Below are 72,089 nucleotides of genomic sequence, written 5' to 3' on the forward strand. Positions count from 1 at the left end.
TAGGTCTTGTTTCAGTTTGTAGGTTCACACATATGGAAGGCAGGTGTGATTTTCCATGAAATTGTCTTCAAAATGTATTCAGATTCATACAATTTCATATTGTCAAGGATAATTTGGATTTGTCTCTTTTAGCCTTCTCTAAGAGTGTAATGTCTGTCTTTTGGGTATTCTTCAAGGAAGAATTTAAATCCTGAAACCCAACATTAATGATGTTGAATATGTATATTGGATGTGTAAGCATGATTTTATGACAGAGCAGAAAATTGTATTAATGTAAGGCATTGATACATGAAAATTTAATATTGAAAGGAACTTGCATCTAAGATTTCTCTTCCAGTTTTGTGCACAACTCTGTGGCCTGGATAAGGCACTAGTCTTTTGTAACATTGAAGGGTTGTCAAAGCATCTTTTAAAAATCCAACATCAGAATATCTTTCTTTGTTTTATGTTCTATGGGATTGTTTCATCCATCTCATGCTTCAACTTAGTTGATATGTCAATGTGGATCTACCCCATCTATAATAACCTCCTAGTTGTTAATCCTTATGAGATCTATCTATTTCTATTGATGTTGTCATAGGTGTGTAATAGGTTTAATTCTAATCATCAAAGGTATACCTTCCTAGGTTTTGCAGAGTCTGAAGAGTAGAAGGATTCATATCCTTGTCATGTTATCCAAGCCCTAAGGCTCTTCATAGATTGAATTGGCTACTTCATAGATCAATTGTAGGTGTACTTGGGTTAATCGGTTTTGGTGAACAACAAAAATGGCGACTCTTCTCGGGGATGGAGAGATGTAAAATTGTTGTGAAGTCAAATCCATGAGTTTGCCAAAGTCATTTGGGGAAGAGTCTTAGAAGTGTACAAATCTGATAGTCATTTTCAGATTTGAAAATGTGTCCTAGATATTTTGTTGCTTTGAAAATATGAAATTATTATTTGACTCTACTATGTGGTATGACCCAGAAATCTGAAAGTGTTTCAGAGTGTAGATCAATGGTTTAAATTTAATCCTCTTGAGGTAGGTGGCGACTATGTAAGAATGAACCTAAGATTTGGAGTTCTTCAAATTTTCAGTCAGAGGTGAGGTGAACAACAACAACAAATTTACCAGGTATTCCCCAAGGTGTTGAGACAATTCATGTTCCTTATAAGGAGATCAATCACCATTGAAAGGAAAAGAAATTTGTACTATGCATACTTCATGTTTTGAAATAAATTTCAGTCATAAGTGATGGGAAAGTGTTTATAATTCTGAAAAATTAGTGACTGCATATGTTTTGAAAAGAATTTATGAAACAATAAGATGCATGGTCATGAAAATGGTTGAGTAGATGTTTTAAAATTGATGGATCTAGATGTAGTTCCTAGATCTAAAAATTCTCTGACAGGATCCAAGAGAAGTTTGTCTAGTTTTTAAGAAGGAGAGTAAGGAAAAGAAAAGAAGAGTCATCATATGTTTTCTATGAAAGATTTATAGCTACATTGAATGAGATTTCAACTGATGCTAGACCCCATGAGTCTATTTTGATTGAGTTATTCTTAGAGCTTGATGAGTCTGACTCAGTTAATTTGTCTACAACTTTGAGAGAAGAGAGTGTTGCATATATCAAAGAATGGATAGCTGAGATTGAAGTAATTGTTGGTTAGGTGCTTTTTCTCAAATTCCTAAAGGAGTTGTTTATGCTGAGGACCCCAAAATTTACATTCACTGCAACATTAAGCAACTAGGAGATGAAGAGATTAAAACCATGTTTAAATCTGTCATATGTGATGAATCTGACAATGTAAAAGATGAACATAAGAACATTGAAACCCTAGGATTGACAGAGATCCTTAGCATTCCTGAATTCCCCAAGGATGTGATTAGGATAGTCTTAAGTAGGGTACATGGTGAATTTTTCTAGTTAGATGCAATTCACAAAATCACCAAGGAAGGTATGAAAGTTGTCACAGGGTTACTGACCACCGGTAAAAGGCCAGACGAAACCAAGAAGGTCTCCAATGACCTAGTTATGAACCTCACTGGTGCCATATCTAATAAAAGGTCCTTAAGAGTCAATGATGTAAAAGATACTAATGTAAGATTTATCAGCATGATATTAGGATATAACACAACTCATGCAAATAGACTCAATTCAGTGTTAAGTCTGTGCATTAAGAGTGCTTATGACATGGTCACAAATAATGCAAAGATTGATGTATGTGAGTGGTTGAAGGATGAATTAATTGACAACTTAGGCAAGATTAAGAAGGACAAGAAAGGAACTTTTAAGTTTGGAAATCTTCTAGTATGTTTGATGCTACATATAACCAAATGGGTTCCCAGTATAGGCTACAAAGAACTTGGATATGATATACTGGTAGGTAAACCGCTAACAAAAATATTCAACAATATGGGAGAAGATAAGGATCAGAATATCCAAGACTATTTTTAAGCACTTAAGGCCAAAATGAAGAAAAGAATCAGATTATCACAAAAGATTGTTGACAAATATAAGGATAACATATGCTTTGTAATTAAGAAGGATGAGATCTGGATGGAAGCAGTCATCCCTAGGACAGTTTGGGTAATAGAAATGGGTTATGAAATAGATGACCTTATCATTGAAACATATGCTAAAGCACTTCTAGAAGCCCCTAAAGAGCCTAAGGAAGAAGTATTTGGTAGTGAAAAAACTATTGAAATTCAAATACAATCTAAGAAGAGCATGAAAAAGGTTGAGGTAGTTGTAAGAAGAGGTTCTAGGCAAGCAAAGGAAATCAAGGATAAAGTAATGGAACAAACCGGTATAACAGAGGATGAGTTAGCAGCTCCACAACCTGAAACTCACTTATCACCGGTAGGCACATCTTCAGAGAATGACATGCTTGCAACTTTCAAGAGAGTTGTAAGGAAAAGAGATCCCTCACCGGTAACCACACCCTCACCTAAGAGGATGAGACAAAAACAACAAGCAGTGAGATCTCTGATAAGAAAGGCTACACCAAAGAAGAAACTGACACCCAAGAAGAAGAAGAGAACAAAACAAAACCTGGCTCCTCTTGATATACTATTGAATGTAATTATAGAGGAAGGGAAACTGAAGAATATAGAGAAATTATATGACACTCTGACAGCTGATGAAAAAGAACAAGTAGAAAACAATAATATATTGCATATGGACATGTATAAGAAATTTTTGATGGAAGTTGTAGATGAAGTTCCAGATGAATTGTTTAAGAGACTGGAAGCAAGGAGATAAGCAGTAATAGAGCTTGACAAGAAAATAAAGATAGAAAAGCTACTTGTTGTATACCTAGTGAATTCACCCAAAGAAATTGATGACTTAATTGCTGAAACCAACCAGTCAATATTTTCTACTGCACACCGGCACATTGCTTTAATGGTTGGAAGAGTTAATGAGGTGACTGAGGAGACAGAAAATGCATGGGACATTTTCCTAGTGGAAAAAGAAAAACAAGAAGAATACATGAGCCACAAACCTATAAAGGTATATCAGAAAGAAAGAGACAAGGGTAAAGGTAAAGTTGGTGGACCACCTAGTATCAAGGTTAAAGACAACTTATCCCCACCTCCTTTGATTACTCCATCGGTAACAACAACAACTACAAAAGATCAATGGATAGTTGAAAGTATGGATGTAGAGGATGTCAATCCTAATCTTGGAGTCTTATATACAGTAGATGTTGATACACAAAAGATCAACATTGTGTTAGACAAAGATACAACCGATAAGACTGACATGGCTAGTGAGCCTCCGGTAGATGAGCAAACTGAAAACACACAAGAGAAACCGATAGATGTCAAAGAAAAATAGGTAGAAACTCAGACTCAGACTGAGACAATGCAACAAATAGACCAAAAGGCTCCGAAAGAGGATCAGTAATAGGTTCATGAGGAAACAGTACAACCGACAACTAGAGAAGTAGAAATACCATTGCTTAAGGAAATGCAAACACAAACAGACCTACCAGAGATCAATACAAGCTTGGTTACTTCCACCGGCAGTACTTAGAATGTAGGTTCCTCATCATTAGGCTACAAATCAACTAATGTGACTGAAGTACTCTTAGATTCAATTAAAAGGATAACAGATTGCAGCTCACAAGCTTATAAGGCAATAGATGACACCATACCAATTTTGAAGGTAATTGCTCCTAACTGTAATATAGACAATAAAGATTCTTTAGGAAAACTTGATACCTTGTGCAAATATATCACAGAAAACATTGAGAAAATAAAGGAAGAGGCATTGAAGGATAAATTGGAAATTGGAAATTGAAAAACAAAGATTCTTTGATGAGCAGATAAAGAAGTGTACCAGGGATTTTGACACACTTCTACCGGAACTGTGTAACTTATTGAAAGAGTACAAAACTCTGTACAAAGACACCTGTAAGACAAAATTTTTGACTATAGACATAAATAATGATAACTCAATGATGAATGCATAGTATTAACCCAGTACTGAGAGGGGAGGGTGAATCAGTATAGACAAAAATAAAGTCCTAAACCGGTTTGACAGCAGACACTTCAAATGACTGGCAAACAATGACACTAGTATGAAACAAAGTACAACCAGTAAAGTTAAGAATGACTGAGACAAGCATTAACCAGTTACTCACTTAGCTTTTCACTCAACTCAAGACTACACTACCATTTCACCCTTATACATAAACAGGTAATCTATCATCAGATTATAATAACAACTAGTTCAACATGTTTTATTGACAGGCATAAAACACATAACCATCATATGCTTGATAGACAATAGGAAAGCATCACACATGACACACATATTTTTCACGTGGAAACCCAACTGGGAAAAACCACGGTGGGGATGAATACCCACAAGCTATTTTTGAACCCTTTAGAAGTCCGCTTTGTTAGGAGCCTTGTCTGGTTAGAGACATTACAATAGGTTCTGCTACGAACCGATCCTGTTAAAGATCACCCAGTTAAGGGATGGCTACAATACCCGGTTAAGGGTTAAACTCTGTTAAAGGTTACCTTGTTAGAGGATTTCAAGAACTCAATAGCTAAAGGATTTTGAACTTAATAGCTTTGAATTACCCTGTTAAAGGATTTACAGGAAGCTGGTTAAGGCTACCTTGTTAAGGGATTTTCCAACTATTGAGGTGGTTAGAGATCAATAGGTATTATAATGATCTAGTAACAACACTCAATGCCAATGCAGATCTGCTTAAGCTCCTCTTCACCTTCTACACTTACACTCTGCAGGTATCACTTCTCTCCTTTTGGTCTAGCAAGAATTATGTATCCCTTCTCTCAGATACACACACACAACTTTTGCCAACAACCTCAAAAAGAGACACAACATCGACCTTATAGGAAAATAGATAGGTCGGTAGCATAAACCCTAAACCTTAAACCTGTTAGGTTAAGGAATTCAAACGGTTTAATCCTGACCATTAAGAACACTGCATTAATTGCAACAGTCTTGATCCAATCTCAAGACATTCTCCATCGTCCATTTTCACCAATTTCATGGTGGCTGATAACCCATCACATGTTATCACCGTTTTACAGACTTCGCACATTCCTGAGGTAGATAGGAACAATATCCTTCATGCAAGATCCTTCACGCACACACGGCTGATGTGGCAACATGATCTATTCTTCATTACAATGCTAACTCATCACATAATGTCACCAGTTGAGCCACACAAGCTTGAAGAACTTCAACCGGAAACCCTGAAGTTGAGACTACCAATAGGTGGTCATACAACGCTTCCATGTGTCGGTTCCCATAACCATATGCTGGTTCACCTTGAACAAGCACACCGCTTCACTTTGGCATGAATGTCGATTCACAGTGTTCTACTGATTCTCTCATATGCCGGTTCTCACTTCTTCAGCTTATTGACATCAATGACAACATACAATATCATTAAGTCCACATACCGGTTCACATAATGCCAACAATCTCCCCATTTGGCATTGACGACAATATCCAAAGATATCTCTCTGCTTCACTTCTTCTCCCCATTTTCTGCAGATATCTTCTCCACTTCACATCTTCTCTCCCTTTGACAACAATGCCAAAGACGAGGCATAGGCTTCCCTGCTCCATTATGCTGCTCTTCCTGAGGAGTAGCATCCTTCAACACATCAATCAAAAATAAATTTGACTATGCAATACCTGACTGATGTGGAGCATATGCTTTTAGTTTACCTCCTGAAGGGGAAAAACCCCTAATTCACCTCTTAAGTACATAAACGTAGTCTTTGGGAGAGGCTTGGTGAATATGTCTACTAACTGCTCCTTATTGGAAACATGTTCCAGTGCAATCTCTTTGTTCTAAACCTTTTCAATTAAGAAATGATACTTATGCTCAAATTTCTTGGTTCTAGAATGTAAAACCGGATTCTTGGAGATATTAATTGCACTATTATTGTCACAAAATATACTTACCGATTCAGATATAGGAACTTTGAAGCCATTTAGTACATGCTTCATCCAAATTGTCTGGGTGCAGTTCATGAAAGCTACAACATACTCTACTTCCGCTGTAGACTGAGAGATACAACTCTGCTTCTTACTCATCCATGAGACCAGTCTACCACCAAGAAAGAATGCACCACTGGTTGTGCTTTTCCAGTCATCTATATTGCCAGCCCAATCAACATCTGTGAACACTTTCAAGTTGAAATCCTTTCTATATGGATACCACAATCGATAGTCAATAGTTCCCTTCAGGTACCTAAGATTTTTCTTGACTGCAACCAAGTGGGATTCTCTTGGGCTTTTCTGGAACCTTGCAGTAATGCCAACTGCATGTGCAATATCTAGTTTTCTATGCACTACATAATGCAATTTACCAATCATTGATCAGTATTCCTTCTCATCAACCAATGCTGAGTCATCCTCTTTAGATAGTTTACAACCAGTCACCATCGGTGTACCAACCAGTTTGCTATCTTCCATGCCAAAGGTCTTCAACATCTCTTTGACATACTTGGACTGAGTGATAAAGATTCCATCCTTCATCTATTGGATCTGTAGTCCAATGAAGAATTTAATCTCCCCTATGAGTGACATTTCAAACTCTTTCTTCATCTCATCTGCAAACTCATGACTCATCTTGTCATCACCACCAAAGATAATGTCATCAACAAATACCTCACAGATCAGGATCTAATCTCCTTCAGACTTCAAGTAGATATTGCTATCTTCACTTGTTCTCTCAAATCCAATCTTCACAAGATGGGAATGCAGGCATTCATACCATGCTCTAGGTGCTTGCTTTAGACCATATAAGGCTTTATGTAGCCTACACACCATGTCACTATCTTTAGATAGGGCAAACCCATCTGGTTTCTCTATATACACCTCCTCTTCAAGTACACCATTTAGGAATGTAGATTTTACATCCATTTGATATACTTTGAAGCCTTTAAAAGATGCATACGCAATAAGCATATGAACTCCTTCCAATCTGGCTACAGGAGCAAAGGTTTCTCCATAGTCTTCTCCTTCTTCTTGAGCATATCCTTTGCATACCAATCTAGCTTTGTTTCTAATCACTATGCCATCCTCATTCAACTTATTTATGAACACCCATTTAGTACCAATGACATTTTTGTGCTCCGATCTGGGTACCAAAGACCATGTACCATTTTTGTCTATCTGGTCAAGTTCCTCTTTGAATAATTTAGGCTCAACTTCAAAGATCATACATGACTTTTCTCTAACCTTTCTTCTTGTAAGGATTCCCGCATCCTTATCTCTTACGATATGATTAGGATCATGATTCAGCTTGACATACCGAGGAATGGTCTTGATAGATTCCTCTTGCTTTTCTTCTTCATCCTCATCTCCATTAGTATAAGCATCTACATTTGTCTATGTAGGAACATTGTTACTGGTACTTGGTTGACTGACAACCGGTTACCAGAAGGTTGCAACCAGTTCGTTTACCGCTTACTCACTGCCGGTTTCCTTAGTTTTCTTAGAGGTTTCATCAACTCTTACATTGATGCTTTCCATAATTCTTTGAGTCCTATTGTTGAAACACTTGAGAGCTTTGCTCTTGGTGGAATATCTTAGGAATATTCGCTCATCACATTTCACATCAAATTTGCTCTGTTGTTCACTCCTTTTGATGTAATATTTGCTACCAAACACTTTACAGTAGCTAACCATGGGTGTCTCACCGGTCCAATACTCATAAGGAGTGTAGTCACATAAATCTATCCACTTAATTAAATGAATACTTAGTATTTATTTGATTATTTAGCCATCAATTAATAATTAATTAAATTAATATTTAATTAATTCATCTTAACCCTATTCTCCTATTAATTAAATAAATTATTCAATTTATTTGATTTAATTCACTTAACCAAATTCAGACCATTAATTAAATAAATAAATCATATTTATTTAATTAAATCTTCTCTCACATTTAAATAAATTAATATTTATTTAAAACCCCCAAAATCCCACCTCTCACATTTAAATAAATAAATCATTTATTTAAAATCACCTTTATCCTCCACCCACTTGCATTTTCCTACAAATACAAGTTGCACAATTATTTTAAATAAATAATTTATTTAAATCACCTTTATCCTCCACCCACTTGTATTTTCCTACAAAAGCAAGTTGCACAACTATTTTAAATAAATTATTTATTTAAAATCCTATTTATCCTCACCCACTTGAAACCTTTAATGGTTTCCCTTAAAGTATTCAAACTTGATGGCTTTAAAGTCTTCAAACTTGATGGCTTCCTTCTATAATCTTCTTAAGACTTTAATGGTTTTCCTTAAAGTCTTCAAGCATTTAATGGTTTCCCTCAAAGTCTTCAAGCATTTTAATGCTTTATCTTCATTTTTCTCATTTAAATAAATTAATATTTATTTGAATATTTATCCAAATGCAAATTACACCATTTAATTGAAATAAATGATTTTATTTTAATTGAAAATACCAAAATTTCTCCCACTTGCATTTTCCTACAAAATCCACTTGTATGCCTAAACCCCTTCTAGATTCTTCTAAACCCTTCCTAATTAGCCTAATCCATCCCCTAAATATTGTCACATTCCTAAGCAAATTGGAGTCACTTCTCAAAGACTCCAAAGTCTTTGAAAAGCAATTAATGCTTTGTGTGTTCAACAAATTAACCCTCAAAGTCTTTGATAACCATTGAAGGCTTTCAACCTTCAACCACTTAATCCCCAAAGTCTCCAATAACCATTAATGGTTACCTCAAACCCTCCCACATGGTTAAAACATTTGTTTTGACTCAACCTCTACCCAACCCAAAGGTCTCATCAAGCCTTTAATGCTTTGACCATGATTATCTCTTAATCATTTGCACAAAGGTTTATCCTTGGATTAACTCTTAATCCAATGGGTAATCTTAATTTAGACTTGACCCTTACCTTCTAGATAACCATGAGGTCTTCTCAGGCCTTTAATGCCTCCAACCTCTTCTCTCAACCCAATCCTATGTTGACACTTGTCACCATTTTATTGGTGCCAATTGTGCACATGGATCCCCAACTTTCAAACTTGGCCCTTGATTAAACCATTCAATCTTAACCCTTCATTTCCCCATTTCTTCTATAAATAGAACCCTTCTCCTCAAGCAAAAGGAAGCATTTTAGAGTATTGTTGTTATACTGGCATTAGCATAGAGCTTTTTCATAGCATCACTATCTACTCTTGCATAGTATTTGCTTATCATATTCAACCATCTTGAATCTCCATATGGCATCCATGGCTAGTGCTAAAAGCTGAGAGCTACAGCATTTGGGACTTGGAGAGGAGAGAAACAAGGGAGAAGCATCAAAAGGCATCATGGAAGCATCTTAGGGAGGCTCTTCTCCTTTCTTTTATTTTGTTAAACTTCTTTCATGCTTTTTGAAATCTCTCTTGATATGTTTGGAATGGTTTTTAGTTCTTTGTTTTGTTTTTATGGTTGAAACTAACTTATTAACATTGAACTTTGTTGTTGCCTTGTCCCCATTTCCATGACATCAAGGAGTTTTATCCTTACCTTTCTTGATGAGTACCTGGTTCATTATGTAGACTACAGTGCTCACCGCTTCTCTCCAAAAGGTGTGAGCTACCTTTCCTTGAATCAACATGGTTCTAGCTGCTTCAACCACAGTCCAGTTATTCCTCTCTGCTAGGCCATTCTGTTGTGGAGTCTAGGGGGTAGACAATTGCCTCTTGATGCCATGTTCTTCACAGTACTTGTTGAATTCACCGGAAGTGAATTCCCCTCCTTGATCAGTTCTCAGGCACTTGATCCTTTTACCGCTTTCCTTCTCCACTAAAGCTATGAAAGATTTGAACTTTACAAAGGCTTCAGACTTGTCTTTCAAGAATGTGACCCACATCATTCTTGAGCAGTCATCAGTGAGAATCATGAAGTACCTATCACCCTGTACACTTCTAGTTTCCATAGGACTACACAAATTAGTATGCACAAGATCAAGCAAGTTGTCAGCAATGAAATATTTACCTTTAAAGGTTGAGGAAGACATTTTCCCCAATTGACACTCTTTACACAAGGTATTATTCGGCTTGCTTAGCACCGGCAACCCTCTAACTGCCTTGATCTTACTATCTTTCACAATGTTATCAAAGTTTACATGGCAGAGTCTCCTATTCCATATCCATCTATCATAAAATTTAGCCATAAGACATGTACTTATATTTGCATTCAGATGAAATAGGCTACCTTTGGTCTGCATGCTGGTGGCCACCAATTCACCATCCTTTTCTTTGATTCTGCAAACTCCATTATTGAATTCTAGAGTGAGGCCACTGTCATTCAGTTGGGCAACACTTAGAAGGTTGTGTCTGAGACCATCAACCCAATACACATTGTTAGCACCACTCTTTCCATTCAAAGAGATGGACCCTCTGCCTTTGACCATGCATGGTGCATCATTGCCAAAGTGAACCACACCACCATCATACTCCTCCAATGATAGAAACTTGCTCCGATCACCAGTCATATGGTGAGAACAACCACTGTCAATGATCCACTCATTGTAATTATCAAACTAGGAGACAAGAGCCTTCTTGTCTAACACATTTTCCTTGATAGCAACAAACACAATATCTTCATTTTCTTCATCCTCTAATTCTTTATCTGTGACACCTTCATCAATTGCCACAAAATAGTTTCTTTGGTTTCTTCCTTTGAATTTCTTGAACCTTTCCGGTTTGTCCTTGTTGTTGACATTAGGACAGTTCATAGCAATATGTCCTATATGGTTACAAGAGAAGCATTTCAAAGGCAGCTTACCTCTATATTTTCTGGTTCCTTTTGGAAGCTTCCTAGAAAGGAGAGCTTCAAATGCCATTAGAATCTCCTCACCATCCATTTCTCTGCCCTATCTTGGTTCACCACTAGTGCTAGCTTCTTTTCCTTTTCTGGATGGTACTGCAGAAGCTTTAAAAGCTGATTTAGTCTTTTGAACACTGCCATCGAAACTATTTAGCTCATAGGCTGTCAACTTTGCAATGATGGAGTCTAGGGATACCTTAGTCTTGTCTATTGATCTTAGCTCTTGAATAGAAGCAACCCTTATTGCATAGACTGGCAATAGGGATCTCAGGACTTTTCTTACCACAGTAGCATCTTCTATTTTGCCACCTACACTCTTCATATCTCCAACAATAGTTTTGATTCTTATTCCATACTGTTGAATGGTCTCACCTTTGACCATCCTCATATCTTCAAACTTCCCTCTAAGGCTTTCCTCCTTAGCCTATTTTACATGCTCATCACCGCCATAGATATTTTCAAGAGTATCCCATACCTCTTTGGGATTTACCTTATCCTAAACATCAATGAACTCAATGTCAAATAAACTACTAATTAGGGCTTCCATGACTTGCCCATTCTTCTGCATCTCTCTCTTTTGGTCATCGGCAAGGGTACCGATAGGAGTAACATAGACAGTCTCAACATAGCTCCAGTGTTGAGCATCGATGCTTCTAATGAATATCTTCATTCTGTCTTTTCATATACTAAAATTTTCTCTATTAAACTCTGGACCTTCCCTCTTCATCATTAGACTGGGATCTTTACCTCAAGCAGTTAAGCTTATAACACAAAGGACCTGGAGGATGCTCTGATACCAATTGATAACTCAATGATGAACGAATATTACTAACCCAGTAATGAGAGGGGGGTGAATCAGTACAAACAAAAATACAGTCCTAAACCGGTTTGACAGTAGACACTTCAAATGACTGGCAAACAGTGACACCGGTTTGAAATAGAATGCAACCAGTAAAGTTAAGAATAACTGAGACAAGCATTAACCAGTTACTCACTTAGCTTTTCACTCAACTCAAGACTACACTACCATTTCACCCTTATGCATAAACAGGTAATCTATCATTAGATTATAATAATAGCTAGTTCAACATGTTTTATTGACAGGCATAAAACACATAACCATCATATACTTGACAGACAATAGGAAAGCATCACAAGATAAAAGCATCACACATGACACACATATTTTTCATGTGGAAACCCAACTGGGAAAAACCACGGTGGGGATGAATACCCACAAGCTTTTTTTGAACTCTTTAGAAGTCTGCTCTGTTAGGAGCCTTGTCCGGTTAGAGACATTACAATAGGTTCTGCTAGGAACCGATCCTGTTAAAGATCACCTGGTTAAGCAATGACTACAATACCCGGTTAAGGGTTAAACCCTGTTAAAGGTTACCTTGTTAGAGGATTTCAAGAACTCAATAGCTTTGAATTACCCTGTTAAAGGATTTACAGCAAGCCGGTTAAGGGTACCATGTTAAGGGATTTTCCAACTATTGAGGTGGTTAGAGATCAACAGGTATTACAATGATCTGGTAACAACACTCAATGCCAATGCAGATCCACTTAAGCTCCTCTTCACCTTCTACACTTACACTCTGCAGGTATCACTTCTCTCCTTTTGGTCTGGCAAGAATTACATATCCCTTCTCTCGGATACACACACACAAATTTTGCCAGCAACCTCAAAAAGAGACACAACATCAATTATAGGAAAACAGATAGGCTGGTAGCATAAACCCTAAACCCTGAACCTATTAGGTTAAGGAATTCAAATGTTTCAATCCTGACCATTGAGAACACTGCATTAATTGCAACAGTCTTGATCCAATCTCAAGACATTCTCTATCATCCATCTTCATGTATTTCATGGCGGCTGATAACCCAACACATATTATCACCATTTTACAGACTTCGCACATTCCCGAGTTAGAGAGGAACAATCTCCTTCATGCAAGATCCTTCATGCGCACAAGGCTAACATGGCAACATGATCTATTCTTCATTACAATGCTAACTCATCACATAATGTCACCAGTTGAGCCACACAGGCTTGAAGCACTTCAACCAGAAACCCTAAAGTTGAGACTACCAACCGGTAGTCATACAACGCTTCCATGTGCCAGTTCCCATAACCATATGCTAGTTCACCTTGAACAAGAACACCGCTTCATTTTGGCACGAATGCCGGTTCACAGTGTTCTACCAATTCTCTCATATGTCGGTTCTCACTTCTTCAGCATATTGACATCAATGACAACATACAATATCATTAAGTCCACATACCAGTTCACATAATGCCAATAGATAAGAAAATAAGCAAGGTACAGGATGAAATCAATAAACTTGCTGATAATTTTGTTAACTCACTTGATACATTATCAGGTTTTGAGAAAAAGATAACAAATTTTGAGGAAGAATTACTTAAATTAGAAAGAGAAAAGGAGAGAATAGTGAATAAGGCAAAGCATCTGAGATTAAAACTAAGTCCAAGATTGGACTATCTAACATCATTACGGAAGGAAATATTTGAGGCACTGATATAGGGACAGAAAACACCGGTAGAGAATTTGCAGTATCTCACCGGTACAGCTAAGAGAACAGAGACAACAATAAGAGACAGTAAAAAGTTTATGGAGAGTATGAACTTGATTTTGGTGAATCTATTTCAAATTGTAACTACCAAGTTACAAGGTTGAAACTACAAACTCTACTGACATCTTGACAACCTTTGTCATTGATGCAAAGGGGGAGTAGTGGTATGAGAAAATTCAAATATCACAGGAATCATATGCTCAAGGGGAGCACACATTTTTGTTAACATTTTTGGACTTCACATTTTTGGATACACTTTTGAAATTTCTCATGAGTGTTGCCATCAATGCCAAAGGGGGAGATTGTTGGCATATGCACACTCCAATGAGACATTGTATGTGATTGAAGGTTTTTTCATTGATGGCAACCTTACAATCCTATGGCACCAGCAAGACATTACACTGGCAAGGCATTACACAGGCATCAGTAAAACACACTCTACACCGGCACTTAGAACACCGGCACCAACACAGAGAAAGGAAGCATATCGACACAGAGGCCGACAAGATTTTTGTTATATTACATTTTGTTTATTATTTGAAAAACTTTGTAAGCCAATTTGATATCATTGTAAAATGACTCTTATATATAAAAGAGATCATTGTAGACATTTAGTAAGTAAGTTAAGGAAGTGATGTAAGCGAAAAAGTAAGGAGAAAGATTAGGCAAACTTATTATGTGAAATATAGGTTAAGGGGTATATGTAATGCCCCGCCAGGAAACCCCTAAGGGTTTAAGTTAAAAACACTCGAATAGAGTGTATATATTACTTTTTTAAATAATAATTAAGAGCGTTAATGAAAAGTTACAACATTAAGACAATTTGGAGTTAACTAAGATCTTATATAACACAGCAGAAGGCTAAACGATCCTAAGGAGTTTCCCAACACGATTACATAACCTAACAACTAACTCAACTTGCGTCGATTGATCTAATAAGCTGGATAACTTAATTACAAGATAATGCATAAGACTTGAATGTATATATGTTCAATGATATGACATCTTAGAATTTTAGGAAGCGTTCATTTAGTTCGGGTGGATAGGAGACCGTCGTGAGGTTATTTACTCAATGCACATTAACACCCAAATTATTTAAGAGGCCATCCTTAAGGTTCAATGCGATTAATCTACGAAGTTCATTCATTTGGTTTTAAGATAACCACCCACATTTGATATCTTTCTTAAATATTAAAAGTATGGTTAATAAGAAGAATTCGTTCATTAAGGATTAAACTTCCATTAATAGAGTGAGGACCCTTCATTTAAATTCAACATAACCATCTAATGAGTCGTAATTCTATTATGGAAGATAAAATGTGAGTAGCCATAGAATTCATTGAAGTTTTAATAATGCTAATAGATGGCTAAATTCATTAAGGTGAAAATGTATTAGGACCACATGAGTTCATCCTTTAAATTAAAATATAGTTAGCAAGATGATATTCATCATTACAGGATTAAAATATAAGTTCATAGTGACGTTCTTCCATTAGGATTATAATGTAACTATCTTATTGCATATCACTCTTTTTAGTTAAATGAAGTTAATATGGAAGGATACATTTACCAAGATTAAGATATAAACAACTATACAAACACTTCCCTTTTTAGTTCAATTTTAGCAATCATAAGAGGTTCTTTTATTGAGGTTACAATTATGGATAAATAGTTGAGTTAACTCAATTTCCAAGTTAATTTTGGTAAGGATTATTGTTAAGATTAAAACATGAAATAACTAAACAAATTCATCCAATGTAGTGGAACATAATTAACATGGCATTACTCATTTAAGAAGATAAAAGTGAATAACTACATGATGTTCATCCATTAGATTTCAATCTAGGAATTATAACATTTATTCTAACTTTGTTTTCCATTCACATTCGTTCAATTTACATTCTTAATAACAAGTTAATCCAATGATGTAACCCAGCAAGATCCTTTCCACTATTACTACTTTTAATTAACGTTATCAGAATACTTTGCCATAAACTTAATTACAATCTTTTTATGGACCTGGTTACTACATTAGTCAAGATGAATAATTTTATGCACTTAGATTTAAATTCGTTAATTTCCCCATCGTACACTTTACAAGATAACAACCATACATGATAACTTAAAGCACGCAACAAAGGAAGCTAAAACATCGCATAACACAGATATGATCTCGGAGTTCACCCCTAAAGGGCTACATCTCCGGGTCTGCTCCACTGCAAGACCCCTTTGGTATTATATCGTTAGGAATACATGATCTATAAGTCTTTTACATCCTTGCCACTTAGGCGAATAAAATCAATATACAACAGACACCTCGATCAGAATTTACATAATGATCCCTTTTGAAGCAGATCTAACTGAACACTTCAAGCAATTACAAGTACTAATGACTGACGATACTCTGACTAGGGACGTAACCGACTATGACCAACACAAGTAAACAGATGACAGAGTCCAAAACAAACCTAGCAAGAACTTGCCAATACTTAACACAAGCGAAAAACATAAAATGAACTTGCCATCTTTACCATTATCTATTTCACATCATCGGGGGAGGAATGAATAAACTATTTGTTTTACTAAAAGAAGGTATCATCTACTTTCGAACCTCAAATCGACACATTATTAAGTTTTTGATGATCTCGTTAGCATATCAATTGAGTTCTTCAAAATTCTCATGATGAACTTAAAATACTTTAACATTTAGATTCCTATTTCTAAGTTCACAGAATGATCAGATCGAATCACAAGTTGTTCCTGAATATCGTAATATTTTAAAAGAAAGAAATCACCAAATGTTAAAATGCTATTCAATATATACATATAAATTTCCTTCAAAAATATATATATATATATATTAATCATATTATTTAATAACATTTGAATTTCAAATTTATTATTTATTAATACATATAATAATCTCCACATTAAATATATATTAATAAAAATTAATTATTATTTAAAAACTTTATTTAAAAAAAAAAACTATTAATAAAAACCAAATTAATTATTTTATTATATCGTGAAATTTATTTATTTATTTTTAAAAATAAAAAATAAAAAATATAAAAAATATAAAAAAAATAAAATAGCAATGGGGTGGGGGTTCCACGTGGACCCCACGTGGCCCCCAACGTAGCTCACGCTACCATTGGTAGCACTGCTACCAAATGGTAGCAAGCAGCTGCCATGGTAGCGCTGCTACCATTTGGTAGCAGTCCGCTACCATGGTAGCAGACGCTACACCCCGTGGTGGGGGGTTTATCCCCGCCATGAGGGTTGGCACTCAGTAAGGAAACATATAAGAAACATCACCTAGATAGGTATTGTTTCCCATACTCATAAGCAAACATATCCCCCATGGTTGATTACTTCACCATCCCATGGGCACACATAGCAAGTACGGGTTCCTTACAACACACACAGAAAAGCACCATTACTGGTTTAGTCACTTTTACGGGGAGCACTTTACATTATGCTAACATATACTTAAGGGAAGTTTTAATTATGCTTTACACATGAATCACTAAATAAAGTTTACTCTAGATACACATACTGGAATTCTCAACAATTCAAATTTACACAAAGAAATAACATCATTCTGATATCTTTCTCAATTTCCTCTAAGCCTTTTCATTCACATTACTAACTATGCAATTTCCCTTTCCAAGATGAAAAACTTTTCCCTTTCAATTAGAAGCCCAAAGCAACATACAATTTCATATGCATTATAAGAATTTCTTTAAATCACTACATTCTAAATAGTATTTCAAAAACAACAATTCCTATATTTTAGACAAGAGGAGGAAGAGAGTTGGAAAATCAACTATTTCCTACGAATACACAAGAATTTCAAGATCACACCATATGCTCGGATATAAGTTTATCATTCGAGTTGCATGGTTTTCATTTTGCTATCTTTTAGGAAGGTGCCAAAACATCCTAACATGACATTTCTAATCATTATTGTTGCACTATAATGTTCTAGTCATCCGAACAAGAATTCAAGAAAACCAAATTTTCTTTTGTAATACAAGTCTTCTAGAGAACAATCACTATTCGTAATACAATAAAATACAATAACACATCAAATCTAACATTGAAAATTCATAATACGACAAGGAGGTGAATGAAGATCTATCTACTAGATATTACACATTTAATGCATACAAATTAACAAGTCTTTCATTTACTCCTTTTTAAACATAATAAGACAATTATCTAAATCCAAAGCAAGTTAAATGGTGCATCACTTAATAGGTCCTAAATCACACTAGTTGAATAAGCACATAAAACAATCTTTCGAGGAGCACATTAATACACTCCTGAAGCTACTACAACATGTCCTCTTTTGGTATTCCTTTCACATCAAGCAATTATCCCAAAATCACTATGTGCATTTTAATGCACCTTACTTAAGATGGAATTTAATTATATTACTCCTACCAAGCACATGGAGAGTCCTTAATGCAAACATACAATTTTCTATCATTAACCAAAAATTAACTCCCAAACCATTCCCTTTCACAATCTAAAACACAAAAATGTTATGAGGCTCACACAAGGGCTCAAGAAACATCATCCTTTCTCTTGCATTAAGAAAACTTAAATAAGAGATAACTACACATATCAATTCCTTTTAATTTACTAGAGAGAGAGAAGAAGACGAGTCATAATCACTCAATGTACTACATAATAAGCATTAACATTTGCCATACTAGTCTTTTATGTGGACAATCATTAAAATCGGTCAATACCATAAACAAGCACATACCGTACTTTTAGATTCAAGACATTAACAACCAACCCAGATGGATTAGTCAAAAGAGTAAAGCAAATCAAGAATGAAGGTACATACGACTCCCTTTCAAAGTAAGAGAAATCATAGACCAAGACCTCAATAAGCAAACAAAACACCTACAATTATTCCCAAAACACCCACATTAATAAGGTGAAAACAAGGTGTGAACACACACGTTGCACACAAGTAGGGTTTGTTAAATCACACCCTCACATCAAGGTGGACAAGCATACAACATAAGGTAGACACACACACACACCAACTAAGGGCACAAGTGAAACCAGAGATCCCAGTGTTGCAACCTGGCTCTGATACCAAGTGTAATGCCCCGCTAGGAAACCCCTAAGGGTTTAAGTTAAAAACACTTGAATAGAGTGTAAATATTATTTTTTTAAATAATAATTAAGAGCGTTAATGAAAAGTTACAACATTAAGACAATTTGGAGTTAACTAAGATCTTATATAACACAGCGGAAGGCTAAACGATCCTAAGGAGTTTCCCAACGCGATTACATAACCTAACACCTAACTCAACTTGCGTCGATTGATCCAATAAGCTGGATAACTTAATTACAAGATAATGCATAAGACTTGAATGTATATATGTTCAATGATATGACATCTTAAAATTTTAGGAAGCGTTCATTTAGTTCGGGTGGATAGGAGACCATCGTGAGGTTATTTACTCAATGCACATTAACACCTAAATTATTTAAGAGGCCATCCTTCAGGTTCAATGCGATTAATCTACGAAGTTCATTCATTTGGTTTTAAGATAACCACCCAAATTTGATATCTTTCTTAAATATTAAAAGTATGGTTAATAAGAAGAATTCATTCATTAAGGATTAAACTTCCATTAATAGAGTGAGGACCCTTCATTTAAATTCAACATAACCATCTAATGAGTCGTAATTCTCTTATGGAAGATAAAATGTGAGTAGCCATAGAATTCATTGAAGTTTTAATAATGCTAATAGATGGCTAAATTCATTAAGGTGAAAATGTATTAGGACCACATGAGTTCATCCTTGAAATTAAAATATAGTTAGCAAGATGATATTCATCATTACAAGATTAAAATATAAGTTCATAGTGACGTTCTTCCATTAGGATTAGAATGTAACTATCTTATTGCATATCACTCTTTTTAGTTAAATGAAGTTAATATGGAAGGATACATTTACCAAGATTAAGATATAAACAACTATACAAACACTTCCCTTTTTAGTTCAATTTTAGCAATCATAAGAGATTCTTTTATTGAGGTTACAATTATGGATAAATAGTTGAGTTAACTCAATTTCCAAGTTAATTTTGGTAAGGATTATTGTTAAGATTAAAACGTGAAATAACTAAACAAATTCATCCAATGTAGTGGAACATAATTAACATGGTGTTACTCATTTAAGAAGATAAAAGTGAATAACTACATGATGTTCATCCATTAGATTTCAATCTATGAATTATAACATTAATTCTAACTTTGTTTTCCATTCACATTCATTCAATTTACATTCTTAATAACAAGTTAATCCAATGATGTAACCCAGCAAGATCCTTTCCACTATTACTACTTTTAATTAACGTTATCAGAATACTTTGCCATAAGCTTAATTACAATCTTTTTATGGACCTCGTTACTACATTAGTCAAGATGAATAATTTTATGCACTTAGATTTAAATTCGTTAATTTCCCCATCGTACACTTTACAAGATAACAACCATACATGATAACTTAAAGCACGCAACAAAGGAAGCTAAAACATCGCATAACACAGATATGATCTCGAAGTTCACCCCTAAAGGGCTACATCTCTGGGTCTGCTCAACTACAAGACCCCTTTGGTATTATAGCGTTAGGAATACATGATCTATAAGTCTTTTACATCCTTGCCACTTAGGCGAATAAAATCAATATACAATAGACACCTCGGTCGGAATTTACATAATGATCCCTTTTGAAGCGGATCCAACTGAACACTTCAAGCAATTACAAGTACTAATGACTAACGATACTCTGACTAGGGATGTAACCGACTATGACCAACACAAGTAAACAGATGACAGAGTCCAAAAACAAACCTAGCAAGAACTTGCCAATACTTAACACAAGCGAAAAACATAAAATGAACTTGCCATCTTTACCATTATCTATTTCACATCATCGGGGGAGGAATGACTAAACTATTTGTTTTACTAAAAGAAGGTATCATCTACTTCCGAACCTCAAATCGACACATTATTAAGTTTCTGATGATCTCGTTAGCATATCAGTTGAGTTCTTCAAAATTCTCATGATGAACTTAAAATACTTTAACATTTAGATTCCTATTTCTAAGTTCACAGAATGATCAGATCGAATCACAAGTTGTTCCTGAATATCGTAATATTTTAAAAGAAAGAAATCACCAAATGTTAAAATGCTATTCAATATATACATATAAATTTCCTTCAAATATATATATATATATATATATATATATATATATATATATATATATATATATATATATATATATATATATATATATATATATATATATATATATATTAATCATATTATTTAATAACATTCAAATTTCAAATTTATTATTTATTAATACATATAATAATCTCCACATTAAATATATATTAATAAAAATTAATTATTATTTAAAAAAAAAAACTATTAATAAAAACCAAATTAATTATTTTATTATATCGTGAAATTTATTTATTTATTTTTTAAAAAAAAAATTAAAAAAATAAAAAATATAAAAAAAATAAAATAGCAATGGGGTGGGGGTTCCACGTGGACCCCACGTGGCCCCCAAGGTAGCTCACACTACCATTGGTAGCGCTGCTACCAAATGGTAGCAAGTGGCTGCCATGGTAGCGCTGCTACCATTTGGTAGTAGTCCGCTACCATGGTAGCAGACACTACACCCCGTGGTGGGGGGTTTATCCCCGCCATGAGGGTTTCTTCATATTTTTTTTTTTGTTTTAGATTTTTTTTTGGAATTTTTTTTTTTTTTTAAAACAAATTTTTTCTACTGTCAAAAATAAAAGGGTCACACAGCAGAAATAAAATTCAGTCTTCCAGAGACTTTAAAATTTCATTTTCCAGCAGCTTCTCTTTCTTTTTTATATATATTTTTTTTGAAAGAGAATCACATTCTAGCAATCTCCCATTTTGAAAGGAAAACACAGTCCATTAATTTTCCAGCTTGCTCATAATAAACAACCAACTGGGAGACCATTTTTTTTGAAATAGACATGAACAAAACAACCCAAAACAAAACATAAAAACCCCCATTCACCATTTATTGCAGTCACAACCATTTTTTTTTCTTTTTCTTTATTTGGAATGCTATGGATTTCAAAAAAAATGAATAGAAGAGTTGAAGAATAACCTCCAAATCCAAAACAATGTTTGCATTCCATTTTCCATACAAAGATCCAAAAATAAACAAGAGGGTGGGTTGGAATCCTACCTTCAAACACATTCCAGGAAGAGTTTTGATGAAGAGCTCCACCTGCAACTCAAAGCAAATCCACCATTTTCCAAAATCTCCCCATCTCCATTTTTTTTTCCCAAAAACAAGCTCCCAAGAAAAGAACCCCCAAAAACATTTCCAAACTAGGTTAAAATGAGAAACCCTATTTTTGACCTAATTCTCAATTTTGAATTTAGGCATTTATTTATTTTTAAATAAAAGAAAATCCAAAATGGAAATCATTCTTCCCACTATTCAATACATCTTATTTGCTTTTCTAATTAAAATTAAAATGTTTCTATTTCTTGTTTAATTTTAATTCTAATTTCTCGATTCTAATTTAGGCCTACATTATATTTCGAAACTATTGACCAGGGTAAAGCGTTTTTTTTTTTATTAATTTAAATTTCCAAAAAAAATCAATCTTTTATACTAAATCAACTTTACAAGTAAAAAGAATAATTTTCTTTAAATAATAAAATTTACCCTTTTCTCTTCCAAAATGCGAATGTGAATTAATTTATTTCTATTTCATGAATGACTTTAAATTTTTCCTTTCTAAAACGCATAACTTCATTAAATTCATTATTATCAAATTTAACTATTAAATTGACTCGCTATAATATAATAAAGCGACCTTTTTAATAAATGACTAATCTTATGAAAGAAATCTATTTATTTTAATTCCTCAACTTTTAATGCATAAATGAACACATTATTTCAATTTAAATGCTTTAAGCTTGCTACAATTATAATTAAAGCGATCTCTTTTTAAATTAACGATTAATCATATAGAAGAAGCTACCTATTTAAATTTCTAAATTACTAATGCGTACATCTACTCATCAAATTGAATTAAATACTTAGGATAACAAACTCCACTTACCCCGCACAAGGCATGCAAATCGAGGAAGTCCACCAAATCACACGACACACAATCCAATGAAAAGAAAGCCCCATGAATCCACACACGATGCTCACCTGACCATGGCTAAGGCAAGACGAGAGTTTAATGACCACCAAATCTGAATTCTAAGGATGGAGGAAGCATACTCAACCTTGCAAATCCCAAAGGAGATGAACCTCGCCCTAAGCGGTGTTGTACCTACAATCTCCTACACCCATGAATTCATACAGGCATAGATATACGTACACATATTTAATGAAGGCGTTAGCTCGAGATTTATCACAAGAGTTAGGAAACAATTACATATACACAAGAATCGATGCAAAAGCACAATAATAGGTGTGCACGATTATTTACATTATCTAAACTACACATTGCATCATGGCTAACCTACCATTCAAGAATGCCACATAGGAAGGCAACCAAGGTCAAACGGGTTTTACAAGTCCAATTAGGGTAGGGGCATTACAGTATATGTAAAGAACAGAGCAGAAATCGGTACTGAATCTGGCATTGAAGATGCTATTGTAAAGCAGTACAAGTTATTGGATTTGTATAATCCACATTGTAAGTCAGTAAGACTTCCCATTTGAGCAGTGAGCTCTAGGCACTTGGCCTTCCTCCATGTGCAAGCCCCTATTGTAAGTAATATTCTCTTATTGGCCAGTAAGTGAATATTGTGGGTCACAAATCCCATTGAGGTTTTTCCCACACCGGGTTTCCTTGTTAAATCATTGTGTTATGGTGTGATTTTCATATGGTTTCTTTCATTTCTGTTTATTGCATTATTTCTTGCATACCGATACACTATTACAATATGTTCTGCATGTTTTAAGTTGAGAAATTCTAATTACCAGTTAGATACTGATTCACCCCCCCTCTCAGTATCTATGAGTTTCCTAACAGTAATTAAATCTGAAAATGTACACAAGATTGAGGATAGTGAGGGAGATGAATCCGTCAGTGGATATGCCTCATATGATGCTGAAGGTGATTTTTATTCTCAGCATGATAGTTTAGATGTGTATTCAGAGCAAGAAGAAACTTGTGAGAACATAAGTAATTGTTCAAATAATCATGAGCCCGTTGACGTTTCAGATTTCAATGATATGGATCACCTTGTTGTTAAGTTCAATCCACAAAATGTTTGCAACCCCAGTTATGAAACTATGTTGCAACATATAGCAACACTTTATGAGCAGCATGATAAAGGCTATGATGTGGATGTGAGTTGTTGTAATGATGAAATAAATGTGCACAGAGACATGAGAACTATTGATCTAATACCTTTATCAGATTGGAAAAATGTTTACTTCTCATAGCATGAGACCAATGAAAATGAAAATGAAGAAGGAGGTTCACTAAGTAGTGAACAAATTTCAGAACTCTTAGCTGCTGATTTTCAGAGATATGCATCCAAAAATGTGCCCAATCTCTCACACCCAACCAATACTTGTTTAGATATTGATGATGTTTTTGAGGGTGTAAAGTATGATACTTATGATATTGATTCTTTCTCTATATTTGATTTGAGTGATGGACAAGATGAAGATGCATATACGCTTGATAGGTGTGATAATGTAGATGAATATGTTGATATGAACTCAGATTTTGATATACATCATGTGGACCTTGCTTTTAAAAGGCATGACAAATCTGAAATAATTTTCCCTCATTTGCAAGTGGGAAATAAACCATTGATAAGTGATAATCATGTGTTTTTACTTGTGCAAGAGGCTGATAGAAATTGTGATCAGCATAAGGATGAATTGCAATCATGTTATGAGGAAGTTTTCCTCTCTAGTTTGCAAGCTGTCATTGTGGAAAAGTGTTCGTCATTTGAGAAAACTAGCAATAGAGATGTGCCTGATGTTTTCAACTTTTAGAATAAGTTAGGCCACTTTTTCATTTCAGCTGGGAAAGAATGGTAAAGAGTATGGCACTTTGATGTCACCTAGTGATCAGCCCTTTCAGCATTTGTTTGGTTTTCAAAGATTTTATGATTATGAACATGTTATTGATTATGTTTTTTGTGATCAGCTAATTAGAAATGGAAATGTGATTGGACAGGTAGATGTGAATGATGATTTCAATTTACCTCCAGTTTGTGGAAATGAAAATCATGTGTTTGACAGAGGTAAGAATTGATTTCAGCTTTAATGGCTTGGGGCCATTTATAAGTTGTATATTTTGTACAGTTTCTTTGCTTCGGTTGTTTGGTTTTCAATAAAGTGCCCTGTTCTTTGGGTAGAATAAGGAGCCCTTTGTTTCAAGAAGAGAAGATAATGATCTATGTTTGGGTGGTTTGCTGAACCATAGATTCTAAATTCTTGTGTTGATCTTGTAATGAACCATCCCTAGTCAGAGCCACTCTTGGGACTCGTTAAATTTGAGTGAATTTGAGAGGCCCATTTCAAAAAAATTCTCTACATTTCAAAATATTCATAAAATGAGTCAGTTTGAATGGCCTAGGTAGAGAGAGGGTAAAATGGGGCCAGTTGATTTTCAAAGGGTAAGGCTTGGGAAATGTGTCCTACACCTTTCATTTGGCCTATGCAGTGATGTGTAACTTTCAGATTTCAGTTTGGATCAATTTATCAAGTACCCATTTCAAGGGGTGAGTTGAAAGTGCATTTTAGGTGCAAATGCAGATTTTATTGAGTAGTCTACTTTGAGTGCTTATACCTTTTTCCTTGTTGATCATCATGATGAAATTCAAAATAGATTCAATTCTATACATGAATGCGAGTTAGCATGCAAATTTTAAACTCTTTATGAATATATTTTCTCAGTTTTCAGAGCTCAAACCATTTGCAGTTTGTATGGTTTGATGAGTCCCTATTTCAGCTGCTAGTCGCAGCCTTTTTTTTGCATAAGTGTGAAAGTTGCCTCAGTGAGTTTCATGTCAGAATGTTTGTTCCGGGCTATTGTTGATAAAAATGACGAGCTATGTTTTAAATTTCAAGCTCCTGCCAATCCGATTGATCGGTTTTCATAAGGGTTTCTTGAGCCATCTGTTTCAGTTATTCGTACTTTCATTGTTGTATTGGTTAAAGTAGCCATTTTCATGAGCGCACCATTTGTACCTAGTCAGAATTTTATTCGAACTGAGTATTCTAAGTTTTTATGTGTACTTCAAGGTACCTATATTTCAGATTTGAGGGTCTACGGAGATCGCTTGATATTTTTAAGAAAGACATCTTATGTTGTTTGCGCATTGACTTCATCAGGTCCACAGTGCCGACAAAGCCAGTTGGTCATCTTTTATAATTAATATCTCTTTGAACTTGGGATTCTTCTTGAAAATATATTTCGTAGAGTTCATGCTTGTATATCAGAGTACATGCCTTTCAGATGGCAAAGTCCAGAAAGGTGTTTTGATCGGTTTGAAAATTACGTCTTCACGATTAAATGCGAAAAATGTGGTGCAGGCGCTTGGAAGTTGTAAAACTCAGTTTGATGATCTGAAAATGATGCCAATCATTTCCAGAGGTATGTTTAAGGTTCATGAGGCATTTCAAAGGTCATTTGCATGAAAACAATTTTTTTTTTAGCCGGACCCACTTTGGGGCCCGACCTGGATAAACGCCTTTGCATTAATTTTGTGGCAGAATGTTCTAACTTCATGGCATTTCAACCCCTAGAGATAATCAAGAAAGTGATTGATGTTATGGCTTACTCAAATTTGAATGTTCTACATTAGCATATTAGAGATTCCAATCTTTTATAAACTTATGCAATGGAAGGTAATGGTTTTGGAGTAGATGTTTGAAACATTGAAACAAGCAGCAACTAGCATTATGGCAGGTGTAAAACTAGCACTTCACCTCCTCACATGGCTATTAAAAGATCATCATGAAGGGATTCCAATAAATACATTTAGAGATATTAACGTCCTCCTATGTGGCATGGTGAAAGTCTGAAGTTTAAACTTCAGCAAATAAAAGTCCAGCCAATCACAACTTCAGCAAATAAAACTCAAGCTAGTTGCAATAGCAACAGTAAATCTTCCAAGAAAATGTGATAGCACCGCCTTTGCCAGCATCTTCCCTTCACGTACCAGTGAAGAATTTGAGGGGAATTCAATGAAGTTTCAAAACCAATGCAATCAGCAGCTATAAAATTTAATTCCACAACCAATGCCCACGTCCTCCTTGTTGTGGTTGTTGTGGTGCTGAACGGGGTTTTAAAAACAAATTCTTTCTAGCAAATGCAAATTGGCACTTGAAATGCCAAATTAAATCCTTCCCTGGCAGATGGTGTGGAAATGAAGAAGACCTCAGAAACTTGTAAGCAAATGGCATGGCCTGCATGGGCTGTGAGGTGCAGCTGTGTGTGGGGTGGAGGATGGAGTTTTGAAGTCTACATCAATTAAATTGGTAGGCCCATGGCCAAGTCCTCCCTCTGTGTTAGTGGCTGGGAAAGGATTTAAACCCTCCCCCTCCAAATTTAGCATTTGAAAAGGCCAAATAAATAAACAAATGCACATTGGTAGGTTTTTGGCCAATCTCCTTCTTGCTGTGCATGGTAGTTGAACAAAAAATCATTAAAAGTTTAAGCAAAATGCAAATTGGCTAGTGTAAGAAGTGGTGTTTGGATGCCATTAAAGTTTGAAACAAATGCCTTCAAAGAGGCAAAACTAGTGTTTTTCCCTCATGGTGTTTCAAAGAAGGCAACAAAGGGTTTCAAGAAAATGAAGACACTCAGAAATTCTTCAAAATGCATTCCAACGTAAGAAATGCTTTATCCCACATTCGCTAGGGAATGGAACTTTTTGGTATTTATAACCAAAGCTCCACACATATATAATGTAAAATCCTCAAGAGGCTTTTGATACAAGGAGCCAGTTGGGCACCAAGTTGGACCCCACGCGCGTGAGTGCACTTCCCGAGGTGACCACAGAGGAAGAGTGGTGACTAGGTGGACCCCACATGGACACAATTCCCGAGGTGAGTTTTGCAGAAGAAGAGCGAATTAACTGGTGAGCAGGTTGCAGGAGATCTACGGTGCATGTTGATTCGTGGGGGACCCTGCAGGTTCAGCAAAATCTGATGGCTGATGTGACTTCATGACCCAAAGATGCAATCTCGTTAGCCATCACGAAACGGTGAAAGATGACGTGGCGGTCCAGGTGGAGGTCCAGCTCACGTGTCCTAGTGATGTGGCAAACTAGTGGCGATGATGTGGTGATGAACAAGAAGCCCAATGGATCCCATCAGCAAATCACAAGCTGTCACGTGGCAAGACGTGAGGGAAAAAATGGATTGAAAAATCAAAATTAAATGATATAGTTTCAACTATATAAAAAATTCAAAAAATTTAAATGACGGAGGTGCACAAATCATTAATTCGCTTAGAAGCTCATTTTTACCTGAAATATCAAGTATTATATGTCATCAGAAAGCTCTCGAGATGAGGAATGCATTTTTGGAGTTTGTTTTAACAAACATGGGATATTTCAAGAGATTATTCCATGGGAAGAAGAGGATATATTCTTCCAGTTATGAAAATGAGAGAGACTTGGCAATTTCGGTTGCAGACCTAATCTTTTTCCCTCTCCTTCTTATTCCCATTTTCTTCTCATTGTAAGGGTTCCAGTTTTTGAGAGATTTTCTCCAAGGGAGAAATCCGAAATTGCAGGTTCCAGTAATGACATCTTTTTATTTTTGCAAATGACAGTGTGTTCTTCAAGGTTTTCAATGTTGTCTTTATTGTAGGTCTTGTTTTAGTTTGCAGGTTCACACATATGGAAGGCAGGTGTGATTTTGCATGAAATTGTTTCCAAAATGTATCTAGATTCATACAATTTCATATTGTCAAGTATAATTTGGATTTGTCTCTTTTAGCCTTCTCTAAGAGTGTAATGTCTGTCTTTTGGGTATTCTTCAAGGAAGAATTTAAATCCTGAAACCCAACATTAATGATGTTGAATATGTATATTGGATGTGTAAGCATGATTTTATGATAGAGCAGAAAATTGTATTAGTGTAAGGCATTGATACATGAAAATTTAATATTGAAAGGAACTTGCATCTAAGATTTCTCTTCCAGTTTTATGCATGACTCTGTGGCCTGGATAAGGCACTAGTCTTTTGTAACATTGAAGGGTTGTCAGAACATCTTTTAAAAATCTAACATCAAAATATCTTTCTTTGTTTTATGTTCTATGTGATTGTTTCATCCATCTCATGCTTCAACTTAGTTGAGATGTCAATGTGGATCGAGCCCATCTATAATAACCTCCTAGTTGTTAAGCCTTGTGAGATCTATCTGTTTCTATTGATTCTATCGTAGGTATGTAATAAGTTTAAATCTAATCATCAAAGGTATACCTGCCTAGGTTTTGCAGAGCCTGAAGAGTAGAAGGATTCATATCCTTGACATGTTATCCAAGCTGTGAGGTTCTTCATAGATTGAATTGGCTACTTCATAGATCAATTGCAGGTGTACTTGGGTTAATTAGTTTTGGTGAACAACAAAAATGATGACTCTACTGGGGGGTGGAAAGATGTAAAATTGTTGTGAAGTCAAATCCATGAGTCTGCCAAAGTCATTTGGGGAAGATTCTTAGAAGTGTACAAATCTGAAAGTTATTTTCAGATTTGAAAGTGTGTCCTAGATATTTTGTTGCTTTGAAAATATGAAAATTATTATTTGACTCTGCTGTGTGGTATGACCCAGAAATCTGAAAGTGTTTCAAAGTGTAGATCAGTGGTTTAAATTTAATCCTCTTCAGGGAGGTGGTGACTATGTAAGAACGAACCTGAGATTTGGAGGAGTTCTTCAAATATTCAGTCAGAGGTGAAGTGAACAACAACAACAAATTTACTAGGTATTCCCCAAGGTGTTGAGATAATTCATGTTCCTTATAAGGTGAACAATCACCATTGAAAGGAAAAGAAATTTGTAGTATGCATACTTCATGTTTTGAAATAAATTTCAGTCATAAGTGATGGGAGAAGTGTGTATAATTCTGAAAATTAGTGACTGCATATGTTTTGAAAAGAATTTATTAAACAATAAGATGCATGGTGATGATAATGGTTCAGTAGATGTTTTAAAATTGATGGATCTAGATGTAGTACCTAGATCTAAAAATTCTCTGTAAGATCTAAAAGAAATTGATAGGGAAATTGAAACATGTCTTAAAAGGATCCAAGACAAGTTTGTCTAGTTTCTAAGAAGGAACGTAGGGAAAAGAAAAGAAGAGTCCTCATATGTTTTCTATGAAAGATTTATAGCTGCATTGAATGAGATTTCAACTGATGCTAGACCCCATGAGTCTATTTTGATTGAGTTATTCTTAGAGCTTGATGAGTCTGACTCAGTTAATTGGTCTACAACCTTGAGAGAAGAGAGTGTTGCATGTATCAAAGAATGGATAGATGAGATTGAAGTAATAAAATCTAAAAATGTACACAAGACTAAGGACAGTGAGGGAGATGAATCCGTCAGTGGATATGCCTCCTATGATGCTGAAGGTGATTTTTATTCTCAACATGACAGTTTAGATGTCTATTCAGAGAAAGAAGAAACTTGTGAGAACATAAGTAATTGTTCAAATAATCATGAGCCCATTGAGGTTTCAGATTTCAATGATATGGATCACCTTGTTCTTAAGTTCAATCCACAAAATGTTTGTAAACCCAGTTATGAAACTATGTTGCAACATATAACAACACTTTATGGGCAGCATGATAAAGGCTATGATGCGAATACGAGTTGTTGTAATGATGAAATAAATGTGCATAGAGACATGAGCACTATTGATATAATACCTTTATCAGATTGGGACAATGTTTATAGCTTAGAGGATGAAGCCAAAGAAAATGAAAATGAAGGAGGTTCACTAAGTAGTGACCAAATATCAGAACTCTTAGCTGTTGATTTTCAGAGGTATGCATCCAAAAATGTGCCCAATCTCTCACACCCAACTAGTACTTGTTTAGATACCGATGATGTTTTTGAGGGTGTAAAGTATGATACTTATAATATTGATTCTTTCCCTATATTTGATTTGAGTGATGACAAGATGAAGATGCATATACGCTTGGTAGGTGTGATATTGTAGATTCATATGTTGACATGAACTCAGATTTTGATATGCATTGTGTGGACCTTGCTTTTAAAAGGCATGATAAATCTGAAATAATTTTCCCTGATTTGCAAGTGGGAAATGAACCATTGATAAGTGATGATCATGTGTTTTTACTTGTGCAAGAGGCTGATAGAAATTGTGATCAGCATAAGGATGAATTGCAGTCATGTTATGAGGAAGTTTTCCTCTCTAGTTTGCAAGCTGTCATTGTGGACAAGTGTTCATCATTTGAGAAAACTAGCAATAGAGATGTACCTGATGTTTTCAACTTTTAGAATAAGTTAGGCCACTTTTTCATTTCAGTTGGGAAAGAATAGTAAAGAGTATGGCACTCTTATGTCACCTAGTGATCAACCCTTTCAGCATTTGTTTGGTTTTCAAAGATTTTATGATTATGAACATGTTATTGATTATGTTTTATGTGATCAACTAATTAGAAATGGAAGTGTGATTGGTCAGACAGATGTGAATGATGATTTCAGTTTACCTCCAGTTTGTGGAAATGAAAATCATGTGTTTGATAGAGGTAAGAATTGATTCCAGTTTTAATGGCTTTGGGCCTTTTATAAGTTGTATATTTTGTATAGTTTCTTTGCTACAGTTGTGTGGTTTTTAATAAAGTACCTTGTTGTTTGGGTAGAATAAGGAGCCCTTTGTTTTGAGAAGAGAAGAGAATGATCCATGTTTGGGTGGTCTGCTTAACCATAGATTCTGAATTCCTGTGTTGATCTTGCAATCAACCATCCCCAATCAGTGCCATTGTTGGGACTCATTAAATTTGAGTTAATTTGAGAGGCCCATTTCAAAAATTCTCTACATTTCCAAATATTCATAAAATGAGTCAATTTGAATGGCCTATTTAGAGAGATGGTAAATTGGAGCCAGTTGATTTCCAAAGGGTAAGGCTTGGGAAATGTGTCCTACACCTTTCATTTGGCCTATGCAATGATGTGCAACTTTTAGATTTCAGTTTGGATCAATTTTTCAGGTACCCATTTCAAGGGGTGAGTTGAAAGTGCATTTTAGGTGCAAATGCAAATTTTATTTAGTCTACTTTGAGTGCTTATATATTTTTCCCTGTTGATCATCATGATGAAATTAAAAATGGATTCAATTCTATACATAAATTTGAGTCAACATGAATTTTTCAAGTCTTTATGAATATATTTTCTTAGTTTTCAAAGCTCAATCTGTTCGCAGTTTGTATGGTTTGACAAGTCCTTGTTTCAGCTGCTAGTTGCAACATTTTTTTGCATAAGTGTGAAAGTTGGCTCAATGAGTTTCATGTCAGAATGTTTGTTTCAGGCTATTGTTGATAAAAATGATGAGCTATGTTTTAAATTTCAAGCTCCTGCCAATCTGTTCAATCGGTTTTCAGAAGGGTTTCTTGAGACATCTGTTTCAGTTATCCGTACTTTCATTGTTGTATCAGTTAAAGTAGCCATTTTCATGAGCACACCATTTGCACCCAGTCAGACTTTTGGTTGAACTGTGAATTCTAAGTTTTGACATGTACTTCAAGGTACCTATGTCTTAGATTTGAGGGTCTACGGAGATCATTTGATATTTTTAAGAAAGAGATCATGTGTTGCCTGCGCATTGACTTCATCAGGTCCGCAGTGCCGACAAAGCTAGTTGGTCATTTCTGACAATTAATATCTCTTCACTCGGGATTCTTCTTGAAAAACCATTTGGTAGAGTTCATGCTTGTATATCAGAGTACACTCCTATCAGATGGCAAGGTCCAGAAAGGTGTTTTGACTGGTTTGAAAATTACGTCTTCGTGATTAAATGCAAAAAATGTGCTGCAGGTGCCTGAAAGTTGCAAAACTCACTTTGATGATCTGAAAATGATGTTGATCATTTCCAGAGGTATGTTTAAGGTTTGTGAATCATTTCAAAGGTCAGTTGCATGAAAAAAAAAAAAATTTAACTAGAGCCACTTTGGGGCCCAACCTGGATAAACACCTCTGCATTAATTTTGTGGCAGAATGTTTTAATTCCACGACATTTCAACCCCTAGAGATAATCAAGAAAGTGATTGATGTTATGGCTTACTCAAAGTTGAATGTTCTACATTGGCATATTTGATATTCCAATCTTTTATAAACTTATGTAATGGAAGGCGATGGTTTGGGAGTAGATGTTTGAAACATTGAAACAAGCAGCAACTGGCATTATGGCAGGTGTAAAACCAGCACTTCAACTCCTCGCATGGCTGTTAAAAGATCATCATGAAGGGATTCCAAGAAAATGCATTTAGAGCCATTAACGTCCTCCTGTGTGGCATGGTGAATGTCTAAAGTTTAAACTTCAGCAAATAAAACTCCAACCAATCACAACTTCAACAAATAAAACTCAAGCCAATTGCAATAGCAGCAGTAAATCTTCCAAGCAAATGTGATAGCATCGCCTTTACCAGCATCTTCCCTTCACGTGCCAGCGAAGAATTGAGGGGCATTCAATGAAGTTTCAAAACCAATGCAATCAACAGCTATAAACTTTAATTCCACAACCAATGCCCACGTCCTCCTTGTTGTGGTTGTTGTGGTGTTGAACGAGGTTTTAAAAACAAATTCTTTCCAGCAAATGCAAATGGGCATGTGAAATGCCAAATTAAATCCTTCCCTGGCAGATGGTGTGGAAATGAAGAAGATCTTAGAAACTTCTAAGAAAATGGCATGGTCTGCATGGGCTGTGAGGTGCAGCTACGTGTGGGGTGGAGTATGGAGTTTTGAAGTCTACATCAATTAAATTGGTAGGCCCATGGCCAAGTCCTCCCTCTACGATAGTGGCTGGGAAAGGATTTAAAACCCCCCCCCCCCTAATTTTGCATTTGAAAAGGCCAAATAAATAAACAAATGCACATTGGCAGGTTTTTTGCCAATCTCCTTCCTGCTGTGCATTGTAGTTGAACAACAGATCATTAAAAGTTTAAGCAAAATGCAAATTGGCTGGTGTAAGAAGTGGTATTTGGATGCCATTAAAGTTTGAAACAAATGCATTCATAGAGGCAAAACTAGTATTTTTCCCTTGTGGTGTTTCAAAGAAGGCAACAAAGGGTTTCAAGCAAATGAAGACACTTAGAAACTCTTCAAAATGAATTGCAAGGCAAAAAATGCTTTATCCCACATTCGCTGGGGAATGGAAATTTTTGGTATTTATAACCAAAGCTCCACACATCTTTAATGTCAAAGCCTCAAGAGACTTTTGACACAAGGAGCCAGTTGGCCACCAAGTTGGACCCCACGAGCGTAAGTGTGCTTCCCAAGGTGAACACAAAGGCTGAGTGGCAACTAGGTGGACCCCATGTAGGCATGGTTCCCAAGGTAAGTTATGCAGAGTAAGGGTGACTTAACCAATGAGAAAGTTGCAGGAGATCTACGATGTGGGTTGATTCATTGGGTGGAGATGCTCGAGAGTTAAGCTTCGAGAAATAGCAAAAAGCACATGCGAAAAACCAAGGTTAAAGACCCTGTAGGTTCAACAAGTTCTGACAGCCGGCGTGACTTCGTGACCCAAAGATGCAAGTGTTACTACTTATCAAGTTGCCATTAGTTTTTATATTCAAAGTCATACTATATATTCTAGTCGGTTAGCACTACCGAATCATGCAGTCGGTATAAACAGAGAAGTCGATATGCACAGTCTAGTCGGTTACAGAAGAAAGAAGTCACAGAACACAGTATAAACCGAAGCTATCTACTGAGTATCTATTTGAGACTATCGAGTAGTAAAGATGACACACCCAGTTGATATTCACCGAGTGAAATGTGTTACCAGATACATTGAACCTGGACATGCATATGAAAACGTGTTACAAGATCGAGGCACATCTAATTTTTATTACATTGGAAATTGCACTAGAAGATTGTGTATGATTGCAAGGTCAATCCAACCAATGAAATATTTTGTTTAGTTATTCATTCGAGGAATCTTGTTTGTAAGATTGAAGCAATGAATTGGATCACCATTTTAAGAGATCTATTTATACAACATGATTTAAGTGCAAGGGTGTGCATATATGTATGAAGGAAGACTGTTACAGAGACACAGAGGTCACCAAGAAGGTTTTCAGAGGGTTTATCGAGTTACTATATGAGTTACTGAGGTATGCTATAAGCAAGGTAATCTTATCCTGAGCACATAGAATCTTCTATAACATTTCAGATGTAAAGTTGCAGATGTTTGTAATGATTTTATTGTAATATTGTGAAGTTGAAAGAGAAACCTTTAACAGGGTAAAAGACTCTAACCAAGTCTATAAATTGTAAAGCCTCTAACCAGGTGTAGCATTCAGAATAAATATTGTGAAATCCTTTAGCAAGGTAGATCTAACAGATCTTGTTACTCCTAACAGGGTAAGCTATCAAAAATAGCTAAATGTAGCTCTAACCGAGAATCTTTATTATTGCAGTAGTGAAGTTGTGGGTGCCATCCCCACCACAGTTTTTTGCTCTAACCAAGAGTTTCTGCGTAACCAAAATATATGTGTTATGGAGTGAATCATGTATGATTGTTATCTATTTTTTTTAACTTTATTTTATGTTACTGCACTATTATGTTTATGCATAACAGTAAGGTTATTATTAAAGAGAAGTTTTGGAGTACTGTATCACCCCTCCCCTCTCAGTACATTAGCTTTCCATATTGGGCCTAACAATTGGTATCAGAGCTTCAATCTTGGAAAAGGGTTTAACTACCTAAAGAGATAGATCTTATCAATGGAAGGCTATAAACAATCTCAGAGGATTGTGTATCTACAGGAAGAGCTAGATCATGCAAATCAAGTGATTGCAGACATGCAAAGGTAAATGCAAAAATCTCTGAAAGTAAGAAGAAGATTATCTGATGACTTGCAGGATTCTCAAGAGTTAGTGGAACAAATTGAGACATCATCTGAGAATAGTATATTTGAAGAGACTGAAGAAATGATTGGAGTATTGAAAGAAAAGAACAAAGCATTGGCTGATCAACTAAAAGCAATGAAAAGAGAACATGAACATTTCAATACATAGATGACTGAAAATCTAGATGCATTGAGGACAGCAGAGGATAAAGCAAGAGATCTACAAAGAGAGAAACAACAACTTGAAGTCTTAGTATCTGATAAGAATGATGAAATCATAAGTTTGACTAGGATTCAACAAAATATAATAGATCAACTAGGTTATGTACATCATGAAGCAATTCTAAAGAATGATGAAAATCAAGCATTAAAACTTGAAGTATCAAGGTTGACTAATGAACTTGAAATAGAGAAGAAATCCAAAGAAACATTGAAGAAGAGTTATGATGCATCAAAGATGTTGGATGAGCAACTGAATACAAGAAGACCCAACAAAGATGCAAGACTCGGTTAGAAAGGAAAAGACTCTACCGAGAAAGGAATTCATACTACTAAGAGAGGAGAATCATCAAAGCAAGCTGGAAACAAGAATAACATCAAAAAGAAGAAGCCTATTTTCTACTACTGTGGAAATCAAGGTCATACTGGCAACATATGCCAGATTAGAAAAGGTAAGCAACTGAATATCACCAAGTCCAATGGATATTGTTACAATTGCAATAAATATGGTCACACATCTAATCAATGTAGGACAAAGTCTGTTAACAACTATCAAAAGGCAAAATTCAAAGGCTTTTGTAAAAAATGCAATAGATATGGACATAGTACCGAGAAGTGCTGGTCTAAGCAAAAGAACTACATGTGGTGTCCACACCAAGCAAACACTAGTGGTTACCAAACTCACACAAATCCTTACCAACAATATGCAATAGTACCATGGGATTATAATACAAGGATATGGTGCAAATTTTGTGGAAGATATGGACATATTAGTGCCAACTATTTTATAAGGTTTGGAATGAACAACCGAAGATCATGGAGAAATCCTGGTATGGCATGTTTTCATTGTCACAAAGCTGGACATTTAGCTGGAGATTGCAAAAATAAACCTAGAAGAGACACTGAAGAGATAAAAGAAAAATTTAAGATGATTTGGAAAAAGAAGGAAATCATGTCAGATGAAGAAAGCACCTTACCTACCGAGTTAGGCGCACCTATTCCAAATTAATCAGCAAAGGTATGAAGGGACTACATTCTCTAAAGGTTAAATCATACCAGTTCCTATTCTATTATGTACAAAATTCAAAATCTGCATAGTTAAGATGCATTAGTAAGTTTGAAATTCTATCAAAAGTACTTTACAGGAAACCTATCAAGTCAGTGTATACAGGAAGCCTGTCAAGTCGATAAATGAAGGAAATTTGGTTACTCGGTTAAAACGAAAAAAAAGGAGTAAATCAGTTAAAGGTAAACCAAGTGCATTTAATGTTTTGACCTAACCTGCACAAAGCCCGATAAGGTATTTTTGTGTACTTAAAGGTATTTTCGCGATCATTCTCATTCACCAAGTTTTCAAGAGAGCAGAGCAGAGCAAATCAAGGTGATCAAACTTCATTCAGAGCGAATTTCAAGGTATTTACATCAAATCTCATCACACTATTAAGCTAGTTTCTGATCTTGTCAAATTGCTATTATCTACCAAGTGTGAAGCGTCAGTCGTTTGTAAACTATCAAACCCTAAGGATAGTTTGCTAAGTTTTTACCTGAAATCTACAATGGCGCCCAAGATCCAAGATCCCGTAGTTGTCAAGAATGTGGAGAAGCCCTCGCTGAAGTACTCTTTGACTCCTAAATTCACCTCTGAACTGGATGACAAAACTGCATTTTCACTCATCCCTAATCGAGTCTTGTTAGTCGAAGATGTTAGATTCTTCACCAAATGCCGTGTTGAAGAACTCAATCATGTTGAGATTAGTGACACATATGATGAACTTTGTACTGATGGCAAAATGGATAACAAGTATGAGCATATCAAAATCAAGGGATTAACTGAAACCCTAGCCTATACCCGTGTGTTCAAACCCCAGTGGGTTAAGTTTGTTTTAAGTAGAGTTCATGATGATTTTATGTGGCTAGAGGAGCAACCAGTAAAAATCACCAAGGAAATCATTCATGTGATCACCGGTTATCCTATCTATGATCATGCATGAGCATAGAAAATGATATCACAAAAGGAGTTAATTAGTCTAACTGGAGTAGGATCTGATTACCGAGGACTGAAATTGAACAATGTTACTGATGCAGAACTTAAGTTTGCAATTAGAGTAATTGGTTATTGTTTCTTCCAATCAGCAAGGGAAAACAGTGTACCATGTGCCATAGTTGACTTAGCCTATAAAATAGTGAAAAAGGGAATGAAAGTAGATTTATGTGAAGTGCTAGATTTATGTGAAGTTCTACTGAAGAACTTGTTTGAGAACCTAAACACAATAAGGAAGCCAAAGAAGAACAACTTGGCAAACACACTGCAGTTTGGTTCACTTCTTGTATGCATGTTTTTCTACTTTGAGAAGTTCTTTCCCTCAGTTGGTAAAGTAGTTTGGGAGCTACATCGACCTATCACCCATCAGATCAATGACTTTATCAAGAAATTGTGAGATAATTTTAATGATATCATGGATGACTATTTCAGCAAATTTCAAGAGAAGATGCACAATAGGTACCGGATTCCACCACAGCTAGTAGAGAAATATAAGGATGATATATGTTTTGAGGTAGACACCGATTACTGCTATGTGAATGCTGTAGAACCTAGGACTCAATCTTTGCCACCAATGGGTTATGAGATTGACTATGATATTACACAACAACAAATTGATGCCTATCTTTCATTGCCAAGGCATGCTACTGAACTAAGATATGGAACTTATGAAGAAGTTAAAGAAAAGGTGAAAATGAGCATTGTAGTACCTAAAGCTACAAGAAAGGCTACAAAGATGATAAAGGTTTTATCTAAGGAATTTGGAGAAGAATCCTCCTCTACACCTATCAAAGGCACTCTTGCCATCACTGAAGAGGAATCAGAAGCTCAAGAGGCAGCAATAACATTAAGTACCGAGTTGCCTAAGGGTAAAGTTTTGAAAAGAAAGAAACAGGAAATTTTAAAGGCCCTACCGACTCCACCAACAAAGAGACCCAACACTAGAGCATCAGTTGCATCATTAAGTAAGAAACAAAAGAGTGTTACTATTCCCAAGGTAACCAAAACCTACAAGAAATCTACTCAGAGACTCATTTTGGAAAAAGAGTCTAGTGATACAGAATCCGATGATGCAAACAAATTTCAGATTGTAAAAAGCAAGAAGGTAAATATTCATAGTGTTGAAAACTTTTGTGCTAATCTTAAAGAATATGGTGGATTTGTAGGATTTAGATATGTCAAGTATGAGACTAGGAATAATGATGAGAAGTGACAAATTGAAGAAACTATGATCTGCACACTTCTAAAGTTTCGGCTAGCTCCATTAGAACTAGTAAAGTCACTTCCGAGTGAATTATACTTACATATTGATAACAAATGGAAATATGCAATGGACTCAGAGAAGCAAATAAGAGAAATAAGTCTAGTCCATCTATTTCCTGATATGTCTGTAGTAGAAATAAAGGAGCATTTGACAACATACAATTCTAAATTTCTTGTCAAACAGATAGCCTTAAAATTGATGAATGGGCTATACATTGATGTAGAAAATGAGACAAAAGCCAAATGGCAGGATATATTCAAAATAAAGGATGTCGGTGAACAATCTCAAGTTGAAATTGTTGATGTCATCAAGCATGATCTTGATGTCACCGAGCAAGGTCCTAATGCTACCAAGCAAGATCTGGCTGACACTATTCAAATTGATGAAGATGTCATGGATGCAGAAGCACCGGAGTAGGAAATGATAGAAGGCACTACCTATGCAAAACTTGTATCTAGTGAATCTATCTTAGAACAAGTTCAGCCTTATCCACCAGTCAAGCCACCTGTCTCTACTGAAGCTCCTAAAGATATAGAACAAGCTACCGAAGGTCACAAGTCTGAAGCAGTAGAAGATACAACTAAAGATCAGACATCTCAAGCACCGTCAAGCATTGCAAATGTTACAGTTGAGACCCCTAGTACCGAGACACCCAAGGACACCACAATAGCTACAGGAATCAACCAAAGTATTGCATCTATTGAGCAACCTACCGAGGGTCACCAAGCCTCACAAGCACTTGTCTTAGTACAACCGATCAAAGGTAAAGAGAAGAAGGTGAGAAAGCATAGTTTCAAAGTTGATTTAACTAAACCGATAGTGTTGCCCAATGTGGATATCTCAAAATTAAAAGGGCAAGCACTTATTGATTTTGGTGAACTATGCAAAGCAAAGGCCAAACAAGAAAAATAGATGGTCATTCAAAAGAAGAATAAAGTACTATAGATGGTGATGACACTACTAACAGATATGCTACCTTCAGCAATAGTGTCAAACGATGCAGCCATCCACATTCAACTGGATGAACTCCTTACTCAAATAGAAACATCTGGAGTTGATGCATCTGAGTACTTGAGCAAGCTAAAAGATAAAGAGCTTACTGCAAAGATGATAGAAGAGGTACAAAAAGCTCTCGCTATAGGAAAAGTAAAGCTTGTCAAATTCATTGTTGAGTTGTCCCCTCAACTCAAGCATATTCTTTATTTATTTCAAAAAATTTGTACATTGTCCTTATTCATTAAAGATATCAAGAATAAAACTAATGCAATTGAGAAAGAGATCGCCGATATCTCAACTAAGTTGACCACTGAGCCTAATTCAGTTTAGAATTTTTATACCAAGCTTCAACAACTCATGGCTCGACAGTTAAAACTCAAAAATGAGGAGCATAAGATCAGGAAGGATATAATGACCCTCTAGACATTATTCCTTTCTCATCTCTCATCAGTTCAAGAGCAGATTAACCGAGCTACACACCTATCAACTACACAAGAGGGAAGCACTCTTGATGGCTTAATATCACTATTGTCTGATATTCAAGCACAAAGTTCTTTAATGGAAAGTGTAAAGGATGCACTCTCAGTCACACTCACCGATGCCTGAAACAAGTATAAATCTATTTTTGCTCAGTTACCGCCCCCAGATGGAAATTAAGTTTTTGATGTTTGTCAAAAAAGGGGAGTAATACTACCTAGGATACTACATAAGGGGAGTAATATACTATATTTGGAGAGTGATACAATTTTGGTAATATAGTTTTGAGTATTGTATACAAGGGAGTATACCGAGCAGAGCATGCAGAGCTAGTAGAGCACACAAGCACAGAACAAAACCGAGCATGCAAAATCAGAGTAATATACAGAATAATGATAAGGGGAGTATATCTGCATATACTATTTCATTGACTATTGTATATATTGTCAAGTGTAGTCATTTTCCAAAGTATATAGATTTTCAATTATGACTTAAAAAGTAGTTTTTGTCAAGCATCTCAACTAATGTCAAAAGGGGAGATTGTTACTACTTATCAAGTTGCGATTAGTTTTTATATTCAAAGTCATACTATATATTCTAGTCGGTTAGCACTACCGAATCATGCAGTCGGTATAAACAGAGAAGTCGGTATGCACAGTCTAGTCGGTTATAGAAGAAAGCAGTCACAGAACACAGTATACATCGAAGCTATCTACGGAGTATCTTTTTGAGACTACAAAGCAGTAAAGATGACACATTGAGTTGATATTCACCGAGTGAAATGTGTTACCAGATACATTGAACCTGGACATGCATATGAAAATGTGTTACAAGATCGAGGCACATCTAACCATTATTACATTGGAAATTGCACTAGAAGATTGTGTATGATTGCAAGGTCAATCCAACCAATGAAATATTTTGTTTAGTTATTCATTCGAGGAATCTTGTTTGTAAGATTGAAACAATGAATTGGATCACCATTTTAAGAGATCTATTTAAACAACATGAATTAAGTGCAAGGGTGTGCATATATGTATGAAGGAAGACTATTACAGAGACACAGAGGTCACCGAGAAGGTTTTTAGAGAACAGTCAAAGAACAGAGTAAACAGAAGGGTTTACCAAGTTACTATATGAGTTACCGAGGTATGCAATAAGCAAGGTAATCTTATCCTGAGCACATAGAATCTTCTATAACATTTCAGATGTAAAGTTGCAGATGTTTGTAATGATTTTATTGTAATATTGTGAAGTTGAAAGAGAAACCTTTAACAGGGTAAAAGACTCTAACCAAGTCTATAAATTGTAAAGCCTCTAACCAGGTGCAGCATTCAGAATAAATGTTGTGAAATCCTTTAGCAAGGTAGATCTAACAGATCTTGTTACTCCTAACAGGGTAAGCTATCATGAATAGCTAAATGTAGCTCTAACTGAGCATCTCAATTATTGCAGTAGTGAAGTTGTGGGTGTCATCCCCACTGCAGTTTTTCTCTCTAACCAAGAGTTTTTGTGTAACCAAAATATATGTGTTATGGAGTGAATCATGTATGATATTTATCTATTTGTTTTAACTTTATTTTATGTTACTGCACTATTCTGTTTATGCATAACAGTAAGGTTATTATTAAAGAGAAGTTTTGAAGTATTGATTCACCCCTCCCCTCTCAGTACATTAGCTTTCCAGATTGGGCCTAACAGCAAGCTCGTTAGCCATTGCGAAATGGTGAAAGAAGACATGGCAATCCAGGTGGAGGTCCAGCTTGCGGGTCCTGGTGATGTGGCAGATTGGTGGCGATGAACAAGAAGCCCAGTGGATCCTATCAGTAAATCACAAGCTACCACATGGCAGGACGTCAGGGCAAAAATGGATTGAAAAATCAAAATTAAATGATATAGTTTCAACTATATAAAAAATTTGAAAGATTTAAATGAGAGAGGTGCACAAATAATTAATTCGCTCAGAGGCTCATTTTTGTCCGAAATATCAAGTATTATAAGTCGTCGGAAAGCTCTCGAGATGAGGAATGCAGTTATATAGTTTGTTTTAACAAATATTGGATATTTCGAGAGAAGTTTACATGGGAAGAAGAGGATATATTCTTGTAGTTATGAAAATGAGAGACACTTGGCAATTTCGGTTGCAGACCTAATCTTTTTCACTCTCGTTCTTATTCCCATTTTCTTCTAATTGTAAGGGTTCCAATTTTTGAGAGATTTTCTCCAAGGAAGAAATCCGAAATTGCAGGTTCTAGTGATGACATCTTTTTATTTTTGCAAATGACAGTGTGGTCTTTAAGGTGTTGAGTGTTGTCTTTGCTGTAGGTCTTGTTTCAGTTTGCAAGTTCACAAATATGCAAGGAATGTGTGTTTTTCCATGAAATTATCTCCAAAATATATTTAGATTCATACAATTTCATATTGTCAAGGATAATTTGGATTTGTCTCTTTTATCCTTCTCTAAGAGTGTAATGTCTGTCTTTTGGGTAGTCTTCAAGGAAGAATTTAAATCTTGAAACCCAACATTAATGATTTTGAATATGTATATTGGATGTGTAAGCATGATTTTATGAAAAAAGAAGAAAGTTGTACTATTGTAAGGCATTGATACATGAAAATTTAATGTTGAAAGGAACTTGCATCTGAGATTTCTCTTCCATTTTTATGCATGACTCTGTGGCCTCGAAAAGGCACTGGTCTTTTGTAACATTGAAGGGTTGTCAGAAAATCATTTAAAAATCCAACATCAGAATATCTTTCTTTGTTTTATGTTATGTGGGATTGTTTCATCCATCTCATGCTTCAACTTAGTTGAGATGTCAATGTGGATCTTGCCCATCTATATTAACCTCCTAGTTGTTAAGCTTGTGAGATTTATCCGTTTCTATTGGTGTTGTCATAGGTGTGTAATAGGTTTAATTCTAAGAATCAAAGGCATACCCACCTAGTTTTTGCAGAGCCTGAAGAGTAGAAGGATTCATATCCTTGTCATCTTGTCCAAGCCCTGAGGTTCTTCATAGATTGAATTAGCTACTTCATAGATCAATTGCAGGTGTACTTGGGTTAATCAGTTTTGGTTAACAACACATGCAAACCGACTTAACTTAGTTTCTAGTCTTTGCATTAAAAGTGCTTATCATATGGTCAATAATGATGCAAAAATAGATGTATGTGAGTGGTTAAAGGATGAGTTGATAGACAACCTAAAAAAGATCAAAGGTGATAAGAAAGGAACTTTTTGTTTTGACAATATTCTTGTATGTTTCATGTTGTACTTCACAAAAGAAGTTACTAGTATTGGAAAGAAATACTTTTGCTATAATATATCTGTAGACATCTAAAAAATGGTCAATGCTTGTGGAGTCATACTTTAACATTTGCACATTGCCTTATTTTAGGGTTCTTGCATCGCATTAACATTTCTTCTATGTTGCGCACTTGGTCTTTATCATTTGCGAGCATTCAGCCCTTCTTCTACATTCCTCATTTTTCTCGCTTTCGAATTAGGTCTTGTCGATAGCAATCTTCAGTCATTATTTTGGTCGATCTTATCCTGTTGCATCATGGTGCATGCTCATTTATCATCATTTTGGACATCATCAATCCTAATCAACGATAGAATTAGGGTTTTTTCCTCTTGTCAATCTTTCAATCATCTTTAGTAATCATTTGCGATTATCAATTTGTCAATCTTGTCATTTTGCGATCGATTCATCATCGATCCTTGTCCTTTTCAATCATGTCAGTTTGGATCAATTAGTCATTGTTCCTCGTCAATTGGCACCTATCAATTTGATCTCCTTGTCAATCTTGGTCAATTTGTCATTGATTTTTGTCAACCAATCTCAATCATTTATCAATTTGATCGAACCTACATTAATTTCTTGTTGTCTTGACCTAATTCCTTGTCCTCTTATTTCTAGGGTTTTATGATTTGTTCATTTAATCCTTTTCTTCTTCTTTGTGGGTTAAATAAATCTATTTATTTAGTCCCAGGTCTCTTTCATGAACTAATTAATGGATGAAAACATATTAATTAATTCACCTAATTTCTATTTCATCTTTTTCCTCAATTTTCTAATTTGCTAATTTCTTCTAATTCCTAATTTCTATTTCAATCTTGTCATAATTTGTCATAATTTGTCATACATGTTGCATAGAAATTATCATACATTTGTCATAATTTTTCCATTCTTGATTTGAATTTCCTTTCAAATCTCTTCATGCTAGTCTTGTCCTCTCTCCAATTTGTCTATAAATTGGATGATTTTCTTCAATGAAGAAATCAATCAATCAATCAATCAATCACATTTTCGAGTAACCTTATGCTATGAATTTCATCTCTTAACAACTTGCTTTCCACTTGCATTTTGCACTTGTAGGTGAGATCCACATCAAATTTGAAGGTGAAAGAAGAACAATGGAGCCACATGAAGGAGATAGCTGCATCGGTTTGCTCCGATTTCATTTGATTTGAATATCTTGTCTTTATGTCTTCGTTGATTGGATTGGGATTACTTTCATAGCAACTTTAGGTTTTGTGGTTGTCCTAATTGCTATTGTTTTGATGATCTTCAATTTCCTGATCTACATTTTTGGTGAACCCGACGTGAACTAACCCCTTAACCATGTTTTGAGTGCTTTTGAGTTGTTTGCAGGTGAAAAACTCAAGAAACAGGGTGACTCGGAGCTCTCTGGGCACTTCTATGCCTGTGTAGAGATGTTATGCCCCTGTGTAAGGTACACAGGCACATCTTGATTGGTTCTACGCCTATGTAGAGATGTTCTACGCTTGTGTAAGGTACACAGGTGCATGTTGATGGGTTCTGCACCTGTGCAAGGCCAGAAACAGAGGTGAAATCAATTGTTTTTACTTGCAAATTTGTTTGTTTTCATTTTGTTTCTTGCATTCTGGTTTTTCTTTGGTTCTAATTCTCTGTGCAACATCTTGGCGTTACGTGTGACGAAGACTAAAAATGCAACTACTAACGAATCTTATGCAGGACGTTGTCAAAGACTCTCATTAAAACATCTTGCTTGTGATTTTTAAAGTAGTTGCACATTTCATTTCTTAAAGGTTAATGAACACCATGCATGCTTTGTCTATTTTTAATTTTATTGCATTTTTTAACCCTTAGAACTAGGCCTGCCTCCCGATTTTCCTAGCACTTCACACAGGCATTTGTGAGAGGGAATGACCCAAAGTGGTGACGGGCTAAAGCCAAGCTCTTCCGAACCACTCTAAATAATTGTGGATGCAACGAAAGTTGTAGACAATGGGTGCTGGAATGGTATTGTGACGATTTATTCGCTAGATCAATACCCACCTGAATGGATGCCCTTACTAGAATCTCATGTTTTTAGATGCCAAAATCCTTCTATCTATTGGCTCAGGCATTGTGATACACGCATGTTGAAGACACCTCTCATGTAGTCCTCAGTTAGAGATAGCAAGTTCTTGGGAAGTGATGCCCCTTGAACTCGAAGCTTGGTATGCTCGAGAAGTGAGTGCATTGTAAGGGGGAGCCAGTGCTACCAAGCATCTAGCTATCCGACTGAGTGTTGTATTTTATGGTTAGAGGATTCAACAGATATTGCCCTTTCCAGCCATAGAATTTGTTGTGAATGTGCTTGATTGTCTTGAGTCAAAGTCAAACAAACATTTTGTCTTCCATGATTGTCAAAAGTTAAATAAAAAACAAACTTTAAAAAGTGCTCATAATCAACTTGGGTTTTCAAAATCAACAACCTTCAATTCGAAACAAAATCCAAACAAAAGTCCAAATTTGTCCAAGTATTCATCCAACATTTGAACATGGCTTGTCAAAACATTGAATATCTTTGTTTCAAAATTCATGTCACTTTAGGCTAGGTTTTGCATAGTCCAACTTAGGTCCTAGGACATATTGTCATCTCCCTTCATTTTAGTCCTTTTCATTGCAAGCGTCCTCATTTTGCACTTCGGTTTTGCATTTCATTGTCATATCCAAGCTAGATTTCCATTTAGGTGACATTCGTGCATTATCCTTGTCATGCTAAAATTAGGTCTTGCCTAGGTTGCATTTTGCATATTCCAAGTCATTGGTCTTCGCATATCCTTATCATTGTATTATCATCTTGTCTTGACTTCATCTTGTCATATCATATCCTTAGATCATTTTCATGTCATATCCTAAGTCATTGTCATAATCATTGCCTTCTTAAATTTAGTCTCAAAAATTTGGTTTGTCAAACTTGAAAAATCAAAACTTTGGATGATACCCTAAGTTGTTGTTAAGGGAGTCTTGACCTTGTCTAAAATTTGTCCTTTCATTAATATCATTTTGTCAAACCTAGATTAGTATCCAAGCATATAGGTGAGACATTGTCAATTTGTCCTATTGTCATTTGGTCCTTTGTCCTTTAAGGTCTTGGCTTCATTTCAACTTCCCAAGGTTGAGTCTTTAGGTTTTCATTGTAAAACATTTGTCCGAATCTTGAAAAACAACAAAAACATTTAGTTGCATTGTCATCGTTTTAGGTTGCATTTGTTAATCCCATTAGTTGCATTTCATAGTGACATGTTTGTTGAAATGAGGTCTCAACCTTCTTACAAAGCCATGTCATCACAATTGAGCAATCAATCATGTCAATCCAATCTCTACATGTCTCAGAACATGGATCAAACTTATCATGATGATGTAAATGTCCAAATACAAAAACTAGAGGAGAAACTAGCTCAAGAAAAGGAGATTTTGGAACAAAAAGTGAAAAACATTGAGAAGAATAGATCACTAATGTCCAAAATGTTTCAAAAATTTCCAGGTTGAAATCCAAATATTGAGCCAATTGATGTAAGATCTCTTATTGAATGATCAAACATACCAGATCTCCTCTCACAAATAGAGATGATGAAACAATTTCAAGAAAAGAGACAACAACATTATGTGCCTTCACAACAAGAACAAGAAGGTGTTTACTATCAATCAGATTTTGAACCATCACAACCAATTGTTCAACAGTTCAAACATTTCCAACAGACACAACCAATGGTCCAACATATGCAACCAACACAACCAATGGTCCAATTTCAGCAATATGTCCAACCAACTATACAATGTCCACAAATAGTTCAACCAATGGTGGAATATCAACAAGTTCAATCAACATATGAATGTCAACAACCACAACCAAACATTCAAAAACAAAGGTTGAAGCACACACCAAGCCAAATTTTGAACATGTCAAACCAATTTGATCAACATCTAGTTCGAAATCAAAACATGACATCAGACCAGAACCAACTCCTTTCCAAACAAGTTCAAATTCTAGATACAACTATGTCAAAACCTCGAAAGAAAGGTGGCCTTATTGTAAGGATCTTAAGGAAATTACCAAGTGAGTTCTTTGAGGAAGATCAAGATAATACACTTATGTCTAGCAATGCCTCATCCCCCCACAAACAAATTGACTCTCCAATGGCATCTATCCCTACACCTTTAAAAGTTTCACAAGAACCTTCCATATTGTCCTCATCAAACAATACACCCAAGGATGAAATTATCCAACAACTATCCATCATTGATTGCCAAGATAATCCAATTCATGATGCACATCCTTGTCATGTTTTAGAAATACAAGACCCAATGCCACCATGCACTTTATTACCATTACCTGTTTTAGAGGACCCCATTTGAAGTCCCTCTTCCTCATGTTCAAGCATTGATTCCTTGCCAGAATCCATCGCAAATGTTCAAAGTGCATTTCCTTCATGCCAAAACATTGATCCCTTGTCAGAATCCCCCATGCATATCCAAAGTCCAACCCCATGTCAAGAGGATAATTTAGAGCATGAAGAAACATGTCTTAAAAAAGATCAAGATCAAGATCCCGAAAGCTTATCATCCCATCCAATTGTTGACCAGGAACCCATGTTCCCAGACACTCACGATGATTCCCCTATTCTTGTCCATCCTATCCAAATTCCTATTGACACTCCATTCCCCAAGCAAGATCAAGATATCCCAGTCCATCCATCCCAAATGATCCCCTTCCATTTCATGACAAAAATATCCTTTCAAATCCCATTGGCATTCCACTTCCTAAGAAAGATCAAGATATCCTTTCCATCCTTTATGATGATCCCATTAAAAGTCAAGAGAAAGGCACCTTTAAAGAGGATTCCAATGATCTTCCTCCTTGTCAAGATCAAATTATTCCTTTAAATCCTCCACAAGATCCTTTTGTTCCTCCATCTCCTTGTCTTAATGCTCCATATACACTCCAAGATCTCATTTCTTTTGATGATCCCATTATTTCCCCCATTCCATCTCTTGAAGAGCCTATCATTGAACCATGTCCACTACACAATCCTAGTCCCCCTCATGATCCTAATCGCCCTCATGATTCTAATGTGTCAGTGCAAGATGTTCATGAACCCTCGACATGCATAATGGGTTCTTCCACATTGGTGCAATCTGATCCACTTCAAGATCTCATTATTTCTCTCATATCATATCCACCTCATAATGGACTCGCATCTTCTTCCCAAAGAAAAGAGTATCCTACAAGTCAAGATATTCACAAAGGTAAAGGAGTAGATCTCCATAAGAAAGAATCCCTTCATGTTAAAGAAAATATTAAGGGTCATGGCCTCAGTGAAATTCCTCAAGATGTGGGTACCCCTACTAAATCCAACATCCCTTCAAAATCGAAACATATCCCTTCCCCTTTATCCCTTCCATCCATCTTAGGTCCTTATAATATCTATGCGTCCTGTATGCAAGGTCAACAAAGGAACACATATTTGAGTAACTTTCATCCATGCAAAAGATCTCCACTTCATTCCTATCCATCCATGCATTCCTTTCCCCCTCCAAGCAATTTGGATGCCAAGTATGAAGGTCATAAGTCTAAAAATCCACATGTATTCAAGGATCAACATGTCCAATATAATCAACATGTCAAAACAAAGAAAAATTTGATCTATAAAGAAAAGGAAAAATCCAAAAGGTCACAAGGGCCCATTGCTCAAAAACAAAAGTTAAAATCTATATGGGTTCCTAAATCCCTTGTGTTGGAAATGCACTCCAAGGAACCACAAAAGCATGAAAAATCAAAAACCATGTGGATCCCTAAGCGGCTCCTTGAAGCACAAAAGCCTAAAGAAACATCCAACTTGGCATCCAAAGTTGCTATTCCTCCATCCAACCCTCTCAAATTTGTTCCTCCATCACCTTCTTCATCCATTTTGGGTCCTTATGTCCCAAAATCCTAAGCTATTCCTCCATCCAAATCTCACAATTTGAGATCCATTTTTCCTCCATCAATCCACCACCCGTCAAGGTGTGTGCCAATGTCTATCTTGCCAACATTTCTATCCACTCAAGCACAATTCTTCCAATACCCTATCCATTATCCAATGCATATTTTCCATCCTTCGATCCCTTTGGTCCAATCCTTTGCATAAATCCTTGCCTTAGTTTCATCTCTTTTTCCATGTCCTTATCCTACCAATGTCTTTGAGCATACTTTTAAAGGTCATGGTCCATTTTTTTTCAAGGCTACTATCCAAAACAAAAAGATGTTTGAGTCCTTCTCCATCCCCTATCATGTGTCCATTTTCGACTAAAAAGTCAAAATACAAAAAAAAAGTGAAAAAAAAAGACAGAAGAAAAAAGTAAAGCAAAAATAATTCATCCACTGGTGAAAACCTGGCCAATAGGTGCCTTGGGCAAGTACCGTGATGAAAACCTGGCAAACAGGCGTCATGCATAATCTATGAACTTCTTGCATACCATACTTGGGGACAGGTTTTATCCTATCATATCCTTTTGTCCTTCATTGTTCCATTATCCTATCGAACCCCTGTCATTACCCTTCATATCCTATTGTCCCTCATGTCCAGTTTCCCTTTCCACCTTTGATCTTGACAAGGCTGAGGATCATCATGAGAATCATGCATCTTGTTTGCAGCTTTTAGTCTATCATAGCTTTTGGTATTTATCCATTTGATTATTACAACCTTTCATCCATATTCCCTATCTTATTGCAACTTTCTGCCACTATCCCTTAGCCAATCCTGACCTTTAGTCCATGTCCCTTATCCATTCTTGGTCTTGCTTATCATATCCATATCTTATCACTATCCATACACTCTTTTTCATTCCTTGATCTTGATCTGACATAAGGATGCAAAATTTAAACATAGTTTCAAAAACCTCTTGACATGTCCCTCATGCCATGTTCCTGCTTTACATTGTCATATCCAGTCTCTTCTCCCATCACGCAATAGCCCTTGAAAATTGCATCCATATTGTCTCCATGATAAAAGGCCTTTGTCTTCCTTCTATCCACCAACATTTCAGAAAGCCTATTTATTCACCTGTCATATTCTTTGCATTGCTAGACACTGGGGGCATATTCATTCCTTGTGTGCAATGTGTCTGTCTTTTGCAAAAGGGGTTGCATTCCAACTTTGGCCTTCAATGCCATGATTCTCTACATCCGATTTGCTACAATAAATAAAGGTTCTCACCTACTTATGTGCATTTGTGAAAGCAAGTTTTCCTTCATCTCTAAGTGTCCTCTGTCTAATTTCTTCTTACTAACATTTCTTCCATCAGTCTGGTCGCGGTCTTTTGTGCCTTCCACTGCTTGTCCTTTGTGCATCCAACCTTCAATTTTTGACCCATTCGAACCTATTGTCTTCTATCATTCTTATCGATCACTTGGCCTCTTTTCTGGATTTTTCTGGCCAATTCCTTGAGGGGGCATGCATATGTCATTGTTATTGTCTGGGGCATTTTCATTATTGTTCTTTGAAACAACGCTTAGAAGCGCATTGTCTCAAAGAGGGGCAAAATGTAGACGTCTAAAAATGGTCAATGTTTGTGGAGTCATACTTTAACATTTGTGCATTGCCTTATTTTAGGGTTCTTGCATCACATTAACATTTCTTCTATGTTGCGCACTTGGTCTTTATTATTTGTGAGCATCGAGTCCTTCTTCTGCATTCCTCATTTTTCTCGCTTTCGAATTAGGTCTTATCGATAGCAATCTTCAGTCATGATTTTGGTCAATCTTTTCCTGTCGCATCATGGTGCATGCTCATTTATCATCATTTTGGACATCGTCAATCCTAATCGATGATAGAATTAGGGTTTTGTCCTCTTGTCAATCTTTCAATCATCTTTAGTAATCATTTGCGATTATCAATTTGTCAATCTTGTCATTTTGCGATCGATTCATCATCCATCTTTGTCCTTTTCAATCATGTCAGTTTGGATCGATTAGTCATTGTTCCTTGTCAATTGGTGCCTATCAATTTGATCTCCTTGTCAATCTTGGTCAATTTGTCATTGATTTTTGTCAACCAATCTCAATCATTTATAAACATTGGTCCTTTGTCAATTAGAATTATGATCAAACCTACATTAATTTCTTGTTGTCTTGACCTAATTCCTTGTCCTCTTATTTCTAGGGTTTTATGATTTGTTCATTTAATCCTTTTCTTCTTCTTTGCGGGTTAAATAAATCTATTTATTTAGTCCTAGGTCTCTTTCATGAGTTAATTAATGGATGAAAACCTATTAATTAATTCACTTGATTTCTATTTCATCTTTTTCCTCAATTTTCTAATTTGCTAATTTCTCCTAATTCCTAATTTCTATTTCAATCTTGTCATAATTTGTCATAATTTGTCATACATCTCGCATAGCAACTTGCCATAATTTGTGCATAAATTATCATACACCTTGCATAGAAATTGTCATACATTTGTCATAATTTTTTCATTCTTTATTTGAATTTCCTTTCAAATCTCTTCATGCTAAGCTTGTCCTCTCTCCAATTTGTCTATAAATTGGATGATTTTCTTCAATGAAGAAATCAGTCAATCAATCAATCAATCACATTTTCGAGTAACCTTATGCTACGAATTTCATCTCTTAACAACTTGCTTTCCACTTGCATTTTGCACTTGTAGGTGAGATCCACATCAAATTTGAAGGTGAAAGAAGAACAATGGAGCCACATGAAGGAGATATCTACGTCGGTTTGCTCTGATTTCATTTGATTTGAATATCTTGTCTTTATGTCTACATTGATTGGATTGGGATTACTTTCATAGCAGCTTTAGGTTTTTTGGTTGTCCTAATTGCTATTGTTTTGATGATTTTCAATTTCCTAATCTACAATACCGGTAGGCAAACAACTCCTAGAAATCTTCACCAATATGAGCACAGACAAAGAAAACAATATAACAGAGTACTTCAAAACCTTCAAAGCAAAAATGAAAACAAGAGAGAGACTACCACAAACTATTTAGACAAATATGAAAAATAAATATGTTTTGTAATTAAAAAGGATGAAATCTGGATGGAGGCAGTTCTTCCTAGAATAATATGGGTAAGAGAAATGGGGTATGAGGAAGATATAAATATCACTGAAACTTATGCTAAAACCTTGTTAGAGGCACCTAGAGAACCAGAAAAAAAGGTTTTTGGAAATGCAGAAATAATAGAAAGTGATGTGCAAACAATGAAACAAAGAAAGAGAAGAGAAAAGTACATAAGAAGTGCATCTAAGAAAGTTAAGGAAATAAAAGAAAATGTCATGAACCTAACCAGAATAAAGAAAAGTGACCTAGAAGGATTACAACTAGAGGCACACATCTAACCGGTTGGTACATCATCTGATAGTGAGATACCTGCTGAGTTTAAGTGAGTTGATAGGAAGAGAAAACCTTCACCGATACTCTCTCCTCCACCCAAGAAAATAAGAACACCAAGGCAGAAGCAATAGGTAGTGAGACCACCGACAAAGAAGTTGACACCAAAGAAGAAAAAGAAAAAATAGGTTATACCACAATTGGACAACTTACTGAGTGAGATAAATGATGATGGTAACTTAGCTAATGTTAGTAAACTATACAATACATTCACTAATGAAGAAAAGGAAAGTATTGAGAATAGCATAATACTACATCTTGATATATACAAGAAAGTATTAATAGAAGTTGTAGATGATTTTCCAAGTGAATTGTACATGTGGTTAGATGCCAAAAGGATTGCAGTTATGGAGCTAGATAAGAAACTTAAGATTTAAAAACTCCTAGCTATACATCTGGTCAACTGTGTAGAAGAAATTGATGAATTAATTAGTGAAGCTAATATAACCATTTTTGCAAGTGGACACCGACATGTAAGCCTAATGGCTGGTAGAATCAATGAAATTGTAGAAGAAAAAATAGAAAAGTGGGATATCTTCTTTGTAGAGAAGGAAAAATAGGAAGAGGTGAACAAACCTAAGAAAACTTTCAAAGTTTATCAGAAGGATAGAGATAAATGGAAAGGTAAAGTTGGTGGAATACCAAATATAAAAGTAACTAACAACCTACCACCACCTTTAGTTACTCCACCAGTATAGACTAATAACACTCTAGCTACTGAGAATGTGGACACAACACATGAGGACACTAACCCTAAGTCATAAATTTTTTACACTATGAACATTGATACTCAAGAAGTAAATATTGTAGTGGATAAGGATAACATAGAGGTAAAGAAATATATTGCTACTGAGCAACCAAAAAAACATATTGTGGTTGAAACACAAACAGGAAAAGAAGAGCAAGCAGAGCATTCAGTGGAACCCTTGGACAGTGGAATGGTTACTGGTAATACTGATGCAAGCACATAGAAACCTACAGAGATACCAATAGAAGATAGTATAGAGAAACCAACTAAGAAATCGATTGATTCATAGGTACACATTAAGGTAGTGCAACTGGCAATCACTGAGAAACCAAAAACATTGCTAGTAGAAATGAAAACACAGACTGATCCACTAGAGGTCGATACAAGCAAATTGGTTACTCCCATTGGAAGCACTGAGATCTTAAAGGTAGTTGGTCAAACATCTAGTACTTCACTAACCGAATTTAGACCTACTAATGTGACTCAAGTACTTATGGACTCAATAAAGAAAATAATAGATTTTAATGCATTGGCCTATAAGGTGATTGATGACACAATACGTATCTTAAGATGATTGCACCCAAATGCAATGTAGATAATGTAAAGGATTCTTCAAGTCAAATAGACACGTTGTCTAAATATATTGCTGGTAATATACTGATAGTTGATCAAATTAATAAGGAAACATTCAAGGAGAAAATGGAAAAGGAAAATTCTTTGAGGAAATAATAAACAAGTGCATGTAACACATCAATACACTTTTATCGGCACTGAATACAACAATTTTAGAGTATAAGGAACTATACAGAGATACTTGCAAGACAAATCTATTAACAATGGACATTGATAAGGAAATAAGCAAAGTTCAAAAGGAGATAAATGATATAGCTAATAATATCATTGGTTTATCTGAACCTATATCAGTTATTGAACAAGAATTTGCTGGATTTGAGGAAAAATTGGAGAAGTTAGAGAAAGAGAAAGAAAGGATCAAGGCAAAAGCTAGAGATATTAAGCATAAACTCAGTCCTAAGTTAGACAACCTTATCTCTCTGAGGAAAGAAATCTCTGAGGCATTAATTCAAAGTCAAAAGTCACCAGAGGAACATATGCATCATCTCACCGGTACAATCTGGAGAACTAAGGCAACTATGAAGGACATCAATAGATTTATACAGAGCTTAAACTTGGTATTAGCAAACATATTCCAAATTGTAACCAACCAGTTACAAAGTTCAAGTTGAGATTTTGCACTCATTTGACAATTTTTGACAACCTTTGTCATTGATGTCAAAGGGGGAGTAGTGGGACAGAGAAAAATAGTTATCAGAGAAGATCATCTGCTTAGGGGGAGCACACATTTTGGCAAAATTTTGGACTTTATTTTTGGAAACAAAATTTTAGATTTTTCTCACGAGTCTTGTCATCAATGCCAAAGGGGGAGATTGTTGGAATTCTACACTAATGAGAAATGATGGTGTTGTCATTGATGGAAACCTATAGGCAACCTTATGGAATTCATCTGGTAAATCGTCGACAGAAACCAACACCAACAGACACTTCATCTGCAGCGGCAAGAATGTATACCGACACCCTAGCCGACAGGAACAAATTTTTGTTTATTTTATCTAATTGTAAATATCTTTTTGTAAAGCCGACATGGCATATTGTAATAGACTCATATATGTATGAGATCTTGTAAATCATTTTGTGATGAAGAACTATGGATGTAGATAAGTGATGAGCAAATATTAAGGCATATTTTGTATAAGGTTATGGTTATAGTTTGAGCTTAAACTAGTACTGAACCTGGGATAGCAGATGTTGAATTATAGTAGTACATTATACTGGATTCTCCTAATCCATTTTGTAAGTTAGTGAGTCTTCCATTTGTAATTGAGTAGTGAGCTCTATGCAGTCAGCCTTCCTGCATGTGCAGGCAGCACATTGTAAGTAATATCTATTCATTGGTCAGTGAGTGAATATTGTGGGTTACAAATCCCATCGAGGTTTTTCCCACACCGGGTTTCCTCGTTAAACATCTTGTGTTATGGTGTTCTTTCTATGTTGTCTTTACTATTCATATTTACTAGATTAATTCTTGTTTACTGGTACATTGTTTTGGAATGCAAAATACTTAATAAGGTTAAATATTCTATTCACCGGTTAGATATTGATTCTCCCCCCACCTCTCAGTATCTTTGGGACTATCATTAAACCTACTATAGTCAAATGATCAAACTCGAGATGATAATGTTGATGATGGTGCAAATGATATCTGCAGTGATGCTATACAAGAACCTCTAGTTATCAAAGTTATATCAAAGAAAGCAGTTGAGGAGACAAAGAATGTTGAAAATCATAAGGAATATGAGAGTGCAGAGGTTGTTGATAAGGAGAAAGGAGAGAAGAAGGTAGATAAGGCTCCGACAATAGTTCCAAGAGATACTAGTGCTAAAAAAGGGAAACAAGTTGTTGTTGATTGAGATGATTTTGGTCAAGGGCCAATAGACTTGATCTCATTATCTCCTATTCAAGACTTAAATTGGAAACTCTATCTCAATCCAAAGCCACTTAAGACCTCCTTAAGTCTCATTTTTCTGATAAAGATCTAATATCATTGGCAGGAGATATGTGTTGGCATTTGCATGAAGATTGCATTAATGATTTATTATATTATCATTGATGTCAATTAACTGATAATAATATTGTTGTAATTTTGTTTTGTAACCGGTAGGAAGAGCTAGTGAAAGGAAACCGTAACTGGTAGGTTAGTTTGTGGAGTGAACCGGTATTGCTAATTATTAGAGAGTTGAACTCGTAAACCCTGCCTGTTGTTTTGATAAACCCTAACCGATTAAGTTTGGTGAATTGGTTATATTGGTTTATGACTTGATGATGAGAGGTAATGATTATGACACATGCATATTTTATGAAGAGTTTCAAAGTGATTTTGGTGCATTGAGGTAATGTTTTTTTATCTTGGGAATGAGAAAGAATACGACATGTAATGAAAAGCGTGTGATGAGTTACTAAGTTTGATGAAGAGGTGATCAAAGAGCGGTCAAGGCTTTCTTGAATGATATGTAGAGATTGTTATGTAATCCAACGGTCATACTTAAACTTACTGGTTTGTAATCTCTATGAGAATTAGGTTTTTGTTGTGTCATCGACCTAGTTGATTTTTTTATATGGTCGATGAGTTGTTTTAGTTTGAGTGTGTTGGGAAAGTTGAATTGAGTGTGTGGTTGCTGAACCAGATTTTGTATCTGGAGTTTGAGTAAAGGCAGATAGGAGCATGAAAAGGATCTAAACAAGCAAGTGAAGTGCTATTCAAACAGATCAGCAAACTCCTATTTTTTTCTAACAATTATAGAAATTAAATCCCCTAACTGGGTAAGCTCTAACAAGCTTGGTGTTATTCAAATCCTCTAACAAGGTGGTCCATTAGCTTGGATTCTAAATCCTTTACAAGGGTTACTCCTCACAGGGTATTTCTTCTAACAAGGAATTATAGTCAATCCCCTAATTGGGTGGTTCCTAACAATATCAGTTCTATTGTTCACCAAAAGTGATAACCCAAGAACACCTGCAATTGATCTATGAAGTAGCCAATTCAATCTATGAAGAACTTCAGGGCTTGGACAACATGACAAGGATATGAATCCTTCTACTCTCCAGGCTCTGCAAAACCTAGGCGGGTATACCTTTGATGCTTAGATTTAAACCTATTACACACCTATGATAGCATTAACATAAACAGATAGATCTCACTAAGGCTCCAAAACAAGTAGTTTATTGCAGATGGCTAGATCTACACATAAAACTCAACTATGCTTGAGCATGAGATAGATGAAACATTTCAAAACATAACATAAACTAAAGGTATTCTGATTGGATTTTAAATTGGTTTGAGAACCCCTTTAATTGCAAGATCAGTGCCTTATCCAAGGGCAACAGAGTCATACATCAAACTATAAATGAAAGCTTCGATTGCAAATCCATCTTCATTATTAAATATTCATGCATTAATTCCTTGCATAAATGCATTACTAAGATCATTCACAAAATCATCAGATCTTGAAACTATATTCCATTTTTTTATGATTTATTACAAAATTTAAATCCTTCCTTGAAGAATCCCTACAAACAATCATAACTATCTCCTTGAGATAAAAAATTTCATCCTCCTTGAGGATTTGATTTGATAAAATGGAAATAAAAATCTAGAGACAATCCTATGTGAATTTATGTATGCCTTACATACACAAGAACCTGCAACTAAGAACACCTATAGCAAGAATTGAACTCCATTACTGAAGGAAAAGCCCTGCCCTGTACAATCTTCAAGAATACTCAAAATTGGAAGCCATGAAAACTGGAGCCATTCTCACAGAATTATGGAACCCTTACAACTGAGAAGAATTGGGAATAAAAAGGAGAGGGAACCAAATCAAATCTACAACTGAATTGCCAAGTGTCTCCTCTCTAACTAAATTTTGTTCCCATGGAAACTACTTCCAAAATATCCCACATTTGTCAAAATTAACCCCATAATCGGATTCCTCACTCTGAGAGTTTTCCAAAAATATATAACAATTTATATTTTGGCCAAAAATTGAGTCCTGGGCGAATTAACTCCCCAATGTGCACATCATTTAAATTTTTGAATTATTTAATATAGTTTAAACTATATCATTAACTAATTTTAATTTTAATTTTTTGCCTCTGATGTGCTCTGATGCCTTGCCATGTGGTGGCCTCCGATTGGTCGATGGGGTTGATCGGACGCCACCTGGGGTGACACCTCATCACTGCCACGTCATCTGCTTTGTCAATGCCACTTGGCCGCCATGTGTACACCACCTCAGTGCCACATCATCACCACTGGACTACCACCTATGCACCAATTATGTGCCACGTCACTACCACCTCATCGGGACCCACCTGCTAGACATCTGACTATACCCGCCACCTGGATTTCGCAACTTTGCAGGGTGTAACTCACGTGCATCTTCCTTTCGCGAAATAGCGCGCACCGTTGCTCCATCTCAAACTTTCTCACTCATTAAGCCGACCTTCCTCTGCCAAATTTTGCCTATCTACATCAGGAAGCGTGCCTGCATGGGGTCCACCTAGTTGCCACCCAGTCACCTCCTCTGTCGCCTCGGGAAGCATGCTCATGCGTGGGCCCACCTTGGGCACCCATAGGCACCATCTGTCAAAAGCCTTTATGGCTTAGACATATTACTATTGTGTGGTATTCCTTTTAAAGATTAAAAAATCCCTTCACCCAGCGAATGTGGGATAATACATTTCGCCTGGGACTATGCATTTCTTGGATTTTTTGAGACCTACCTGGAAGTTTCAATGGCGCCTTTGCTACATTTTCATTTGGTTGAAATTTATTTTAATTCCCTTGCCCATTACATCCACGCAACCTGCACTTTGCTATTGTTTCAATGGTTTCAAACACCATTCCACATAGAATACACAACAGGGAGGAGAAATGTCTGGCATTGCATTTGTTTGAAAGCTTTTATGCTTCTTCCAGTGCTATGTACCCACAACAAACACCACCTCTTCAACACCTCCATCTCACCACCCATATTACTGAAATTATTTTGGATTTGTGCCTTCTGCTGAACGTTGGATTTGGGGATATCCAACAGCCATGAAAACTGGCATTTGCAATTTGCTTTAAGCTTTGCTGTTGTAGCTACCAGATGGAGAGCACATGAGGGGAAAACCTATCATGATGCATTTACTTGAAAGTTTCTGCTGCACTTCTACCTGCTCTTGCATTTGTTTGAAAGTTAATATGATTTTATCTCCCCTTTTAAACACTATGTTTAGGGGAAGAGGATGTTGGCTGGGCTCTATGCTTTCCAAATGCACTTCTTTTAAAACCTTTTCTTTTGATGACTCCTATGGTAGAGGGGATGTTGGCTTTCAGCCAATTGCATTTGCATCAATGCTTAAAAATTCTGTTTGTTTGCCACTACCACCACTCATAGCAGGAGGAGGGAAAATGGCTGGCACTTCACATGCCAAAAACATTTGCTTGAGAGTTTTCTATGTTGGCTGCTACCATGCCCCTTTTCAAAGATTTAAATGATTCATTTGCCATCTTTTATTAGCACGCATGGAGGGAGGACTGCTGAAGCATTGCATTTACTTTAATGTTTTAATTGCTGCTATTTCTTATAGCCCCTTTGCCAAAAACGTGATCAGCCATAGCATGGAGGAGAGGATTGCTGTTTGCATTTTCTTTGTTTTCATTTACTTAAACTCTTCCGCAGCCCCTTCAACCTTCCAAGATATATACAAGGGATATGTATATATGAGCATATGTTGTTCAAGAGTCCCCAATCAATAACAAGGTCCCAATATATACTAACAATGGTTACAATCGATGATATGAAGAAAGACATTATTCTCCAACCTCCACATGACTCTCCATATGCTGGCAATTGCATTTTGCTTGAAGTTTTAAACACCATTCTCAAAAACCATTCAAGGAGCATATTGGAATTACACATTGCTTAATTCACCATGGGGACAAGACATAAAGGATCATAATATAGACCGAGCTGGTGGTAATGGCATTAGCATGCATGAAGAACACTTTACCATAAAATTAATGCACAAACATTTATCCAGGTCGGGCCCCGAAGTGGGTCTCACTAAAAAAAAATTCGTTTTCATGAAACTGACCTTTGAAATATCTCATGGACATCAAACACACCTCTGGAAATGATCGGCATCGCTTTCGGATCATTAATCTGCATTTTACAACCTTCAGGTAATTACGCCACAATTTTCGCATTTAATCGCGAAGACGTAATTTTCAAATCTGTCCAAACACCTTTCTGGAGCTCGCCATCTGACAGGCGTGTACTCTGATATACAAGGATGACTTCTACCAAATAGTTTCTCAAGATGAGTCCCGAGCAAAGAGATATTAATTTTTGAAAATGCCCAACTGGCTTTGTCGACACTGCGGACCTGATGAAGTCAATGTCCTTGCAACACATGATGCCTTTCTCAAAAATATCAAACGACCTCCGTAGGTCCTCAAATTCGGAACACAGGTACCTTAAAGTACATATTAAATATTTGAATTCTCAGTTCGATCACCAGACTAATAGGATACAAACATCACGCTCACAAAAATGGCTACATTAACTGATATAATAATGGAAGTGCGGATAACTGAAAATGATAGCTAAATGAATCCTTTTGAAAACCGATCAAACGGATTGATAAAGGCTTGAAATTTTAAATGTAGCTCATCATTTATACTAACATCAGCTTGGAACAAACATTATGGCATGACGCTTACTGAGGCAACTTTTACACTTATGCGAAACAGGGCTCTGACTAGCTGTCGAAATAGGGACTAGTCAAACCACACAAACTGCAAACGGATTTGGCTATGAAAACTGAGCAAATGGATTCGTTAGGACTTGAAATTTTGTATGCTGACTCAAATTTATGCATATAATTGAATCCATTTTGAATTTTTTCATGATGATCAACAGGGCAAAAGATGTAATCACTCAAAGTAGGCTACTCAATAAAATCTGCATTTGTGCCTAAAATGCACTTTCAACTCACCCCTTAAACTGGGTACCTCATAAAGTTATCCAAATTGAATTATAAAAGTTGCACATCACTGAATAGGCCAAATGAAAGGTGTAGGACATTAATCCCGAGCCTTACCCTCTGAAAATCAACCGGCTCCACTCTGCCCTCTCGCAAACTAGGCCATTCAAACTGACTTATTTAGGTACCTTTCTGACATACTGAGAAAAATTTTGAAATAGGCCTACAAAATTTGACTCAATTTTAAATACTCCCAACAATGGCTCTAACTGGGGATGGTTGATTGCGAGATCAACACAAGAATCCAGATATCTTTGGTTAAGCAGACCACCCAAAAATGGATCATTCTTCTCTTCTCATCTCATTTCAAAAATAGGGCTTCCTTATTCTACCCAAACAACATGGCACTTTATTGAAAACCACACAACTGAAGCAAAGCAACTCTACAAAATTTACAACTTATAAATGGCCCTGGGCCATCAAAAATTGAAATCAATTCTTACCTCTGTCAAACACTTGATTTTCATTTCCACTAACCGGAGGTAAGTTGAGATCATCATTCCAATCTGCCTGATCAAAAACACTTCCACTTCTAATCAGCTGATCATATAAAACATAATTATCAACATATTTATAATCATGATATCTCTAAAAATCAAACACACGCTGAGAGGGTTGGTCACTAGGTGAGCAAAGAGTGCCATATTTTTTACCATTACTTCTCTACTGAAACGAGAAGTAATCCGACTCCCTCTGAAAGTTGGGAATATCAGACAGATCCTTATTGCTAGTTTGCTGAAATAATAAACACTCTTTCACAATAATATCCTGCAAACTAGAGAGGAAAACTTCCTCATAACATGACTGCACTTCAACTTGCTGATCACAATTTCTATTAGCATTTTGCACACATGAATATACATGATTTTTACTTGCCAATGGTTCATTTCCTCCTTGCAAATCTGAGAAAAACACCCCAGATCTGTCGTGTCTTCTAAAAGGTAGATCCTCATAATGCATATCAAAGCTAGAATTCATATCAACATACGAACCTTCATTATCATACCTATCAACCATATATGCATTATCATTTTGTCTCTCAAACATAGGAAGAGAATCAACATCATATGTATCATTTTTTACACCCTCAAAACCATCATTAGAATCAAAACATATACTAAGTGGGTATGAAATATTGGGCACATTTGTGAATCCACATCTTTGAAAATCAGCAGCTAAGAGTTTTGAAATTTGCTCACTACATAGTGAACCTCCTTCTTCATTTTCAATTTCCTTGGCTTCATCCTCTGAGCTGTAAACATTGTCCCAATCTAATAAAGGTATTGGATCTACAGTGCTCATGTCCCTATGCACATTTATTTCATCATCACAACAACTTGCATCTGCATCATAACCTTTATCATGTTGCTCATAAAGTGTTGCTACATGTTGTAACATAGTTCCATAACTGGGGTTGCAAACATCTTGTGGATTGAAATCAACAACAAGGTGATCTACATCATTAGCATCTGAAACCTCAACAGGCTCATAATTAGCTGAACAATCACTGTTCTCACAAATTTCTTCTCGTTCTGAATACACGTCTGAACTTTCACGCTAAGAATAATCACATTCAGCATCATAGGAGGTACATCCACTCAGGGGCTCATCTCCTTCATTGTTTTTAATCTTGTGTATATTTTTAGATTGGTTACTTTCAATCATATCTATCCATTTTTTAATAGATTCAACACATTCTTCTCTGAAGGCAATAGACCAATTAACTGAGTTAGGCTCATAAAGCTCTAAGAATATCTCAATTAAAACAGACTCAGGGGGTCTATTATCAGTTGAAAGCTCGTTCAATGCAGCTAAAAATCTATCATAGAAGACATATGATGATTCTCCTTTACTTCTTAGCCCTACTTTCCCTTTTAACAACTAGACAAATCTCTCTTGGATCATTTGAAGACATTTTTCAATTTCTATATTGATCTCTTTCAAATTTAACAAAGGATTCACAGATCTAGGAACTACATCTAGATCCATCAGGTTTTATAACAGTCACTGAACCATTATTTTTTTACCATGCATCTTATTGTGTCATAAATTTATTCCAAAACATATGCAGTCACTAATTTTCAGAATCATACACACTTCTCACCATATTTCTGACTAAAAACTTATTTCAATGAAGTATGTAAATTGTAAATTTCTTTTCCTTTTAAAGGTGACTTTTTCACCTCATAAGGAACATGAATTGTCTCATTAATACTTTGAGGAATACCTGGAGTAAATTTGTTCATGCTATTGCTGCTCTGATATTCGGTAAGATCTCTCTGAGATCTTCTAACATTATACACTGATCTTCATATAGAGTCGCCACCTCCTTCACGGGGGAAAATATCTTCAATAGATTCTTTGGGATCTACAATCATAAAACCCCAAGCAACTGCTAAATCTTTGATGCAAGTTCACCAAATATTTTAAAACTTTTACCATAATGAACACTGGTGCAAAGATCTTTTAGAGTCGCCACTCACTGCTGTGAGAATTTATAAAATCATTTGTAGAACATGAACAGATCTGAACTCACACAAAGATAAAAGGACAACAAGTTTTCCACATTTGGCACAAAACACTACCAGGCACATAACTACAGATCTGAAAATGCTTTTAGATTTATAATACTTTTATGACTCTTTCCTCAAATGGATATGGCACAACTCTGGGATTCGATTCAACATGAGTTATTACAACACTTCCCCAACAGAGTCGCCATTTTTGTTGTTCACCAAAAGTGATAACCCAAGAACACTTGCAATTGATCTATGAAGTAGCCAATTCAATCTATGAAGAACTTCAGGGCTTGGACAACATGACAAGGATATGAATCCTTCTACTCTTCAGGCTCTGCAAAACCTAGGCGGGTATACCTTTGATGCTTAGATTCAAACCTATTACACACCTATGACAACATCAACATAAACAGATAGATCTCACTAAGGCTCCAAAACAAGTAGTTTATTGCAGATGGGCTAGATCTACACATAAAACTCAACTATGCTTGAGCATGAGATAGATGAAACATTTCAAAACATAACATAAACTAAAGGTACTCTGATTGGATTTTAAATTGGTTTGAGAACCCCTTTAATTGCAAGATCAGTGCCTTGTCCAAGGGCAATAGAGTCATACATCAAACTATAAATGAAAGCTTCGATTGCAAATCCATCTTCATTATTAAATATTCATGCATTAATGCCTTGCATAAATGCATTACTAAGATCATTCACAAAATCATCAGATCTTGAAACTATATTCCATTTTTTTATGATTTATTACAAAATTTAAATCCTTCCTTGAAGAATCCCTGCAAACAATCATAACTATCTCCTTGAGATAACAAATTTCATCCTCCTTGAGGATTTGATTTGATAAAATGGAAATACAAATCTAGAGACAATCCTGTGTGAATTTTTCTATGCCTTACATACACAAGAACCTGCAACTAAGAACACCTATAGCAAGAATTGAACTCCATTACTAAAGAAAAAGCCCTACCCTGTACAATCTTCAAGAATACTCAAAATTGGAAGCCTTGAAAACTGGAGCCATTCTCACAGAATTATGGAACCCTTACAACTGAGAAGAATTGGGAATAAAAAGGAGTGGGAACCAAATCAAATCTGCAACTGAATTGCCAAGTGTCTCCTCTCTAACTGAAATTTGTTCCCGTGGAAACTGTTTCCAAAATCTCCCACATTTGTCAAAATTAACCCCATAATCAGATTCCTCACTCCAAGAGCTTTCCGAAAATATATAACACTTTATATTTTGGCCAAAAATTGAGTCTTGGGTGAATTAACTCCCCAATATGCACATCATTTAAATTTTTGAATTATTTAATATAGTTTAAACTATATCATTAACTAATTTTAATTTTAATTTTTTGCGTCTGATGTGCTCTGATGCCTTGCCATGTGGCAGCCTTCGATTGGTCGATGGGGTTGACCGGATGCCACCTAAGGTGACACCTCATCACTTCCACGTCATCTGCTTTGTCACTGCCACTTGGCCGCCACGTGTACACCACCTCAGCGCCATGTCATCACCACTGGACTACCACCTATGCGCCAACTATGTGCCACATCACTGCCACCTCACCGGGACCCACCTGTTGGACATCTGACTGTACCCGCCACCTAGATTTCGCAACTTCATAGGGTGTAACTCGCGTGCATCTTACTTTCGTGAAATAGCACGCACCATTGATCCATCTTGAACTTGCTCACTTGTTAAGCCGACCTTCCTCTACAAAATTTTGCCTATCTGCGTCGGGAAGTGTGTCTACATGGGGTCCACCTAGTCGCCACCCAATCACCTCCTCTGTCACCTCGGGAAGCATGCTCATGCATGGGCCCACCTTGGGCGCCCATAGGCACCATCTGTCAAAAGCCTTTATGGCTTAGACATATTACTATTGTGTGGTATTCCTTTTAAAGATTAAAAAATCCCTTCACCCAGCGAATGTGGGATAATACATTTTGCTTGGGACTGTGCATTTCTTGGATTTTTTGAGACCTCCCTGGAAGTTTCAATGGCGCCTTTGCTACATTTTCATTTGGTTGAAATTTATTTTAATTCCCTTGCCCATTGCATCCATGCAACCTGTACTTTGCTATTGTTTCAATGGTTTCAAACACCATTCCACATAGAATACACAGCAGGGAGGAGAAATGTCTAGCATTGCATTTGTTTGAAAGCTTTTATGCTTCTTCCAGTGCTATGTACCCACAACAAACACCACCTCTTCAACACCTCCATCTCACCACCCATATTACTGAAATTATTTTGGATTTGTGCCTTCTGCTGAACGTTGGATTTGGGGATATCCAGCAACCATGAAAACTGGCATTTGCAATTTTCTTTAAGCTTTGCTGCTGTAGCTACCAGATGGAGAGCACGTGAGGGGAAAACCTATCATGATGCATTTACTTGTAAGTTTCTGCTGCACTTCTACATGTTGTTGCATTTGTTTGAAAGTTAAAATGATTTTATCTCCCCTTTTAAACACTACGTTCAGGGGAAGAGAATGTTGGCTGGGCTCTATGCTTTCCAAATGCACTTCTTTTAAAACCTTTTCTTTTGATGACTCCTATGGTAGAGGGGATGTTGGCTTTCAGCCAATTGCATTTGCATCAAAGCTTAAAAATTCTGTTTGTTTGCCACTACCACCACTCACAGCAGGAGGAGGGAAAATGGCTGGCACTTCACATGCCAAAAACATTTGCTTGAGAGTTTTTCTGTGTTGGCTGCTACCATGCCCCTTTTCAAAGATTTAAATGATTCATTTACCATCTTTTATTACCAGGCAGGGAGGGAGAACTACTGAAGCATTGCATTTACTTTAATGTTTTAATTGCTGCTCTTTCTTACAGCCCCTTTGCCAAAAACGTGATCAGCCATAGCATGGAGGAGAGGATTGCTATTTGTATTTTCTTTGTTTGCATTTACTTAAACTCTTCCGCAACCCCTTCAACCTTCCAGGATATATACAAGGGATATGTATATATGAGCATATGTTGTTCAAGAGTCCCCAATCAATAACAAGGTCCCAATATATACTAACAATGGTTACAATCGATGACATGAAGAAAGACATTATTCTCCAACCTCCACGTGACTCTGCATATGTTGGCAATTGCATTTTGCTTGAAGTTCTAAACACCCTTCTCAAAAACCATTCAAGGAGCATATTGGAATTACACATTGCTTAATTCACCATGGGGACAAGACATAAATGATCATAATATAGACCGAGCTGGTGGTAATGGCATTAGCATGCATGAAGAACACTTTACCATAAAATTAATGCACAGGCATTTATCCAGGTCGGGCCCCGAAGTGGATCCGACTAAATTTTTTTTCATTTTCATGAAATTGACCTCTGAAATATCTCATGGATATCAAACACACCTCTGGAAATGATTGGCATCGCTTTCGGATCATTAATCCGCATTTTACAACCTTCAGGTAACTATGCGACAATTTTCGCATTTAATCGCGAAGACGTACTTTTCAAACCTATCAAAACACCTTTTTGGAGCTCACCATTTGATAGGCGTGTACTCTGATATACAAGGATGAATTCTACCAAACGGTTTCTCAAGATGAGTCCCGAGCAAAGAGATATTAATTTTTGAAAATGCCCAACTGGCTTTGTCGACACTGCGTACCTGATGAAGTCAATGTCCTTGCAACACATGATGCCTTTCTCGAAAATATCAAACGACCTCCGTAGGTCCTCAAATTCGGAACATAGGTACCTTAAAGTACATATTAAATCTTTGAATTCTCAGTTCGATCACCAAACTGACAGGATACAAACAGCACGCTCACAAAAATGGCTACATTAACTGATATAATAATGGAAGTGCGGATAACTGAAAATGATAGCTAAATGAATCCTTTTGAAAACCGATCAAACGGATTGATAAAGGCTTGAAATTTTAAACGTAGCTCATCAGTTATACTGACATCAGCTTGGAACAAACATTATGTCATGATGCTTACTGAGGCAACTTTTACACTTATGCGAAATAGGGCTCCGACTAGCTGTCGAAATAGGGACTAGTCAAACCACACAAACTGCAAACGGATTTGGCTATGAAGACTGAGCAAATGGATTCGTTAGGACTTGAAATTTTGTATGCTGAGTCAAATTTATGCATAGAATTGAATCCATTTTGAATTTTTTTTATGATGATCAACAGGGCAAAAGATTTAATCGCTCAAAGTAGGCTACTCAATAAAATCTGCATTTGTGCCTAAAATGCACTTTCAACTCACCCCTTAAACTGGGTACCTCATAAACTTATCCAAATTGAATTCTAAAAGTTGCACATCACTGAATAGGCCAAATGAAAGGTGTAGGACATGAATCCTGAGCCTTACCCTCTGAAAATCAACCGGCTCCACTCTGCCCTCTCACAAACTAGGCCATTCAAACTGACTTATTTAGGTGCCTTTCTGACATACTGAGAAAAATTTTAAAATAGTCCTACAAACTTTGACTCAATTTTAAATACTCCCAACAAGTTCTTTATAGGACTTTTTGTAAAAGCTTTAGCAAGCTTGGCTCCTAATAGGGTGAACTTCAAAAGAGTTCAGATAGTTATCTTGTGAGTCTCATCTCACCGTGGTTTTTTTCCCATTTGGATTTCCATGTCAAAAATATTGTGTCAAGTGGTGAATGTTTTTATGGTGATGTTTCGTTATAGTTGATTTTCTTAACTACTTAATCCACTTTGATAAGTCATTATAACCGGCAACAATATGAAGTATTACTTATTTCAGTAAAAGTATTTGGATGTTTGTAAGTTACAAGTTGATTATTGTTATCTGTTGTAACAGCCAACCAGTTTAGCTTGACAATTTTTATCTTGATGGAGATATTGCATTGATAGTTCTAAGTTTACTTTGAGAGATTGATTTTGAGACTGGTGAGGTTTTATCAGTTTTTATATCTACCGATTCACCCCCCCGTCTTAGTAGTTGACCAGATCCTTGTTCTTTCATCATACCATAAATATGTAGGAGAAAATCATGTCATCTTTCAAATCGGATACATCTAATCCCTATGGTAAGCTCAAGGGTTTGCTAAATGTTGGTTCGTATTTTGAGTCTTCAGAGAAGGCAACAATTGTCAAAGTTTTGAATCTATTCAATAAAATGAAATTAAAGCAATTTTTGAAGATGACTGAAGATTATAGAATCAGTTTAGTTACTACACTAAAAATTATTGAGGATGCAATTGATGGAGGTAATATATACAAGTCAATTCTATTTTTTCCCAAGTTCACCATAAACATTGACAAGAAAATAATGGAATGTGAAAGTCACCTTGCAATCATATCATAGTCATACACACAACAATCAACTTCGGCTAGCAACTTTGAACCCCAACTTTTGAGTATATTGAATAAAATCAAGAGTCTAAACCAAGAAAAGGATATAGTTTTGGGTAGAGTGTCTGAAGTGAGGAGTCTTATTACCACCCTGATAGATTCTCAGATGAGTAGCATGCATGATGCTAAGGATGCACTTGATAAGCCTATTCTAGAAGATAGATAGGGAGCAAAAATGCATGCCTACTTTTTCAAGGAAATGATAAACATTTTGGAGAGCTTAAAGAAGGTGTGGGATAATCAGTTGGTGTCCATTAGAACAATTTTTGTAGATATATTCAAGTTTTTGTGAGCAGTTGTACATATCTTTGTATATCATTTGCACATTCTTTGGAATTGTTGTCAAAGGGGGAGAGAGAGCAGAGTGAAAAATGATGTAAATTCTTAGGGGGAGCTTGAAGATTCTTTATTAGTTTTAAATTTTGTAGTCTTGAGTGTACAATTCATTTTTCACAATGTTGCCATCAATTACAAAGGGGGAGATTGTTGGCAAGAGATACTGTTTTGGTGAAGATTGGTGCATGATATATGTTTAACAGTTGTCATTGATGGCAACTAAGTTTGTAGATCATATTCGGTGTACATAGAATTGATTTACCGAAAGCCATTTTCTTCATAAGGCATAAGTCTAGAAGGTGGAACACAATAACTGGTAGACAATGAGATCACAATGCACATCTTAATTTTTTGTGATGTATTTTTAGTTGCACTGATCAAGGAAGTTGGTTCAAGGTTCAAGACATATTACTTCATGATCCTGAGATCTGGTGTTGATTTGTATGCAAGTTTAGAGCTCCAGTATCCAGTAACTCAGTTAGGGCAGAATTATTTGATGAATACTAAGAATGGGGGTGAATTACTATACCAAAAAATACTAAACTTAAACACTTAATCAATTTAGCAGTCAACTGGTATAATAGATTTACTAACAAACCAGTTAAGACAAATGTAAACCAAGTAGCAAATAAAGAATTCACCCACAAGAGCATGACCACCATAACACAAGAGGTTTTGATGTCGAAACCCAAATGGGAAAAAGCATGGTGAGTTGAAACTCACAAGTAACTATCTGCAGAATAGAAACCAGACCGGTTAAGGTCATACAATGTTCTTCACCAGAACATATCCTATTAGGAATCTCGATCTTTGTTAGGAGATAAGTCCGATTAAAGACTACCTTGTGAGAGGATTTCAGATCCACAATTGTGAACCACCTTATTAGAGGATTTACAAAGGCCTTTCCAGGCCTACTCGGTTAAGGGTTTCAGAGTTGTCAAAGATGTGAGTAATCAACAAGTGAGTGATCTAGATACTAGCATAGTATGCTTGGTTAGAACCTTGATATCTCATTGTTAATGCATTTCAGCATTACTTCAGTCTTCAATATCTCCACACTCTGTTTCTTCACACAGACCTAATCTTCTCTTCTGTAATCACACACACAAAAACCTCATACACTTCTAAAACCCTAAAAAACACCTAAAACCCTAGACATGATGTCCTTATAAAGGAATCTAATTTCATGTTGGTCCAATAGGATTACATTGCAAGTTCCTAGGTTTAGTGCATCTAGACACATTTGGTAACATTGCACAAAATCATCATCAAAGTGTTGGTGGATGATAACTCATCACAGAAATACCATTTGGTAACTCATCATAGAGTAATACTGGTTCATTACAATTTATCCGATTAGCGGTTGTCAAAATGAAGACTGGGAAAAATGATAACAACCGCTTTTTTCCTTCGTACCGCTTTGGGATCCTCAAATCGCTTGAGGTCTTCATAGCGCTTTGGGTCTTCATACCACTTGAGATCGGTAAACACTTTCTGCAAAACACCGATAGTCTAAAGACTATAATACATAATACTAGTTTGAACAATTACCGGTTGAGCATAACTCATACATACAAAAAGTGATCTCAAAGCAAGTGTGTGTCCATCAATGACAATCATAACATCATCATCAAAAATGCCAACAATC

The sequence above is a fragment of the Cryptomeria japonica genome, chromosome 4 (assembly GCF_030272615.1).
Source record: "Cryptomeria japonica chromosome 4, Sugi_1.0, whole genome shotgun sequence".
Lineage (NCBI taxonomy): Eukaryota > Viridiplantae > Streptophyta > Pinopsida > Cupressales > Cupressaceae > Cryptomeria > Cryptomeria japonica.